Source organism: Acipenser ruthenus, chromosome 13 (genome assembly GCF_902713425.1).
Source record: "Acipenser ruthenus chromosome 13, fAciRut3.2 maternal haplotype, whole genome shotgun sequence".
Lineage (NCBI taxonomy): Eukaryota > Metazoa > Chordata > Actinopteri > Acipenseriformes > Acipenseridae > Acipenser > Acipenser ruthenus.
In genome coordinates this window covers 29,006,166-29,078,254 of record NC_081201.1, presented here as the reverse complement: position 1 = coordinate 29,078,254, position 72,089 = coordinate 29,006,166, and the positions used below count along the sequence as shown (strand labels likewise).

General features: G+C 36.7%; 3 protein-coding genes across 5 annotated transcripts; 1 reads left to right on the top strand and 2 right to left on the bottom strand.

Annotated features, from left to right (window-relative positions):
* Positions 1-33,406: 33,406 nt before the first annotated feature.
* Positions 33,407-37,020, bottom strand: LOC117417986 (small ribosomal subunit protein eS24). 2 transcript variants are annotated; one of them, XM_034030456.2, is made up of 6 exons: positions 36,936-37,020; positions 36,120-36,185; positions 35,712-35,921; positions 35,362-35,472; positions 34,328-34,347; positions 33,407-33,490 (listed from the first exon to the last, which is right to left on the bottom strand). In XM_034030456.2, exons 1-5 carry the CDS (start codon positions 36,936-36,938, stop codon positions 34,342-34,344), a joined length of 396 nt encoding a protein of 131 aa, XP_033886347.1. In that variant the 5' UTR covers positions 36,939-37,020; the 3' UTR covers positions 33,407-33,490; positions 34,328-34,341. The 2 variants fall into 2 exon arrangements, with proteins under 2 accessions (XP_033886347.1, XP_033886348.1); XM_034030457.2 differs by lacking the exon at positions 34,328-34,347.
* A 1,026-nt stretch (positions 37,021-38,046) lies between these two features.
* LOC117418466 (DNA-directed RNA polymerase III subunit RPC1-like) lies at positions 38,047-55,502 on the top strand. The gene is given in 32 exon segments (XM_034031554.3): positions 38,047-38,243; positions 38,838-38,973; positions 39,147-39,284; positions 39,423-39,594; positions 39,894-40,048; positions 40,644-40,883; positions 41,207-41,369; positions 41,682-41,818; positions 42,034-42,075; positions 42,077-42,138; positions 42,262-42,403; positions 42,609-42,749; positions 42,890-42,959; positions 43,469-43,596; positions 43,853-43,991; positions 44,165-44,329; positions 44,650-44,822; positions 45,078-45,189; positions 45,283-45,401; positions 46,112-46,249; positions 46,348-46,518; positions 46,708-46,821; positions 47,406-47,492; positions 47,595-47,677; positions 48,172-48,342; positions 48,711-48,804; positions 49,710-49,802; positions 51,731-51,895; positions 52,524-52,688; positions 52,816-52,947; positions 53,294-53,426; positions 53,930-55,502. Coding segments are annotated over 32 exon segments (4,173 nt in total). The 5' UTR covers positions 38,047-38,199; the 3' UTR covers positions 54,079-55,502.
* Positions 55,503-59,002: 3,500 nt separating this feature from the next.
* On the bottom strand, positions 59,003-71,670 carry LOC117418009 (pyroglutamylated RF-amide peptide receptor). Of its 2 annotated transcripts, none has more exons than XM_034030508.2 (7): positions 71,525-71,670; positions 70,599-70,969; positions 65,821-65,979; positions 64,614-64,675; positions 62,017-62,252; positions 61,266-61,363; positions 59,003-60,679 (listed from the first exon to the last, which is right to left on the bottom strand). In XM_034030508.2, the coding sequence occupies exons 2-7, from the start codon at positions 70,954-70,956 to the stop codon at positions 60,408-60,410; spliced, it is 1,185 nt and encodes a 394-aa protein (XP_033886399.1). In that variant the 5' UTR covers positions 70,957-70,969; positions 71,525-71,670; the 3' UTR covers positions 59,003-60,407. The 2 variants fall into 2 exon arrangements, with proteins under 2 accessions (XP_033886399.1, XP_033886398.1); XM_034030507.2 differs by lacking the exon at positions 71,525-71,670 and adding an exon at positions 71,386-71,514.
* Between the last annotated feature and the right edge of the window lie 419 nt (positions 71,671-72,089).

Genomic DNA, 72,089 nt, shown 5'->3' with positions numbered 1-72,089 from the left:
AAATAATTTAAATGTTTCAGTTTACTAGTAGGAACACATAATTTGTCAACAAAATATTTTTTAAAAACAGCACTGATTCCCGGAATAATTTATATAAAATACTGAAATTATAACATCACTTACAAAATGACTGTAGTGACAGGGGTAGGGGGAGATCTATAATGGCTTCTATGTGATTGTTTAGCCTGTAAATTGAAAAACCAGTTCCTTTCTTTTATAGCTATGAGAATGGGATTATTTAGCCAATAGAATACGTGCCCAATGCTTGATATCTGAAGTCCATTGGAGATGAGATTGAGGATTGCTAGGTTTTGTTCCCTGTTTAGTTGGAGCTCCTATTTATTTTGATTTGAATACATTTCATTGACGGAGTCCTCAAACACATTTCCAATTCACCAATGTTATTAAATCTGGATCGTTTTATTTTGCTTTATGTTCCCTTCAGTGCTTTACAACCTATGATGCTGACTTGTGAACAAGTTATCTGGTAGTGAATGCAAAAAGCATATTTTATCTTATAAATAAAAACATTGAACTCCAGTTTTGCTTGTTCTCTACTTTCTTGTGGTTCTTGCATTGCTCTTTCCCAATAAAATAAGCTGTGCTGTTAAACATTGGGGAAACATTACATTTGAGTTGCTCCTTTATAAATGTGGTGTAGTCGGATTACTGCACGGTGTAGCGGTGGTGGATTAGTCTGAGTGCTGTTGCCCCTGCTGCCGCCGTGCACAATAATGCCTTGAATAGAACAAACAAATTGCCTGATCTGGGATAAGATTTCAAGACTTTCCTTGGATTCTCCCCATTCCACTCCCTATTTACTTTGTCCACATGATGTCAGTTGTGGTCTGAGTGCTTTAGTTGTCTGCTGATCCAGTGCAAATCCTTTCTACATTGATTAGCTTTAGCACCTCCAAACTCAAATCTTGTTAAATTATTTACATCCTGCTCACAGCGTTTTGCCATGTCCATGCTTAAAGCTTTAGTTATCCATATCATTTCTACAACAGTTTTAGATGTGGGTATACATTTAAAAGACTAGATTCACACTCTTCTGAAACTGTAAAATATCCTCATTGTTTTTTTTCCCACAAGCCTTTTTTTGTTCTTTTTGAAATCTTATATGGTATCATATGTAAACCATGATCACACAATACATTAAAGTGGTCATAGCCAATTAAATTATATTATTCTGCCGTACACTTTCATTTGCAACATAGGTTTCACATGTGCAGTTATTCAAACAAGTATTTAATTTTTAAAACATGATATCTAGTACTACAGATGTTTACGCACAATTTCCCATGCTCACTACGTGTCATTTATTTTTAAAATACATTTTGAATGCTTCTCGATTCATTGGTTGTCACACTTCTTTTCATATCATCAAAACATCTAATCTTAAATTCTGATGTATTTCTAAGAATCAAAGTCAAGCAGACAAGGCTTTTTGTCTAATACAACACTGATGAGGCATTACATTAGCAAGGTTTTAGGCAAATTTAACACACAAAATACAAGTCAAATAAAGAAAAACTGCTTTATTCCACAGCAATGGCAAATTATATCATACATAATCTTATTCAGATTTAAATTATAATTATGGGTATATTCTACAAAGCCACAACTCAAAATAGCTAGTAAATAAATATAAAAAAAGGATAAGCTTCAGCATAAATACAGCGTTGGATCCTATTATCACATGGCCTGTGGGCTCAATTTGTACTCAGTCAAGGTAAAACTGTTTTTGACATTTCTGTTCTTTCAAATACCTAAATAATTGAAGTGGTTGGCAGTTTCTGTTTTAATAGAAGGTTAGTCACACTGAACACTGTGCATAGTGTGTTCTCATGACAAAGTATTTCAGAAATCCAAGCTTGATAAAAAGACCTGTAATAGGAAATGAACTCGTGTTGTATGCTTTTCTTTGTAAACTTATTGCAAAGATTTTGAAAAAATCTTTCCCTCTTTGAAGATGCTGTAAGTCCACTTCAACAGTATGGTATATAGTTGCATAACTGCAAGAAGTAATCCCTGGGGACTGTTTGCATAGCGGTCTAAAAAATAAATTGCCTCGAGTCTTAACTTAAAAAAAAAAAAATTCTAAATGCTGAAGCAATGTGGCCTCTTTTGCAGCTGCTGAGACGTCTATTTTTTGTAAGGGGAGAAGCAGTTGTGAGGACCACATTAGCAGCCTCAAATATAAGTATATGTTGTTTGTTAACCTTTTCATCTATAACTTCAAAATTACCTCTGAATACAACCCACAGGAATCAGTACATTAAACAAACGTTTTGACACAACTTATTCATAGGTAATAAGAGTCAGTTTCTGATAGTTTTACCACAGAATTGTTGAGTGCTTTTCTTTTGTGATCAAGGTAATTCTACCACCTACATAGATAACGCTTGTAAGTAAAAAGTAAATTTCATTCGACTTGTACAGCACCATCCGATAGGGCTGGTTTCATTCTACATGAGACGGGAAAGGCAAAATGGTGACTAGCAGTGATCAGTGGAACATCAGACTGGATTACCATGGAGATCTGAATACAGAAGTGGCTTTTGAAATAGAGAATAACAGTTAACATATTATGTTGATAGAATACATTGTAGCATCTACTCATTGCAGGGGATTTGCTCTTTCTGTGGTCACCTACAGTATATTCATGCATAGTACTTGATAATGATTTGATATACACTATTTAGCAAATCTAATTAACATCTGCACAATTATTATAACTCTATCCATAGAATCAATGCAACCTAATGAAATAACCTTTTTACCAGCATCTACATTTGTACAGGATAAATACATTAAAACAACTCTATTTTAAGATGCTGAGTTTTGTAACCATGTCAACAATGTAGTCCTCTTGTAAGCTCTTACCTTGTTAATGTTTATATATGCACAAACATTCATTGACAACTTGTTGTCTAAAAAAAAAAAAAAAAAGGAAGTGTATCTAACCCAATGTTTGTGTTTATGTTTCAACAGGGCTTCAAACCTCCTCAGTTACAGCCTGTATCTTCACAGTAAATAATACAGTTGCCCTTTCTTTGCACCATAACTAAATGCAAATTAAAACAGGGCACACAACATTAATGCAGGGGGTTGAATATCCATTTAATCACATCCGCTCTGCAAGGTGAGCTGATAAAAATGACAGCAAAACTACATTACTAATTCTGGTCCTGTCACATCTCATAGCTACTTACCTTGCAAACGAACTGCTATAATGCAACCTGCCTGCTGGGCCAAGAGGTTTGTGTTGATGTACACTTGCAGTGAACACTGCAGCCAAAGACAAGCGAAAAGGCTCACGGTAGTTTTGTGCACTGCCATTTTCCATTTCTTTCTTCCCTACTTGGACATTTCTTCACCAATCTTGGTGCACTCTTTTGAGGATTCACCTGTTTATGGGGCTGCTTCTTTATTTTTGCTGGTATTATTGTACTTGCATGAGAATTTATGTTGAGAATGGGTCCAGTGGTGAGCTGTGTAGCTTCAATATACCACACAAATTAGAGGGTTAAATTATAGCTGTGTGTGTTCCAGTGTAAAGTTTGCCTCTTTTTATCTAGGTGAAAAAAAATAGAGTAGATTATTATTAGAGCAACAGGACTCCAAACCATCAGAATAATTGCAAACATAAGTTAGTTACGTCCCATAGACTTAAATTTTACATATTAGAAGAAAACTGTAATGTATTTATAAATACAATCCCAGGTGAATGATTCCCTATGTTACAATATATAAGACTGCATATATAAGACCAACAAATAGATTGTTGAACTGTCAGAGTAATACATAGAGAACAGCCCCTGGGCCTTATATGAGGAATATATTAATAGTGCACAGAAATAAAGGAAAACATGGCATATTGAGAGCCTGAGGTTAAGAACAGCGTCAGTCCAAACACATGAGGTAGAGATTAATACTCATTAGAGATTTCCATTAGATTTGCAGTGTGGCCTAAAACCTGGTAAAATGTATGTTTCTTACGTTACATACACCAAGAATAAATTCTGCCAATCAGTCGTCTGTCCTGTTAAATGTTTTTGAAACTCTTTTAGCTTGTCATAATACAGTAGCTGTTTTGAGTAGCTTCTTGAGCAGAATGCTGCTTACTGGTTGCCAGCAGGTTTTGTTGCTGTTCTGGGTGATTGTTGCCATTTTTTTTTGTTCCCATTTTCTGATGATTCCCAGCTTCAAGTGACGAGCATCGCATTTTATTTCCAGCATTTTACCACAACAGCTTTCTTTGACAGAAGCTGTTCCCTGGAAAAGGCTTTTTGAAAGACCACCACAGGATTTTCTAGAGCAGTTGAGCAGGGATATTGATCACCTGCTATTTATACTCCCACCATTAGGTCTATTTCAAAATCAGATATACTCCTATCTTTCCGCGACTGAGTCTGACAGAAGACACTGTATCTCAAAAAATGTATCTATGCTTAACTGCAGACATAGATTGAAGGAAACACAAGTATTATTATTATTTGTTTATTTAGCAGACATCTTTATCCAAGGCGATTTACAGATACTAGGGTGTGTGAACTATGCATCAGCTGCAGAGTCACTTACAATAATGTCTCACCCGAACGACAGCACAAGGAGGTTAAGTGACTTGCTCAGGGTCACACAGTGAGTGTCTGAGCCAGGATTTGAACCAGGGACCGCCTGGTTACAAGCCCTTTTCTTTAACCACTGGACCACATAGCCTCCTATACATAGCTCAGAGAACCTGGTTACTCTAATTACAGTATTTTTTTTTTTTTTTGTTTGGTTATGTTGTGGGTTGCCACTACGTTTGTTTATTCTTTTGTAATTGATGTTTTTGTTTCAGGATGGTGCCCCCTGATTGTCCTTCCTTTACCATCTTTCAATCAAACATGTTGATTCGCCTCACCTGGATCATTTTAAAGGCTGGGTTCCCAGGCAGCAGCAGGAATGGAACGCAGACAGAACGGTGTGGCGGCGCCTGTGTTGTGCAGTTCTGGTGTTGTGTGTATGTGTCATGTCGCCGGCACGAGTATGGCTTTTATATTCTTTTCTTTCATATTTATTAATATAAGTAATATTTGCACTTTTATTAGTTAAACATGTTTTCTTCACTAGTACTACCCAGTACAGAACCAAACTGCTGTGTTTCTTGAAGCTGCTGCTGATTGTTTGCACTAATTAGCCGATTTTATATAAACTTTATTATCCTACTTGGATTGACCCTCCTACTTTTAAATGTCTGTCCAAAATAAACATGTAATGAATTTGTATTCTTGTCTGTGTGCCTTTTCGCCTCTGGTTCCATCCCAGTTATCTACCACTGCCCTATAAAACGAACCTGTGAGAAACTTTGAATTATTAGAAGCTTAATGGGATGCGTTAATCAAAATTACTCAAATTCTGAGTGCGCAATTCCCTCGGTGGCGTAGTTATGTTACTGATTTTGATCCTGTGCCATTTACAGTAGGCCCTTGCTCCTGACTCGGCTCCCGAGGAGGTGTTACAGTTATATAAAGTACAGAGATCAAGCTGAAATGTTCAATGCAGGAGATCTGGGGATTTAAAGTCACAGCCTCTAGGATCCAAATCAACCAAGCAAGTTGGATCCCCATGCAGTACATTTACTTGGCTGCAACATACACCTTCCCTTACAGAACTCCATAATACCAATACACTTTGCAGCATGAACAAATACGATACAAATACCATATATATATATATATATATATATATATATATATATATATATATATATATATATACACTGTACAGTAGTTTAGAAAAGCTGAAAATTCAATTTGGCATTCAGGTTATAGGAGCAGCCTAAACTTTGCAAGGATGAATTTATTCAAAAACACAGGAATTGTGCATGTTTTACGATCATAAAACGGGTGCTGAGGGTTCTAAATTCTTGGATGGGATTTATAAAACACACGCAATGGCATAAACACGCTATTAACACGTGATTTGCGGGGACAATGTCTCTGTGCGCTTTAGCCCTTGATGCATATGTAATTCTGGGGCGTTTCTGAACGAAACCACTAAAATTGGGAGGGGATTTTACAAATGAGGTCTATTAGATAGTCCGTCTAATTTATTAAAGCAGTCAGTAACTGCGGGCCTCGTATTTGCTTGATTATTTTAAGAACTCTGAAAAGCAGGCGTTAATTTGCCGCAGTCAGACAATAGGCTCTATAAAAGGCAAGGTGATGTGGGAGACTTATCTGCAGCAAGAAGGAGACATTGTTTTCAAGGACAAAGAAACATTTAAAAACATTTTGCAAAGAGCTCATTTTTTAACCCTTCTGATCAAGTCAGTTTGTAAATTGTGGTTTATAATACCGTATTATTTTGCAAGCCCTAATTTTCAATACACCTCAAAAAAGAAAGTCTGCAAATAGAGAATATAGAATCCATGTAAAAAAAGGTTCTTAGAAGCACCTAAAAAGGTCTCCCCACAGTGGCAAAGGAAGGTTCTAACGAGAGCCTTTACTTCTAGAGTGTAGGCATTATTATAAGCATTATTATTTAATTAATTTATTTGACAGGTGCCTTTATCCAGTACATAGTTACAATGCAATAGTAATATTTAAATAAAGTATAGTTTAAAATAAGTGTAAATAATACTACTAAAATACAATAAGAACTAGGATGCAACAAGTTAGGGTTACAAGTTATATCTACAATGACATATTAGTAGAGTGTCACATAGATATTCTTCTCCTCTCAACTGGATTTGACAGATTTGGCAGGCATCAGTTTGGTTTGCCCTGTGCCTTTAACACTTTTAAACTTGTCACTTTAGTTTGAAAATGGGTTTCCACAAGCACAAATTGTTAAACTTTTCTTTGACACCAGAGGAGATTGTATCCAAATACAAAGTATTATAACATTGTTTAGTTATTTTTTTATGTTGCTACCACCTGTCACTTCAGTGGTGGAAGTGCCTTGTCAAATAAACGATCACCCACAACCTCTGGGTGGTTTTCAGTGTGTTCTGAAATGACAGAGCAATTTGCCCTGACACAGAAGACAGAACAATAATCCCACAGTGAATTCCATATTTATACCAGCAACTACGTTTACTAAGCATGCACAGCAAATGTTAAAGGCACTAGATTCACAACAGTTAAATATAGTTAATCCAAACATTTCCGAAGCAGGTTTATGTATCAGTCTTTCGCTGTTTTCACTAGGGTTCAAACTGAAATTAGTTTGGTGGTCTCAACTTAACCCTCAGTCGACAATTGTACACATCGCAAAACCAAAACCGGAAGTCTCTCGTACCGTTTTCTCACACACAAAACCCATTATTTATAAAGTTGTTATGAGTTGTTACCCTCATAATAGGGAACTACAGAACTTCACAACTTACAGCACAGTGAGTTGCTTACATTCTGGCTACTGTATTAGGTATCATATAATAGGTTAAATTCCAAGTGACCTGTACTTGAGTTCAAAGATCAGGAAGTAAGTGAAAACTATATTACCCTCCCACTGCATTTAGGATATGGTAGAGAAGCTCACCCAGCTGCTACTAGTCCTACCCCTTTCACAAGCACTATAATTGCATTGTTGATATGAAAAATTATTATTTTCAATTTGGTGCTAAGAGAGTTAATTTTTGTCAATACCCAATCTGGTGGATATCTGGCACCTGCAAAAGGGTACGTGGTTCATATAATGGAATTTGGGACATTGTTTCAAGCATCTAAAATTTGAAGATAAATCAATATCTCAAAGTTTTGAGTGCTCATGCAGTATATTGTCAATTCATCACAGGGTTAAACAAAGAAAGGTTGTTTTAGCATATGAGCTTGGCTTGTGCTAAGCCAAGAAACAATATTACAATCAATATTCAGATTTAAATATATGAGACCAAAGAGTTTAACAAACCGATTATTCAGATTAAAATTCTATAATCTCTTTATGCTTAAAACAACACAGTGTATTCCCATTCAAAGCACTGACTGCCAAAATTGTGCAGTGACATTTGTGATCATTTCAGACAAAATCACTGGATGGATTGGATAAAATATTGTTGCATGAAAGCATGTTGCGCATACAGAAAAGCTAATTTATTTGAAACATTTACCAGTCCATTTCTGTTGTCTGATTAGTCTGTTCCATGTTATCAAATGCCATTACATTTCTTGGTTTGTTAACTAAAGGGCTCCCCCTGCTGTTTTCTGTTAAAGACTGGAGTGAGGTGATTTGACACTTCAGGCTGTAAATTGATCAACTGTTTATATTAATAAATCACTGAAGGAGCTATCAATCATAACATAAAGCAATGATAATATAATAGTGTACATTATTGCAGAATTATGTGTGCTAATATAACAGTGAAGAGCAAAAATAATATGTACATGTATTATTTAAACTGAGTGCTCATCAATTATTGCTGTAATAAATTAATAGAATGATATATGATGCAGGTTTTGCTTGCAAGTAGCTGTGTGACATTATTAGTGTGGATATACTGCCCTCTTAACAATATAAATTACTTATTTTACTACAGTGAGCAAATATTATTAGAGCTAGGAACCAATAACATGCACTGCTTTGATATTTATGACATGACTGCTTATGAATGTTAGTTAAATTGTTCATTTCATTTTCATGAAGTGAAATGGTTTATTCTAGTGATAGACTAGTAGTGTATATTATTTATAGGTTTTGCCATTTAAAATCCTATCAACTACCGGAGCAGTATTAACAATACTATTAAGATACATATACTGCATTTATTTAAAGATTGACACTGCTTTGTATCAATGCACTCAATTTGTATATCACATTGCTTAATTAACCTTTATCTTAGGCTGTGTCATTAACAGGTGCTCCACAGAAGTGAGAGCTCGTCAATATTTGAAATTAATAGCTTTGTTTTTCCACTGATTGCTCCACAGAAAACAAAAAAGAAGATGGAATTCATATTTTCTCTGTAAACAAGCTTTTATTAATGTCTGTACCTCTCAACCACTGATATTGTTGGAACAGGAACTTTCCACCTAGGTTGAGAAGGACTATTATTTAGGCAGAAATGTGTACTGTACATGTAATGTTTTAAAGGACAGCTTATGAGACTATGAATATTGGATATATGCTGAGCATATATTTTTTTGCATAAAACTTGATAAACGCTTATCAAATTGTCATTCTTATTCTGTACTATTCTGTACATGCGGTTGATATATGGCATGCTCATCAACGTGTGCATCATGCTGATAATCTACAGTATGATACTGACATACATGTTTAAAAATGTACTGCAACACGCAACACAGTAAGCAATGTGCTTGTTAAACATAGCTCTGTTCTGGAACATATTTAGCTATTAGACAAAAAATAAATCACCATTCTTTGGTAACGAGCTAATGCATGATTATCTTCTCCAGTCAGCTCATTTTTATTTATTTGTTTTTCTTGTTATTGTTGCAGTATTTTACTTATACTGCTATGCTAAGAATATGCAAACTATTGTAATATAAATATTGTATGATTTACAAGAGCCTGTAAAATAGCTATTGTTTTTGATCAGTTACCCTTGACAGAATATAGTGCACAGGTCATTTGTTAGCATTACAGTTTTTTACACAAAAGTTTTCCACAAGAGCAATGAGGAAACAGAAGAAAGATGTCTGTTTATTCCAAGTGAGCACATTGTGGACGAATAAGCCACATTAATCTCCTCATAACAAACAACTTTGCCCTTCTTGTTTCCCCCTGCTTGAGGAGTAAGCATTGCTTTTAAGCTACCTCTTTATGGTGCCCCGTGACAACTGATTAATAGCCAAGCACCCCAGAGCTGAAGGCTTAGCAACCCAAGCTAGAAAATGCAATCTTATTCTAATATAGATGGAAAAGCAGTGAGAAACAGAGCTATTAATAACATCTGCCTGGATTATCTTCCTTGCGCTACAACAAAATTGTATAGATTTTCTAATCCCACTGTCATTTCCACAGCTGTCTTGAAGTGGTATCAATGCAAGTGGATACATTTTACACCGGTTTTCTTTAAATTGGTAATTTCTTCAACAGAAAGGTATTATTTTTTCGGGGATACACTTTTTTTCTCAGTAAATAGTTTCTGTGTTGACTGACATTAATAATTTTTGAGCAGGGATATTTTGGTTTAAAATAATATTCTTCATTGTGTAAACACTCTGGACAAGGTGATGTGCCAAAATGTATTGCAGAAGTTTTGTTTTCTGCTTGTTTCTATGTGGTTCATGCCAAGATAGGTATGAGCAGTCAGAATCCCCAGTATAAAACCCATTTTAAAATGGTATCTGCCAAAAAATAATATATCTTAAAAAAATGAAAACAATCCTTTAAACATAAACTTGTATGTTTAACTACACAAGGCAGGTGGCAAAGTCTACCTATCTTGTAATTGACATAGTTCTTAATTACATTTTCAGCTCTGTTAACAAACAGCAGCATCATGCATTCATGCTGTTGTGACCAACCACAGTCTTTTTTGCCCAATTTAAAATGTCCAATTATGTTCCCTCACAGCAGCAGTTCCAGGCTTCCTCCGATGCCATGACCAAGCCAATTGCTTCTTTACACCCCAGATCTCTACAGCGGATGCCCCTAGAGGATAAAAGGCCAGCCCTGCAGTGGTCTGTGTGTTCACTAGGTGCCTGGCTATTAGGATCCACAGTAGTCATGAGTCCTTGACGATTTTGCCTCCCTAATCAGGGGGAGCACCAGAGTCAATAGACCCCTCCCTGTTGAATCTCAAGTGAAGATCAGCAACTTCACACTACCCGGTCATGCTTTTAACAGGTGAGCCCACCACAGTCAGTTTTAACCACTGACTAAGGCTCCTGACACGACCAGGAGAAAAAACTCCTGACTTCTTCTGGGGATTAAAAGAACCCTCCTTTTCTTCACTGGAAATCATGCACCTCTCTCGGCGATGAGAATCTATTATGCCAGTCACATCCATCCCTACACCCATCCTAGGACTGCAATCAGCCTCTTAATAACAATGCCAGTCACATCTGCTGGACTGCTGCTGCAGTGAGTTGAATCATGCTGGTGCTCTGATGCAAATAACAAGGACATCTGAGGCAGAAGACGGGAAATTGTTTTATAATGCAGATGCTATTACTGAGCTCTAAGTTTTTCCAGAATAAATATACAGTACTTCCTACATATATGCAACTGTGTCCATTTTATGTATTTGACAAAGCTCATAGAATCATTTTGTTTTTCTTGATTAATGCATAATGTACTGGGTCATTTACAAATGTAAACACTTACACACACACACCAAAAAAATGCAGGGAGGGTTTATTGCAGGGAGCAGATATAGCTTTGCATGTTTCTTAATAGGATGTTAGCACAAGACAAATCTTAACTCCAAGCTACGGCTCCTGAGGGAAAAAAAATGCTGCTGTTGATAACTTGCATTGTTCTTCATAGCTTGAATATTATGAAAAGATAAAACTATATATATATATATTTTGATTGAATCTAAATAATTCAGTATTTTGGGGGAATCTGCATCTGACAAAATGTTCTATGTTTCAATCAAATCAAATGATCGCTGTAGATCATTTTAAAACATAATTCAAATTGGAGGTTTAATCAGAGTTACAGGATAAAGGACCTCATTTAAAATTATGAAACCTGGGTAGTTCTGCAACAGTCTGGGTTGCAAATGTATTTTTTTTTTTTCACCAGTTACCTATAATCTTTGAAAGGAGAGGGGCAATTGCACTCAAGTTGGGGGTTATATACAAAGTATTTTGTATTTATGAAAGTAAAGTAAAAAAAATAAATAGAATGTTTTTTTTTTTTTTTCAAAGTCTGTTTTTATGGAGGAAACAGCTCATGGCTCTTATTGACTTGTGAATAGGACCCAGTGTTACAAGATGGCACACACATTGATGTAGGTATGCAGAAGACTTGAAACTGGAGTTCATCTTATTAACCTGAACCCTGAATCTGGGGTTATTTGTAAGTAATAATGAATACGTGGCAAGTCTCACGTCTGTATTTGCTGTATGCTGTATTTAAAGACTAGGGCAACTATATACTGTAAATCAAATGAGAAAATAAACAGAATTCAAGCAAAGACTGTTTTCATTAAATCTTATACAAGTGTTCTCAGAATGTATTACTGCTGAAACCATGCACGACGTGCACAAATTTAAAATTCAAGAAAGTAAGCCAGCCAGATAAATCTAATCGCGTATCAAGTCCTGAGAGGCATTGAGTAAATGTATTTTACATAGCAGCACCTACCAACCAGTAAATATAAACAGGAATGACAACAGTGATTACAAAAGTGTCAGTTGTAGCATGTCTGGGTAGAGCGAACAGGATCATTATTTTAATATGTTCTACAGTTGGGCATCATCAGATAAAAAACAGTGCACAGTTTCTAAGGTAAAGGTAAATTGTATGTGAAAAATGGTTACTAGATTTCCTTTGAATTTGAATGCTTTTCTGAAATAGCATTTGGGCTATGTCCCTGAATGTACTGTATATTAACCACAGTATTCAAATTCAAATTCATAGTTTTACAATACATTTTATAGACAAAGTTAAAATTATGTAACATATATATTTTACAAACTATTCTAGCACAGCCCGTTTTAAGATCACAGACCCTAATGCAGTCTAGACATTAAAAAAAAAAAAAAAAAAAAAAAAAAAACTCCCTAGGTCTTAAGTTGAGGCAAACACAAAGTTCTGACAAATAATTTAGTTCCTGCCCCATTCAAGAAATATTTGTCAATATTATTTATGTTTTCTGAGTTAGATTTATAATGAAGGTTTGGTTGCTGCTTGTTCCTCCAAATATAACTAAACCTTTTTGTAATTAGCAGCAGTCACACAATAACACATGCAGGATAGAGGATGGTTAGGGGAGCTAACCAACATGTCCTTGGCTTTGAGTCAGTGTAGTATCTATACTGTAATGCAAGTGTCCAGCACCCTCTAGTCTTATAATATCACTTTGCAAAGCAGGAATAAGAGTAGCCAGTATATTTGTATTTGAAAAAACAAAAAACAAACAAACAAACAAACAAAAAAACATTATCACAATAGCAACAGCAATATTTTTTGGGTAAAGAAAAGGGTATCTTTTTTTTCAAATATTTGACAGATGACCAAATACAGTACTGTATGTCATTCTTAATGTGAACTTAAAGCATTGTTATATATTCTATGAACAGTTGGGTCTTGCTTACTGCATGCTGGAATTGGAAGCAGAAATTAATTCAGATTCATTTTTAATAGTCAAAGGGTTAAAAAAATGAGTAGGCATATGCTTGAATCCACTGGACTGGCGTTTTGGGTAATGAGCCAAAGGTCAGAAAATGTATTTAAATCAGCATGAGGTAAAGATAATCACTCCATGCCACTTGTTCTGTGGGAGCAAGTTATAACAAAGCTATGCCAAAAATAAAAATAATTTAAGACAGAATTATATTTTTCTTTAATGTTCACTACCTACCTTTAAACAGAAAAAACAATCCCTTCATTTAAGTATTCCTGAAGACTTCATGTTACTGTTTTTGCCCCAGGAGTTTGCCAAGCATGAACCATCTGCTATTTTTGTTTCAGAAATACTGACTCCCTGCTGCTGAAGCACTGATAGCGCCCAGGTGATGGCAACTGCTGCAGTTCAAAACCACCCGCCAGGCCTCCTTATCTACAGCTCCCTGGTCCTGCATATTAAAATACGGTTGCTATGAAGCTGAGCTTCAGTGCTTCATGTATGACTTGCCCAATGAGCTTATTGCCTCCAAATTACTGCAAATGAAAGTAAGTGAGGAAAGGAGAGAGAGAGAGAGACTGCTGGGAGAGAATCTCGATGCTGCTGAGAAGAGCCTAATTTTCTAGCACCATCTGTTAACAGTCCCACTGCTGAAAGCTCCATTTATGACAAACCTCCCACCAACTACAGCAGAAGAAAAAGTCTCAAAAGGCAAGCAAGAGTTTGCATATTTCAAACAAAAATCTTTTTTTTTTTATTTTACTACTCTGGTTATTTTATTATTATAGTGGTTTTTTTTGTGGTGTTTTTTTTTTATTCTTTTCGTCAGGACTGTCTGTTCCAAAGGACTACATGGCATAGGCAGTGATCAACATAATTGACTTTATTCCTGTATAAGGGTTTAAGGAGTTTTCAGAGGCAAGATAGCCAGCTGTATAAAACAAAATTCTGTTTCCTCCCCTCAGCAATCCTTTGAAGTCAGTGGTCAGGGAGCGCCATATCCAAGCCTATTGTATAGTGCCTTCACCATATGAACTATTGGGGGACCCCAGTAAATACGTATTATTGATATTGAAGTTGGATCAGAGTTACCAGTAGGTTTTTATTCTCATTAGCCTTGCTGGTAAGAGACTGGGTGACAATCACAGAAAAGCTCAAACAGTGCTAAGACAGAGGTGCTATCATAGCTCATCTATATATATATATATATATATATATCTATATATATATATATATATATATATCTATATATATATATATATATATATATATATATATATCTATCTATATATATATATATATATATCTATCTATATATATATATATATATATATATATATATATATATATATATATATATCTATCTATATATATATATATATATAAACTAATACAGTGTGCATTTTTTTAATACATTTAGTCATTGCCAATTATTTTTATTATTTTCTCCCCAATTTGGAAATGGCCAATTATTTTTAGGTTCTGCTCACCGCTACCACCCCTGCGGTGACTTGGGAGGCCAAAGACGAACACACACTGCCCTCCGAAGCATGTGCCGTCAGCCGACCGCTTTTTTCCACACTGCGGACTCACCATGCAGCCACCCAAAAGCTACAGCATCGGAGGACAACACAGCTCTTGGGCAGCTTACAGGCAAGCCCGCAGGCGCCCGGCCAGACTACAGGGGTCGCTGGTGCGCGGTGAGCCGAGGACACCCTGGCCGACCTAACCATCCCTCCCCCCGGGCGGCGCCCCCTGGAAGCTCCCGTCCTCGGTCGGCAAAGGAATAGCCTAGACTCGAACTCGCGACGTCCATACTATAGGGCACATCCTGCACTCCACGTGGATTGCCTTTACTGGATGCACCACTCGGGAGCCCAGTGTGCATTTATTTATTTATAATTGAGGGAACTTTTTTTCCCTCAGGGGTGGGGGTGTCATGTGGTGCTGATTGGGGACTACTAAGCAAATGTTGCCTTGGGGTCCATTGCTTTTTCAATTTGCCTCTAGTTTTAAAGCAGTTTACATATTACATATTTACACAAATTCAATATACAATTAAAAAAAACAGAACTTTTTTAAAGGGTGTCATCTGCTAAAAGGCGATTTGCAATCTTGAAAGCAGTTGTCTGCTTATTTTTTTTTGTTTTTTTTATGTTCTTTTTACAATAACCCATGTAATTCAGCTAGTGCAATTACACTTGTATGGGGTCAGTTTGAGGCTTGTTATGACTAGGCTCCTAGTATGGTGGTTTGCACATTATTTGGTTCATTCAAATACCAGGTTACGTTGCTTCCCAGTGCATAGTTCCCAGCATTACAAAGTAGCATACTATATATATATTTTTTAATAAATATAATTTGGAAAAAAACGAATAGTTAAATTGTTTAACTATTCGTTGTTTGAAAAAAAAAAAAAAAAAAAAAATCTTCAAAATATTAAATGTATATTTGTTTAAAATCGCCCCAAAATTAGGGTACAAATGTTTAGGCTTTAAAGAAGCACTTTTGTTCATCCAAGTCAAAAATAAACTACACATCTGAACAGTGATACAATCAAATTGATGCTGGCTTATCAAAATTGTGAAGGATTCATGTATATGTGTTTAAAGAAAATGGGGCAAATGTTACGCTGCAAGCTGTCTAAGCTGTTTTTCCTTTAAAGTGAACAGATTTTTAAATCTGTGGGAAGGTGTCAGAGTGCTCCGATCGGTAAAAGGACACTTTGCTGTGACCCTGAAGTCCCTGGTGTGAAAAGTCTGCTGTAGACATGTGTCTGAACCACACAGTGTGTTTTCTATGTCAGAGATACCACATGTAATATTTAACCAGACGGTGGGGTCAGAACCCTCGAGTTACTAGTTGCTGGTCTGTATCTCGATTCAAGTCAGTGGCAGATTAAGGAATTACAAATCATTTTACCGGTACCTCTCTACTGTGAACCTTTTGTGAACACTTGCAAACTAAGTAACAGAGCTACAGTATTTGACATACTGTAAGAACACGTTTTAACAAATTCTATTAAGCTCCCAATTTAAATGGAATTATATAAATCTGGTCTAATTGGCTGAGTACTTTCTTCTTGTTTGACAAGTTCTGTAAAGTGGATGTTGAATAGCTACTGGCCAGTGAAGCCTGCTGTAGCACAGTGTGGAGAAAGTCCCTGATGATTTTGTCTTCCTAACCTTTTGAAGCCTCACAATTAATGCAGTGCTGTTTATAGAATCCCTACCAAAGATCAGCAACTTTATGACTCACTGTGCACCACAAGGTGAGCCATTCAGGGACCCTTGGCTCAGGTTCTCTATCTGTGCTTATTTGCTTCTTTTTAGAATTCAGTAAAGGTTTCGAAACGTATCTTTTTTTGTCTCAGTGTACTACAAAAATAAAACCAGCTAAGTTTCGGAGATACTTCCCCCTCAGGTCCCTGAGAGTTAGGATTTGTCAGGAAGAATGGAAGTCTTTGCATCCACTGAGCGCATAAAACTAAGATAATTCTTTACTTCAGAAACAGACTGGCAGTGAGGTCAGCAGTAGTATGCTTCAGCAGATGGTGCCTGAAGCAGTTCCTGCTTTCCATGTAGCCTCAGAAGACTGGAACTTTTTCAACAAGATTCTTATACTACTTTCAGTATAATTAGGTTCTGCTTTTTCTTTTCCAAAATATGTTAGTTTCAGCTAATATTTCAATGTGTAAGTAGTAACAAAGATGAGTGGTCTACTTTTTAAATTCAATATCTGTCTGTGACAGAAATAAAATGATTCTTGGTTGTAAATCTCCCTCCCGACCTGTGAGGGCGCTAAGCAGTGAGAACAGAGTTCCTTCCCAGGGTTCAAGGGAAGTCGGCCAGCTAGAAAGGGGGCGGGACTACGTTACAATAACGTATTGATCCGGAAGGGAAACAACGTGGCAGCCGCAGATTGGAGAGGCGGTTGCACTCGTTTACCAAGGGGTCATGTGTGACAGCATAAAAGGGGACGGAGAATCGCAATCTGTTCCTTCGTATTGGTTTGTATTTGCTAGAACCGAGAAGGACTGTGAGAGACCCAAAATAAACTGTATCGTGAGTGTTGTGTTTTGTTAGTTTGTAATTGTCTTGTCTTGTCTTATACACTACCAGACAGCAAACACAGTTTCGGAGGTGTCGCCGAAAGCCAGCCTTAAGCCGGAACAGCACCACACCAGTTGCCACTAAATAAACTGTATCCCCCACCACGAGCACTACTGCATGCACCCAGGACTGGTGATGTGGGGCGGATATTATTGTTTATTAGTTGGGATTGCAACCCCATTGTTATTTACCCCGTGCAGTACACATTGTTGTGTATTGCCGGAGGATTATTGTGTTGGTTACCAGACCTGGAAAATAAAATAAAAACATTTCCAAACCAGATTACAATTATCTCTGTCTGCTTCTTTAACACGCTGCATCACTCCTGCAACTGTTTCCAGTCAGCCAATTTGCCACATTGTCGTTTAAAAAAAAAGTATTGTGTGGACTGCTCCAGTTGTGCACAATGATTTGTGGTTAATGGTGTAAAATTGTGATGTTTATTTTTGTTTTGAAACTGTTGTGTATGAATTGTTTACAACCTTGCCAGGACATCATTGTAAACTAGATTTTGATCTCATAGAGCTTTTCTGGTTACATAAAGGAAACTATAACTGAATTAAAAGATCAAAATTGTCCCTCTTGTCAGAAAACTATTTTACAAAAATATCACTGACAATATTTAATTTTATTTTGTTTTTCACTGCATAGTCAGACAGATAAAGATGCTAGAGAAAGTAGGTCAAGCATAAATGTGTTATTAGGACTAGAGGTTGCTCGTTGTGAAGTACACAACACTTTTTTTCAAGCAGCGTGTCTCCAGGCAATAAAATACTATTTAAAGGGATTCTATGACATTGAAACCAATACTACTGAAGACATTATTAATTAATCTGACCTTTCACACAGTGCAATTGAATCAGGTATGTCAGCCAAAACAACCTAGCATACATTTTAAAGACTCCTTTTTATGGGATTACATAGCAATAGACACCTTTACACCATAATGATTACCTCCGTTTTTTCTTGAAGCCACGTTAATGTTATATTGTTATTACTAGACTATTTGTAACTCAGTTTCAGCAATGTTCACAGCTAAATTGCATTGAGAATAAACTAGATATACTCAACAATATCTACTAACACGTCACACAACATGTGAACGCACTATGCTGTAACAATGTTTGTTTCAGATGACACATTCAATCAAAAAAACATCTGCTTTGAAAAAATGATAGTCCCCACTTGTCAAACAAGAGAACGGGTATTGGTCCTAGTGCCCTGGCCCTTAAAATCCCTACAAAGCTTTATTATACAGTTTCATTTTCATGCTTAAAGGGATAATAAATATGCAGTGGGCTGAAAATGGGGATGTAAATATCCAATTCATACTCAGTCACTGGGGCAGTTTCCATGGAAAAAGAAAAATATGTGTCATCTTTTTATCACTCTATTTTAGCAGTACCTTTTTGGGTAGTGTGTGTTTCCATGTAGTTTTCTTTTAGCCAGAGAAATTCTCCTGCCAAATGCAAATAACCTAATTAATATTAAAATACAGGAGGGTATATTTATATTTAAATGTTCCAATGTGGCCTTGCGTGACTGCTGAGCTTTCTTAAAGTGGGTTTCCACAAAATCTTTAGTTTGTGTTGAAGCATCGCAAGGGCAGCCTGTCTCATTTGGCCAGCAACATTTATTTATATAAAAAAAATACGGGAAAGAAAATGTGATTTGCTGTCCTTCTAAGTCGGTACAATGGTTTCAGCAATGTGACATTCATATTGGGGTGAAAAAGGGTAAAATAAATAATACAACATTCTAAATGTAATGTAAACAGTAATCCAGAGATTAACACATGTATTTACTAGTAAAATTAATTGTTTAGCATGATATAAATGGTTATCTCTGATCGATAGACCAGTTGCTGTTTTTGCTGTCTACAGGTAGAATTAATTGCAAAGACAAATCCTTATTCCCTCTCCACTGCAGCACCACTGGAGCACTTCAGGTTTAATAGCTTTGGTAATTCTTTTGTGTGAACTGTACTCACAGAACAGACTCAAAGCACTAATGGTTTTGCTGCCAGAGCAAAAAACCTTAAGCTTGCCACTAAATCTTTGTGGAAAATTGTAAGAGTAAGTAACTCTGGACCGATCATACACCAGAAATCCCCTGAGCTATCATTAGGTTGACAAATATAGACTTGTGCTTCCTAATAATAAATGTCTTAAATAAAAAGGGTGCCATACAATTTAAAACTAGAGCTTCTGGCAAACATTAGCAACCAAAATGATGTATTATGGTGTGTTACAAAACATTTTCTACACTCACCTGGTGCCCCATGCTCGGTGCGCCTCGTTGCCCGTGCTTTTACCTAGTGCATAGCACTTCCGTACACTCCCCAGGGTCCCCATGCTCGGTACACCTCCGTGCATAGCACTTCCGTACATAGGACCGGTGTGTTACTCTGTGTTTGGCGCAGGTGCATAGCAACCCCCATGCACTCACCCAGTGTCCCCGTGCTAGTCCATGCATAGCACTGGTGTATTGCTCCGTGCTCATTGCCGTTGCATAGCACGCCGTGCACTTATTCATCTGCGGTGTATAGCGCCGGTTCATTGAATGGTGTTTCAGGACTGTGTAAGGTGTGGGGCCAGCCTCCCTCCGAGGGCGGCCACAATATGTGCATCCAGTGCCTGGGCTCTGAGCGGGCGCTGGCAGATCTCACCTTTTACAAGGTGTGCGCCAGCTTTTATAAAAGGACTCATGCTAAGAGAGCCGAGCATGCTGAACGTTCCACCTCTTCTGGTTCTCCGAGACTTTGTTGTCATTCTGGAGGAGTCCCTCTCATGAGCCTTCTGCAGGTCCTAGTGCCCGGTCTGTGTCTCGCTCCCCCGAGCCGAAGACCAAGAAGCCTAAAAGACTTAGGCACTCACCAGATGAGGACGTGTTAACCCTACGGGCTCAAATGTCTCAGCAGGCAAGCACTGTTGCACAGTTGCAGCAATCGTTGCTACAGCACCTTGTTAATCTGGCAGCTCCCCTTGCACCCACTACAGCTCTTGGGGTACTAGTCCCTCCTCTCCTTCAGTGACTGAGGAGGAGCAGGAAGATGTAATGTCCCTGGTCGCCTCCTTGGCGGAAGGCAAATTTAAAGGGGGAACAGAGGAACCCTCCGTCACAGAGGACTCACTGTCGGAGGGTTATTCGGCTCATAACGGTCCACTGGTGGACGAGCTAGCAGCCCTTGTGGGCAGAGCTGCTGCCCGAGTCCAAATTCCATGGACTGTGGAGACCCAGGTCCACCAATCGTTTTTTGAGACCTTGGCATCGCTTGGACAATGCTGTAAACCCCTCCCAGTCCTCCCGGACTTTTTGGAGGAAGTGTAGTCCTAGTGGGGCAGCCCAGCATCGATGCTCAATTGCTTCAAGCGGGTGCAAACTTTGTATGTCCTCCAGGGCGCAGAGAAGCTGGGGCTCCAGCATTTCCCGTCCATTGATTCCTCGGTGGCCGTCTTGGTGCAGACACCGACAATATCAACGCTGTCCCATGACTTCTGCCCAAATAAACAGTGCAGGGTCAAGGAGACACATTTAAAGAAGGTGCACAGCGCCGGGGCACTGGCAACAAGATAAGCAAAGTCTGCTGACCGTGTACCAGACGCATCTGCTGCGGTACCTGTCTGCTCTGCCTTCACCTCATACCATTGATGAGCTGAGGCTAGTTAGCAACCAGTTGCTGCTCATAGCTAGGCACATTGGACAAGCTATAGGATGCAACTTGGACGCAGACAAGGCTTCGCTGCTCAAAGTGCCCATCTCCCCTGGCTATACCTTTGGGCCATCCATGGAGGAGATGCTGCAGCAGTCTCACCAGGAGAGGGAGTCGTCGAAACTGCTTGCAGAGCTGCTTCCACATCCCGCATATGCTCAGCGTCAGGGGCAACAGCGTTGGAAACCCAGAGCTGCTGCACCCTAGACCATTGTACTCACTGTCCCAGTGGCTGCTCCACCTGCGCCAGGTAGGCAGTACCCCTACAACTGACCCTCGGCAGCAGTGGGCAGTACCAGTCAGAGACCCCAGCAGCGCCCTCAATACAGGAAGCGCCAACCGGAAGCAGTGCAGAAGGCTTGGCAAGAGCAGCAGCAACCCTGACGGGCTCCAGCCACAAGCCCTGGACCCGTTCAGCCAGCATCACCTTTTGGCAGGGAGGCAATGCACCACCGACACGTGAGTGCTTGCAACTGCCTACTCCGGCTACTCCCTTCAGTTTCGTGCCAGACCTCCTCCCTTCCAAGGGCTCATGAACACCTTGGTGTCCAATCACTCACAAGCCTCTGTCCTTGCACGAGAATTGGCCATTTTGCTCACAAAGTGTGCAATTCACCTTGTAGATCCTCCATGTCAACAGGAGGGTTTTTATTCAATGTATCTTCTGGTGAAAAAACAGGATGAACGGAGGGCGGTGCACCTGGCCCTGCACCAGTTTCAATCCATTCCATCCTCCCCTTTTTGCTTCTGAAGATCAGCGACTTAACACACTGCCTTGTCAGGGCACTAAGGTGTTACATGGATAGGTCTAAATCACGGCGACAAACAGCCCAGTTACTGGTATGTTATGGGTCGCGTATTCAGGTTCAGGCACTTTCCAAGCAATGATTGTCACATTGGATAGTGGATACGATCCAGTTGGCTTATGAATTGGCTAACTTACCCTCTCCGGGTAATGTTACAACTCACTCGACTAGAGGGACTATGACGTCTTGGGCAGCGTTTGCGGCGTGGGCCACACCACATACGTTTATAAGGTTTTACCGATTGAATGTTGCTGGTTCAGTGGTACCTTCTGTGGGTTCCAGAGTCTTTGAGGCTGCTTGCTCTGTTGCGCAGAAGCCTGGCAGTTAGGCTAGTGCCAGGGCAAGGCTTGTGGCTGCTTTGGCTCACTGCGACAGCTTGGGTACACATTTCCCATCTCGTAATGGTTGACATTTCGAGATTGAAAGGGAACGTTAGGTTACAGTTGTAACCTTAGTTCCCTGAAAAAGAAATGTCAACCATTAATTTTGCGAAGTCGCTAGCTCGCCTTCATTGCCATTTCGATATCAAATGGCGAAGGTTTTTAGCAGTTATACCGATATTGCACAATGATAAAGCCAAGTGCTTAAAAATAAACCTCTTTGGATTAAGTGGTTGTGAATTATGCTGAATGATGTTGGCCTACAAGACTAAACCAAGGACTTTGGGGAAGGCTGGCCACCTGATGGGATAATGGGGAAGATGCACAGAAGATAATCACCATAAAGATCTAAGTAAGCTGATTGGTCTCAAAGCTCTTGTTGCACCTCTTAGCAGTACAGGAATGAAGGATGTTTCAGCTAACATGACCTAAATTAGAGTGATTCAAAAGTATGTCAAAGCCTGTTTATTGAATCACTTAAGCTGTAAAAAAAAGTTTGTGTAGGTTTTTTTCATTCTCCAAGCAAGTCACATACACTTCTTCACTACTAATGCCCTTTTTTACAAGCTAAATATAATAATGTATGGGTCAGAATAAATTATAGCACAATAATATACTGTATGTCGACAAGAGACAATGTATAGTATTGTGTGCTAATAATATATATGACTGTGTCAGGGCAAAGGCCCTGAAAAACTGAAAAGATGTGAGAATGTGGCCAGGTTCAATTACTAAATTGATTAACCTGGCCACCTGTACATAAAGGAAATGGCTAGTTCAACCCGGGCACTCAAGGTGAGCAGATGCATGTGCCATCTCCTTCGAGGCACACCATACTGGCTGTCTGCTTGGGTGTGTGTTGCAACTCCTGACCCAGACTCCTGGTACAGAACTTTGAATTGGTCATTTTGTGAATATTATTTTAATCATGCATGTCTGACTAATAACCGGTAGTACTTACTCAAATCCATAAACATGATTTAAAAAAAAGAAGAAAAAAATATCATTAATGCATTTCTAATTCACATTTAATCATTGATGAATACTGAGCAATAAGCTATCATGCTTTGCATAACTGGACTGTAGCTTAAGTAGTTAAAAGATTGCATTTTGCAGTCTTTTCAAATGAAAACAGGTCTTATAAAAACTGCAGGGAGACCTGATCAATATTAATGATGTACTAGTTAACGAGTTGGAGCCAAGTAGTAGTGTATTGTTGTCTAGCACTGCTCCTACCTGAAAAACATAAATTCAAACAATGGGAAGAGGTCTTATCCAGATTGAGATTCCTGAACATATATGTAAAAAATATGATACATGTTAATATGGTGATACAACTGTGTCAGGGCAAAGGCCCTAAAAAACTGAGATTGCTAATTACTACGTTGATTAAACTTGCTACCTGTACATATGGGAAATGGTTAGTCTCCAAGTCACCTGGGAACAAGGTGAACAAATGCATGTGCCATCTACTTTCAACACCATGTTCAAAGGAGGACAAGAATTTCTGAATACCAGCACAATGATTATTTGAAGCTAATAACAGAGAACTACCTACTTAAGGTAGCCTGGAAGAAAAATGAGAACAATATCATTTGCATAATGTAACCCGAGAAGAACATAATAATTAAAGAAATGAAAATAGCATTTACCTTTACACACCATTAAACAATGAACACAGGGATACTGACCTTCTTACCCTGGCTGTTAATCGGAACTGAACCAGTTTACAGCTGGGGTTCAGAGTAAATGCACTTCGCTCACCAGGTACAATCTATAATCATGCATGCAGGCATGTGCTTACTTTGTACACATCCAGTATAATTACCTGTAGGAAAAGCATGACTGGGTCATCTGAAAAAACCTGTATTTCTAAAGTGTAATTATGCCACCACTGTACTGCAACAATCGTAATGGTCATTTATTAAATGGAAAATGTCTATAAAATAGTTTCAGTGGGGACTAAATTTTAGAGCTGTACACCTCGTGAGGTCATTTGTCAAATCAAACTAAAACATACAATGTAAAAAACATACATTGCAATATAAGACAGATCACTAACGGCTAGAAAAGAACATGATTTACAAAGCATTGCAGATGATTTGGAGTTCGTAACTTACTCAAATGTTTCTTATTACATAAATTCTACAAGCTTGTCATAACAACATATTTTTAAAATATATATAAAATATATATGTTTTATGATAGTCCCTAATCAAACAACACTAAATGGCAAAATAAACTTGCTGTACTGAACTGAAGATGAGTCAGAGAGAAAGCCTGAATTATAATTGTACCTGAGGCACTGGTTCCCTTGTGTTTGGTGGGGCAGTGAATGTACAAGACTGGAGAGGGAGGGAGGGAGGCTTGTACCCAGGGTCACACTTCACCATGCAGTCAAGTCCATAACATTTCATAAGGTATCGTCAGGGAACTTACATTTGTACATTTTAATTGCTCTATTTCAATAGACTATTCCCATGCAAATATTTCTGATAAAAAATATTCAAAAGAACAAAAATGGAATTACTATGCAGTATACTACATAGGGCTTCTGTTTTTAGTTTTTTTATTAAATGTTATTTGTACCTTCTTTCCTTAGCTGTCTTCCACAACGAAATCCTTATGGTCACAGGCATACTCTTCTGGGGTTTTTTGTGTGTTGAGGCATTTTCAACCCTATCGAACTGTAAGTCTCACGAGCAAGAACAATGTTCAATTGTAATCACAAAGCTGTGTACAATCCTCCAATAGAAATGTAGGAATTTTCTGCCACTCAGTAGTTGAGGTAGGTTTAACGTATTCAGAATAAATCAATATGAAATATAAGTCAGGAAGGAGAGACATTGTATTTTTTTTTTGTAGGTTATTTTATTTTTTCATGGGGAAAGGGCTCAAATCAACGTGAATTGAGTAGCCATTCCCAGTGTTTATCCCGTTTATTGGATATACACCGATTTCATTTTTTTATCGTTGTGTTTTATCATTTTTGTATCGATTTTTCTTATTGGTGTTTTATCGTTTTTATTGGTTAAAACCAAAAATCAATAGTCCTAAGAATACATCATCATAGATCATATTGCAATGTTTATATTATTCCTTTTAATCTGCTCATTTTTAAGTCCCCAAACCCGATGTAATGAATTGGCTTCTCAGCCCATTGATTTGAATGGAAAGGCTGGATGCAAACCGCAAACCATACGGTTCAAAGATGAACTTCTTACCATTCAACTAAAAAGCAAGCTCTGGAGAGTCAAGTAGATGTTGTATGCTGCTGTCATTATTATTAACCCATCAGCTGTTAGGAGAAAAACCATTACAATGAGAAACTTATTTTCTAGAAATGTTTCCCAGTGCATGCATTTTATTTGGAGGCTTTCTGTAATTCTATTGATTTAATGACCCCGATTAGCATTCATCTAGGACTACCTTTCCTAAGATAACATTAGATACTGTATTTCAAGACATGTACTTAGCACAGACTGCGAAATGAGCTGTGAAAATACAGCCATTTGTAATGAACTGCTTTAAACCACGCTAGATTGTGATGTAAAATCCAACACATAAAAAATATTTAACACAACTTGTATGCAATGGTTTTGTTGGAACACTTAATTGGCCCAAGTTCATTGTTTCAATTAAAATCATATTTCTGCTACTGCCATTGCACTGTGTCATTGTGCATGTTGCCTGGTTGCATTTGAAAATGCATATTACAAAGGAATAAACAATAGCACAAGACTGCATTAAAAAAATAAATAAATAACTGAACTCAAAACAGAAATATGTTTCTGTCTAATATCTTGTGCTCTTATTTTTTTGCCACTCATGCTCATGAGGAATGACCTTTATAACTTTACTCTATGTTCTTCTTGGGAAGTCATTGTGGCATAACACAAACCCCTATAAAGCCTCTCTAAGAGTCACTGTCCTGATTCCAATTAAAGGACAAGTAAGAATGTCCCATTTCTGCGTTAAACGGCATTACATTTCCCATTAGAAAGCAGAATATAGTAATAGCCTAGACAGCCTGCCATTGCTTGCAACATTTCAATATCATCTTTGTTTTGTTTTTAACAAATATGTTGTAAATACACAATTTATGGATAACTTCAAAGCTTTTGAATTGTAAATCGACCTCAGCAACTGAAGATGAAGTCTTGTACAGCATCAAGCCACACACACACGCACACACAAACCAGCTGTCAAAAACGTCTATAATCTATAATCAAAACAGTCACACAAAGGAAGGCATCCTCATTATATTCTTTCTTTCCTTCCCTTTTGACTTATTTCAAGTAATAAAATACACGAAATCCAAATTCAAGAAGACAAGGCGCCTGGCTGTTGTGACAAGTTAAATGACTGCGGGCTACATTAGGCTGCCAGTCTGCAGGCTGCACACGTAGCTTCTGTGTGCTGCTCTTTATTCTTGTAGCATCATCTAGCCTACCACATTCTCTTTTGAGGTTAAATTGAAACGGATTGTGTTGTTCAATATTTTACTGACAGCAGCCCCACAGATTGCTGCTACAATGACACCAAGGATAATTATTTCACCAGATTTTTTTTTTTTTTTGCAGGGCCTTCTACTCCTTTAGAGAATTAGTTTTGCATAAATTACGCTGTAGAATATTTAATCAGTGGCCCCACAGGGAACATGTGTGGCTGATTGCAAAGAAGAGCAGTGAGATAGGGAAACTGAGCCTCCAAGTGAATATTAGTGTAACTGCAGCATTAACAAGATACTCTGTCAGTTTCTGGATCCAGTTCTTAGATGTATTACACTAGCTCCATCATTTGTCAAAGAAATTGAACTATGTCTTTGTTGTTTTATTTGTTTACCTTACGTAGTTTATTAGAGCTCATTAAAGTGCAGGAAGACAATGATTGACAGATGGAAAAACATGCTGTCAAAAGTCAGGTACAACAGCAACATTGGGCACCTTCCCCGAGATAACAACCGTCAGCTGTGTGATGGTTTTGCAATATGGGCAACACACGTTCTGTTGGTACAACAATCTTATTTAGTTTAAGATGTATCATTTTATTCTCAAAGTCATCAGTTTGATTTTCTAGAACGCAGAGTTATTGGGGGGCAGTGGATATTTAGAATAGTACAGTACATAAGAAAGTTTACAAACGAGGAGGCCATTCAGCCCATCTTGCTCGTTTGGTTGTTAGTAGCTTATTGATCCCAGAATCTCATCAAGCAGCTTCTTGAAGGATCCCAGGGTGTCAGCTTCAACATTACTGGGGAGTTGGTTCCGGACCCTCACAATTCTCTGTGTAAAAAAAGTGCCTCCTATTTTCTGTTCTGAATGCCCCTTTATCTAAACTCCGTTTGTGACCCCTAGTCCTTGTTTCTTTTTTTCAGGTCGAAAAAGTCCCCTTGGTCGACATTGTCAATACCTTTTAGAATTCTGAATGCTTGAATCAGATCACTGCATAGTCTTCTTTGTTCAAGACGGAATAGATTCAATTCTTTTAGCCGGTCTGCATACGACATGACTTTTAAACACGGGATAATTCTGGTCACTCTTCTTTGCACTCTTTCTAGAACAGCAATATCCTTTTTGTAACGAGGTGACCAGAACTGAACACAATATTCTAGGTGAGGTCTTATTAATGCATTGTAAAGTTTTAACATTACATCCCTTGATTTAAATTCAACACTTTTCACAATATATCCGAACATCTTGTTGGCCTTTTTTTATAGCTTCCACACATTGTCTAGATAAAGACATTTCTGAGTCAACATAAACTCCTAGGTCTTTTTCATAGATTCCTTCTTCAATTTCAGTATCTCCCATATGATATTTATAATGCACATTTTTATTGCCTGCGTGCAGTAACTTACACTTTTCTCTACTAAATGTCATTTGCCATGTGTTTTCTTCTGGATTTGTTATTACTTCATACTTTAGTGCAAAACTAAAATCTGCTTAAACTTAACAAGCAAAGGGATCATCCTGGTCCACAGGAAACCTCACAAAGATGACGTGACCGTGGTGTTAGGTGCTGCATGACCCACACCAACAACAATAAAAACAAGGATCAAACAAGACACGAAAAGACCATTTTAAAAGAACAATGCAAGTATGAAACAAGGATAAGGAATGATTTTGTGCATACCTTGCACAACTCCTTTCAAACTACTTGAATTCATTATTTTTCTAAGTTCAAATCTTGCAAATTCCTTGAGAGATCATATTATTATTATTATTAGTTTCTTAGCAAGCGCCCTTACCCAGGGCAACTTACAGTTGTATACAAAAAACACATAAAGAATTACAGTATAATTAAGAGCAAGAAACAAAATACATTAACTTCAGTCCAAATAAGACAAACACAAAACACATTATGATTTGAAGAGCAGATAAGTGTTGACAGTTACAACAGATTGAGTTAAGAGCAAGTATAAATACAGTAAAAATATGGAGCAGATAAGTGCAAGTTAAAGTGCATTAATATGTGTGTGTGTGTGTGTGTATATATATATGTATGTGTGTATATATATATATATATATATATATATATATATATATATATATACACACATACACACACATATTTTATATATATATATATATATATATATATATATATATATATATATATATATATATATATATATATATATATATAAATAGACGTTTTAAAAAAACAAACTTGTTTCAACACTTTCATATTTTTGTGCCCAGAATATACCAGTACTTATTATTCTGCTTTCCAAAACATTGCAAATTTAATACTCAAGTGATTAAAATACATATTAGCCCTGTGGATATCACTGCCTGAAGCTACATACCAGCCCATAGCATCTGGTGTATCTAGAGCAACCTGGGAATGTGCTTTCCTTTATAACCCAGAGCTATTAGAAGACTGCCCTCTACAACTGCTCCTAGCCAAAAAAAACATTTACTGAGAAGCGATTTATTTTTATTTTTTAAGGAGAGGTCTATCTCTAATTTAAAATAACGCTAATATGCATTTATATTCTTTAAATATGGTTAGCCTATGCTACCTTTAATGAAGAAATTATTGAGTCTGTTTATCTACATGAGTGACCATCAAGCTATTCATTTACTGAATTCTCAGATTCAAATACAACTTAACTTAGGCTATGCTCGCATTGGGTTTGTTCAAAATGGTCTCAGTTCAGCTCCTTCCGTCTTTATATAGCACAGTTCAGTCAGCAACCTATACAAAAATCACCATGCTGGTCCTTGGTTTAAGGATTTGCTTTTTCTATGTTTGAGGTACACAAGCCTAGTACACTAATTAGTACATTTTGAGCATTCAGTCCTTTAGGCAAGTGTCTTTGAACATGCAGTAGTGGCATGATGAGACCTGTATGACTTATCAAACAGGATGTTTGTTATTTAAACAATAAAATATTTTCTCATAATGGTTTGCCTTTTCCAAATGAAATTAATCTATAATATACTGAACAGAAAACTGCATGTTAGTAGCAGGCGGCCATGTTTCTTAACATACATTGGGATCTATTCAATTGATCCAAATCTTGGCCTAAAAACCATTGACCTTTAAATTACCAAACAGCACGTTCTCTGGCATTTTAGATATTTAGACAGAACTAAACTAAAGACTAAAGACTGTTAGATGTTTGATTTTCATACAGTCTCAAATTTGAAATACCGTAACTGTTTAGATCAAATGAATAGACAATTACGTACAGGGCTTTTTTTCTTTTTGAACACAAAATACTGAAGTACATGACTCACCTTTTAAGACTTGAGTTTGTCACTGAAACATCAATGAACACAATTCAGTACTTTTACTTTACTCTTACTTTCTGAAGAAATCAAATACTTCTTGACATAGTATCAATCATATGGAACACCCACTTTGCCCGACTTGTACCCTATTCACACTATTGTACATAAATAACGTTTTTTCAACACATGGTGAAACATGGTTATGAATGACAATCGTGACTAACACAATGATCCTGCATATTTAGGTACAACGGTGTGGTTTGGACATGAATTACAGCGAGTCAAAAAAACACAATCTTATTTCTGTAACCAAGTTCAGTCCCCCAAATACCTTGTAAAATTGTGCCAAGAGCACGTTGTAACAGGGAAGAATTTTTTTCCTCTATTTATAAGGAATATGGAAGGCATAAGCAAGACAGGCCGGGTGTTTCTATCCAACTATTTTCTAATATAACCAGGATCTTACTACATTACGGAACACAAAGTGTTCCAGAATTTAAAAAAAAAAAAAAAAAAAAAAAGTTTTGCTATGTTTGCAAGAACCTCAGTCTTTATAAAACAAGTGCTACTCTAAAAGGTGAGGTAGGTATTGTTATTTTGAGCACTCCAGACTTTTCACTGTGAAGGACAATGCACTCCAGTCAATATTAATGTATTTCCTTACCTTCGTTCAAACATGTATACTTTACTTGGCATTCTTTCTCTGCTGCAAAGAACCAATACACTTACTTGACACAGTACGCTAAACTGGACCACAGTTGACAAGCAATCTGGTTGTGTGATGGATCTCTCTCTAATAAACTCAAAGCCATAACTTTTGTTATACCCAGTGGCTGAACAAACAATTTTGGCACAGGTTCCATTTCAATTCCTCAGCAAGTTTGTTTTGGGTGTAAATTGTTCCAGCTTAACTATGAAGTAAACTTGCTGATATGATTGTTTAGTTGAGATTTGTGCACTTGCAAGGGCAGGAAGGAGGCTGCAGATAATCCCATGGGACTAATTGGAGTTTACTGTAAAAAGCATGAAAATGTATCCCCTTCATTTGTAAAACAAATACTTAAGATGGCTGTCTACATTACAGATTTGTATACTTGAGTGTTTAATGCTAAAACTTGTACTGTTGCTACAGGTCAGCTCCTTGAATACATTTGTTTGCAAGGGTGAAAACCACCAGGATGACGACATCCTTTCCATGATATGGCTACACTGATAAACCACCAGCGTGCAGTTAAATGCTTTGCAGTGTTCGATGGGTCAGCGAATACTTAATGAAGACAGCTACTGGTACGCATTTTCTGGATGCATGTAGACATCTAACCTGCTGAGTGTCGTTTTGAATGATGCTTAACAGGCACATGGAATAGATGCATCACCCTTAAATCATGTCCACATACTTTAATGTTTTACCAGGAAGCAGACAAACTGTACAAGACCTCCTGCAGTTCCCTGTATTTTAGTCATTCATTCTTTTCACAGGCAGCGAAGAACCACAACAAATGCCGGAAAAATCTATAAACCCACAGTGAATATGAAATGCAAGCTTCGGTTAAAATGTGTACCTATAGACATCTTGTGGCTACACATAAATAAGACAACCTAACAACTTTAAAATGCAACCACTTTAGTAAAAGGGGCAAGAACTTCACTTCCTGTGTCACTGGTCTGGGGTTTTTAATAAAACCAGTGAACAGGGACAGGAACCAAGTATAGCATTAACCTTATACATGTAGTCAGTTGGCCACTTTGCAATGCTGCTGTCAAAAACAGCATTAAAACAGATGCACCAAATGATGGAAAAGAGGATTCTGGGTGTACCACCACCCCACTGTGTCCTAATTTGGTATAACCATGGAAGTAAAGAGAATTTTTACTGGACAAAATTGGCAATTGAACTTCATGTCATCGTCACTCACACATTTAGCAGTGTTTAGAGAACTTCACATTATTATTTGTTTCTTTTAGCAGACATTTTTATCCAAGTCGACTTACAGACATACATGATCTCTGTGGAACGAGGTTTCTGCAGAATATCTCCTGAACTTCTGTAAAATAACACTCACACATAAACCCAAGCTCAAACTTGATCTAGAAAACCATGGTATACAGTTGTGTACTGCGTATGAAGCTAGTATCTCAAAAGGGAAGGTCTTTAAAGCAAATAGGTCACATGACCACAATATATCTACTTCCTTGGGTTACATGCCAATGAGAGGGGAACTGTTAGTGTCACGCCCCTCCACCCCCCCCCCCCCCCTCCTTAAATACTGTAGCATCTTGGAGTTTATTGGGGATTTTTATGACACTTATTTTTTTTTAAGTTTTAACCCTTTGCGGTCCATTGTCGGACTGGGTCCGACATTGCAATTATTCCTCACAGGTCCTTTGTCGGACTGGGTCCGACATCATTATAGCAACGCAATAAACGGGTGTCTAGTCGTTTTTTCTCCGGAAAAAGCTGAGAAAACCATTCAATTGCCGAGTGGGAGCGACAGGAGCCGAGACAAGTCGAAGAAAAAAAAAAAAAAAGGCGTATCTCATGAATAGTCATACATGGTATCAGGTATCAGATAACGGGGGCGGTCGTAAGTAAACAAGTTGGCTGACTGAATCAGCGCACAGAAAACACGGACATTTGCAGAGCTTTTTTGAGATGTTATAGTAATAAAATAATGACTTGGATCGCATTATTAAGTTTGGTGATAAACCGAGTGATCCGGAGATGATCGATCGGTATGTACGACTATTATTATTATTATTTATTTCTTACATAGGTGAACACTATAGCAAACGAAAGGGTGGGGCGGGGCTGGAGATGCCTAGTGAGTGCTTTGTTGATATGCAGGGCCATTTAAACCTGTTTGACTGAAAAAAAATACTTTTAAACAGCGCGTCTAAAATTAACTGCGCGTGTGAAAATTAATTAGACCTGGCGTGCCTGACGCGCAATTAATAAATGGACCGCAAAGGGTTAAAGACTATTTAAATTGACTATTTAGGCACAGTATAGCCACCAAACTACAAGCCAGCACTGCCAAGCCTCAATGAAATGGCCAAGAAATGCACAAAAGCCACATCTATCACTTATTTTTGCTGTGTTTTATGGTTTCTACTTTGCAGTATCCACAATCCTGTTCACATGTGACAACTTGCAAACATTGCTGCTCAAATTTATACATTCTATCTTTCAATTGTCATCTGTGTTCTTACCCACTTTAACTGATCATTCTAAAGGCAAACATCTAGAAAGTTAAATACTTAAATGTATACCCCAATACTGAAACACCTGCAGTTGCCCCCCCCCCCTTTAGTTGACATTTCCCAGATTAATACCCCCCCAAAAAAAATCATATTACCACCTTAAACATATTAAGTACACCTACATTACACAGACAAAAAATATTTTCCTTTTTTTCTGTTTATTTGAGTATGATGAACAAAAACAGTATCTTCAGACATAAGGCATTCCCAGGACATCCAGTCTCACTGAAAAATAAAATAATAAATAAAATGAGTCTAAGTCACCAACTCCATTAGTTTTACATACATCCATGAGCTTTAACACAAATTGTGAAATAAAATGTTGAATTATTTCATTGAAGCTTACCTGGCTCAGAATGCAATACATGCAATAATAACATACACTGACAAATATTTCTTTATGTATTAACACAGTAAAAGTATTAATACTACATCAGTACCAATGCACATTTCAAATGTTATGAAAACTAAAATCCAAGCAACTTCAGCCAATTATATTAAACAAGAGGCAAACAGAATTTAGTATTTTAAATATTAAAAGCAATTTCATAGTTTAAGTCTTACGATTTGGATAGTTTTATGCAATACAATCTTAGTCAAAGTGGGAATTAATACAACATGTACATTAAAGTGTTATCAATTTATCATGCAGGTAATTCAATATAGTACAGTACAAGAAATGAAACAATTGTTATATACAGTACAATGCCAAAGAACAGTTGTGCACCACCTAGAACATAGGCCATGCAAGATGACAGTTATTGGTAAGTTTCTGGCAACCAAACTAAATGTCCAATTGTGGACTTAACTGTTTTTTTTTGTTTTTTAACACTCATATTATATTTATTTATTTATTTTAAATCAGCATAGATCGTAGAAAACCAGCTTCCACATTTTCCCCCTAACATAACATTTAAGTAAATAACAGAAATAAAGCGTAGTGAAGAACATAAGTCGGTAGGTGGATTATGCAAAGCATTAAGCAGTTGGTATGTAAAACAGCTAGAACTTCAAAATACAGGTGAACTTATAAATGGCACACCATGCTAATTTTTTCAATACCTGCTAAAGAAACTTCACTTCTGAAAATCCATGGAAAGCAAAAACAAAAAAGCAAAATAAATTGATGGGTGAAGACAAATGGAGGCCCAAGTACTATTTGGAGGGTCTTCATGCTAGGGTCACATTTTAAAGACTATGTGTTTTTTTCTACATATTAAAAGTACACGATGCAGCAGAATCAACACCTCATATCCAATATACACAGGTAAGTTGGTAAATAAGGAAGGCATCTGCCATTCATAAAGTATTCTATAAACTAGTTGTTATATAGGAAAATGATACGGGAAATTTAAATACTGAAAGGTACCAGATTACAAAAGCACTAGATAAGTGGTCCTAATATTACAATCCTCAGGCCACATAGGGTCCCTCCAGTTTGCCAGAGCAGCAGCATATCGAACCAGCCTGCAAATTTGAAGCACTACGATGAAGGTAGTTTCAGTGGCATTTGTAAAAGGTAAGTGAGAAACTGTAATTTCATAAAGGTGATTATAATATCACCTTGTGGCCCTGACAATTCTGTAATTACCAATGTGACCAGGCAAATATTTTTAATAAGGACCACTTGCACTAGAGACTAGTTAGGACTACTAAAGTGTAACAGAAAGTTAGAAATTGCCAAGTAAGCACAAAACTATTTTAACAGCATTAGTGGTTACTAAATTCACACCCTAGGCTCTGTGCAAGCCCCAAAAACTACAGGGCTCCTACATGGAAATTACATTTACCTTCTATGGTCCAGAAGAAAAAGAAAAAGGATAGGAAAGATAAAAGCTGATTAAAGCAATTGTAGAATTATGGAAAATGCATAGTGGATTAATAACACCACCCTCACATTACAAATGCACTTTACTCTAGCGTTGCCCGTCTGACCTAAACTGATTTTCCCCAGGAAATGGAAAAAGCCAAACAGCATTGAATTTAGGAGGAAACCTTACATCTACATTAAATACTGCCTTTTCCAGAAGATTTGAAACTGGGTAAAAGTAGTCACGACAACCTAAACCTGTACAAAAAAATAAAAATCACATTACCTTTTTCCCAGCACCAACATTGGCCTTAGCTGTACCCCGAACTTTCTTCATTCTGTTCTTTCGTTCCTTACGCTGCTTTCTTGAACTCTTCTTCTTCTCATACAGACCGTGCTGTTAAAGAAAGGAAAAAGGTCAATAAAAACCACAACACAAATACAATCTGCAGACCTGAATACAGATCTCTACTTCTATTTACTAACATTTGCCAGCAACAGCCAACTTACTTTACTACCAAAGAACATTTTCTAACAACATAACTACTTTCAATTCACAAAAGAACTGCGATATATAAGGAACTGATTAAGTATTTCTGCAGCACACAAGCACAATAAAAGAGAAAAAGAACTTACCCTGGCCAGTCTGTGTTTGGGTTCATTCTTCTTTGCGTAATCTAAGGAGTCGTAAACCATAGCAAAGCCTGTTGTCTTGCCACCACCAAATTGAGTTCTGAAGCCAAACACAAAAACTACATCTGGGGTGGTTTTGTACATTTTCGCTAGCTTCTCCCTGATTTCTGTCTTGGGAACAGTTGCCTTACCAGGATGCAGAACATCGACAACCTGGAAAAAAAAACCCAAAACATTAAAGATTTACTTTCCATGTGTTCAAATTCAAAACATTACACCCAACTAAACCAACTGCCTTCCATAGACACCATGTCAATGTTTTTCCACTAGTTCAGACTCAATTTCCCTAGTTCTCATAATTTAAAGCCTACAGTTTAACAAAGTACTAAAAGTCTGAAGAGGGAAACTTACCATTTGCTTTCTCTGAAGCAAACGGTTTGTCATAAACTTCCTGGTTCTGACAGTCACTGTGTCGTTCTGAAAAGCAAAACAAACGTTATTTTGACAAAAAACGTATGATTTCAATGCAAGGTTTTTGTTTATTTTGCAATCCTTCAATGACAGAACATTCTGACCACGTAACTGTCATTGCATTGCGATGAAACTCCTGTTCAGTTACATCGTGCTAACATGTGGTCATGTTTAGTTTAATTAACAATCCAGAAATGCCGTACGTTTACATTACTAATTGGTCAGGCACATCTACACGAACAGGAGACACCTTTCTAACGCTACACCACGACATGCCATTTTAAGTTACCGGCATTTCTGGGTAATAGCAATTGGTTTAAATTGTCCAAGTACCTTAAATATGATACATGACTACACATTTGACAGTACAGTTGTAGCTCTCATTTTCAGAGCTTGCAGTGGCAATACCAGTATTAATGTTGATGTATTAAAAGTTTCTGCAAGGACGTGACCACAACATACACAGGCATGTAAAATAGGTTTAAAGAACACTTTCTCCCCTTTCTTTAGATTAATACAACTGCTTAACGTTCATTGTGAACTAACTGTAAGTGTTACGTGAGACTTAGGCCAAAGGCTTCGGTTTGGGGACTCGAGAATGAAAACGTGTTTTATTTATTACATGTGTGCAATTTTATTAAATACATTAGTATCCAGTTAAATGACAATGTGTATAAAATGAAAATACTACAACTTGTGCACGATGTAGTAGATAAACGATGGATTTTGATCAGATTGCAATGGTGCTTAACTCACCATCCTGCCTGCTACCCCTCTGAGCGATTTGGAAAAGAAAGAAGGACCCTAAGGCGGCCAGCCATATGCCTGTACGAAGACGGAGCGGGTAGTCTAAACAAATTGCCTGATTGAAATTGACTCGGGACATTAACAAACAAACAATCCGCACATTATTATTATAGCCTACATTTGTGAAGACTTTAAAGTGTCATTTTAAATTATGTATTGTCACTAAAACTGCCACAAAAATCAAAGAAACGACTCAACTGTACAGAATACATTTCTAATAGAGGCACACCATATTGCTTGATGTTGAGTGTACTTTTTTTCTTTGTTAGTATGCAATGTATGGAGCAATACGCACGTATCTATTGGAAATTATATACAAACAAAGTCAGTCGTGTAAAGATGTAATACTTTAAAAGTGTCTAATTGGGGCAAACCTAGCACCCGCTTTGTATTATTGTTACACCAGTTCTCACTACAATAAAACTAAAAGTAGGGATATGACACCGTTATATGACCATGATTATTATTATTTTTTTTTTTTTTTATTGGACTGATACCATTTACGTTCTATGTCACTCTGTAAACCTAACTGGCAAGTCTTTCTATTACATCATATGCTGTGATACATACATTTCCAGGCTTTGCATAGCCCAGAGGCCAAGCAGTCTTGTTTTACAGACAACATTTTAAAGGCAAACTTTTAAAAGTTCAGAGATCCAGCGGTGTTTACCAAAAACATATTTGTATGTTAAAACATCAAAATGTACATGCAATATTGAAAAAAAGTTTAAAGTACTATAATTAGCTAGAACCATAATATCACCTTACTGTTTTTGACAATGGTTGAGATGCTACATCATACTTTGAATAAATGATAATTGTGAAAAGTAACCAATATTATCTATACAAGTAAATACATTTGCTTATTATAATGCACTGCGTTTAAAAATCAAGAGAACTCTGTAGTTTCAACTTAGCAACCACAGCAATGTTCATTTTATTCCTGTTACCACCAGATGGCAGTGTTCAAAATTGGAACGTTTATTTCGGTACCACTCTGCGTGCGCATGCCTCTTGATGTTTCCCTTTCGAAGGTTAAAGGTTAAAAGCTCAGACACTGCAGTATTGTACGACATGGAGAAAGCCAGTGGGGAGGGCTTTCGGCATGTGATACATTGATGCAAGAACAGCAATAGAAATTAATGTCTGAATATAAAAGTAATAGTGACGTTAATGTTTTTTAAATCATAACGTGGTTGACAAAAAACTAATCATGGTGAAGGAACAATTTAGAGAAACAGATGTGGCTAAGAAAATGTAAGTGTAAAATAAATACGAATAATAGTTTAAACTGGTGATAGTAGTACTGCAATTGCCAGTTGCATTATATAAAAAATTACATTCCATTCTATTTACAAAGTAAAGAAGGTATAAGCTGAGGGATAAATGGGGGTGCATAGTGAATCCTGATGTGGTCTGAACGATACCAAAAGTACCAAAACTACCGCGGTAACTGAAACGCATCATATTCATTAACTTTTTAGAAAGTACGTATATTGAATACAGTGCCAAGAATTAAGATGAGATATAGAAAGCATTGCAAACGTGATTCTAGTCAAGTGTTTGTGTGTGTGTGTGTGTGTGTGTGTTTTATCCGCACAGATTAGTAAGTCAAGTTATACTTGGTGTAACGTCGTTAGATGGCTTGAACATCTGTTAAATAATGTAATTATTATCCATTGTGCTTCGTTATGTAAACTTATTGAAACGAAAACACTGTACATAATAACAAAGGTGTAGGATTATTTGTTCCATGAATAGAAACTCGGCAAGGTAGTCTAGCAAATAAATCCAATTGTATTTTCATTCAGGATGTAATATCGTACACGTTTGTTTTTCTCCGGTATTTAGAAGCCACATCTGTTTTGGAATGAAATCTGCTGAACAGATGCGGCAGCAGGCGCACCTCCAGGTTGTCAGTAAGAACCTGTACAGTCAGGACCTCAGCCACACTCCTTTGCCCTATGGCGTGCTGGATCATCGCATGGTAAGGGACGACCTGCTGGATGTGTAGTTGTGTGCTTTGTTTACTCTTTGTGTAGCAACTTAATGTATGTACTACTGGGCATGTGTGTTGACTGCACAAGCAATACCAGTAGCTTTGTCTTCTATTTGTAAAAGGCCTAGGACACATACAGATGTTGTATTACTTTATTTTAGGGTACAAGTGAAAAGGATCGTCCATGCGAGACCTGTGGAAAGAATCTTTCAGACTGCCTCGGACACTATGGATACATTGATCTAGAGCTTCCTTGTTTCCACATTGGATACTTTAAAGCTATTATAGGTGTCCTGCAGGTAAGATAAATGCGGGCAGGTCACGTGACTGCTGGGTGGTTGTCTTTGTAGTTCAACAGTTTTTAAAATGAAGTTTATAGAATGGCAACCCTTTAAACAACCTAGTAAAAGGTATAACAAGTGTGTGTTTCTGTTTAGATGATTTGCAAAACATGCTCCCACATAATGCTTTCTAAGGATGAAAGAAAACAGTTCTGGGATTTTTTGAAGAAACCAGGGCTGACCTATCTTCAAAAACGGGGTCTAAAAAAGAAAATCTCAGACAAATGCAGGAAAAAAACCACCTGTTCTAATTGTGGAGCTTTTAATGGTAAGCATATAACCAGTTTAATAAACAGTTTTGTTTGTGGCTTCACTGGTACATTGTCTGTAAATAAAGCAGTTAGGACATACCCTCATGTGGACTGTACATTTTATAACGGCAGCAGTTTTGTCATTCCAGGAGAATGCTTTACTTGCTCACTTTGTGCTTGGAAAATCAATAAAAGTTAGATGTTCTGGGTTTTTGTCATCTGTTTCATTGTGTGTGTTACTTTGAATTGCACTCTCACCTGTTGCAGTGTCTTCCCCCATTTAATTGCATGACTGAAATGTAATTATTGTTTTTAGGTCCAGTCAAAAAGTGTGGCTTGTTGAAGATAATCCATGAAAAGTACAAGACGAATAAGAAAGTGGTTGATACAGTTGTGACTGATTTTCTTCAGTCATTTGATATAGCAATAGAGCACAACAAAGAAGTGGAATCGTTGCTGGGGAGAGCTCAGGTGGGTCAAGCAATAAAACATTTTAAATGGGATTTTAGAAGGTGAAATTCACTAAGGCAGTATTCAGACCGGTGACCCAAAGATGAGCTTGCTGTCTACATGTATTGAACTCCAAACAGCATGTTATTAAAGTTGGATTTACGTCACTTATTACATTATTTCAGTTCACTTCTTCATACTCTTAAAGAAGATTGTGTAATTCCATTGCTTAAAGGTGGCCTACAGGGTCCTTGAGCCAGTCTTCACTCTTTGTTTAAATTAATGTAAGTTAATATAAATTGCAACATACCGGTACACTATTTCTGCTGATAATGCTGCGTCATTTGATTGAAATGTCACAGGGTAATTTACAGACTACATTTTAGGTTTAACACAAACATTACTACTGGTAGTTATTTCAACCTGTAAAGAACGTATTTTCAAATAGAATGTCATTTTGAAGGGTAGGTCTTTGGAAACTGTCTCCTGTTACTAATACTTCACATACAGATTATTTTAATTCCTTTACCTTTTAAGTTGTATTGGTGTTATGGTTTGTCTGTACTGTTTTAACTTGTCAAGACCCCAGAACATATAGATGTATTTTTGTTTTCAGGAAAACCTTAATCCGTTGGTGGCACTGAACATGTTTAGAAGGATCCCCTCTGAAGATGTTCCTTTGCTTTTGATGAACTTGGAGTCAGGGAAGCCTGCAGATCTAATTCTGACACGACTGCTGGTCCCACCTTTGTGCATCAGGCCATCCGTGGTCAGTGATCTTAAGTCTGGAACCAATGAGGATGACCTAACTATGAAACTGACTGAAATCATCTTTCTCAATGATGTCATCAAAAAGGTTTGAGAAAAGAACAGAATGTAAGCTTCTCCACGAATAAAAGCACATGCACTTATGTGCAGGAAATTGAAGCAGAAGACAGATAAAACCAAAAGCATAAAAAACAATAATGCATAAAAATGGCATAGGTGAATGTGCTTATATTCACAATAATACAGTAAGTCTACATTACTGTGTTATGAAATGGGAACACTTTATTTGAACTTGCAATCATTGATGTTATTTTACAGATCATTCAAGTATATAGGTCCCAAAGTCCTATTCTGTAACCGTCCATTAATATTAATGTGTGGAACTTAATTGCATTTTCTATCCCTAAACAGCACCGAATGTCTGGAGCAAAAACTCAAATGATAATGGAGGATTGGGACTTTCTGCAGTTGCAATGTGCACTGTACATCAATAGTGAGCTATCAGGAATTCCACTCAATATGGCTCCCAAGAAATGGACCAGAGGCTTTGTGCAGAGGCTCAAGGGAAAACAAGGTCAGTGAATTTGAATTGGTTTATCCATGATGATTATCTGTACTTGGTGTTCGACTTTCAAAAAACCTTAAGAAAATATTCAGCATGAATTTGATTTTAAGGGCCCTGTCCTTATGACAAGAGGTGAGCAGAAACAAGCAACTGGTCTGATGTCATTTGGCTACTAAGACAGCAAGATTTCACAGTCACAGTGACTCTTCAGGTCAACATAGGGAGTGTGATGTATCTTTCCCCACCTACAGATTTTGCCCCCCTACCACCAACACATAACTGTAACAGTTTGCTTACAATTTATTTATGTTCCAATATCAGGACGTTTCAGAGGAAACCTGTCTGGAAAAAGAGTTGATTTCTCTGGCAGAACAGTTATCTCTCCAGACCCAAATCTGCGAATCGATGAAGTAGCTGTGCCTATCCATGTGGCCAAGATACTGACCTACCCTGAAAAGGTGACCACTTTTATCACTTTGAGAGAGAGAGAGAGAGAGAGAGAGAGAGAGAGAGAGAGAGAGAGAGAGAGAGAGAGAGAGAGAGAGAGAGAGAGAGAGAGAGAGAGAGAGAGAGAGAGAGAGATGAGAGAGAGAGAGAGAGAGAGGAGAGAGAGAGAGAGAGAGAGAGAGAGAGAGAGATTAATTTATTTAATAACTGGCCTCATTTCCAACAGGTGAATAAAGCAAATATAGACTTTATGCGAAAACTTGTTCGACAGTGGACCTGAGGTCCATCCTGGAGCAAACTTTATTGAGCAGCGACATACAAACATGAAAAGGTAAATTTAGACAGGGAGAGTGACATAATGTCTCTTGGTATTGCCCGTTCTGTCAGAAAAATACAGAATACTATTGTGAAAGACCTTTGCTAAAAAATAATACAGATTTTTTGCATTCTTCAGATTTTTGAAGTATGGCAACCGTGAGAAGATGGCCCAGGAACTGAAGTTTGGGGACACTGTGGAGAGGCATATGATAGATGGGGATATTGTGCTATTCAACAGACAGCCGTCTCTGCACAAGCTCAGCATTATGGCTCACATTGTATGTTTCCAAACAGCATTTTTCACCTGCTCGTGCTGTTCACTTTCAATAATTGAATTATATGCAGCCAAGGCTGGGATAATTAATGCTACACTTGCCATTTCTCAATCATATTAATCTCCTTTAGTTTTATGTTGTCTGGCTGTTAATTTTTTTTTTAAATCCGTAATCTACTCTTGATATTAAAGCCTTGCTTTTTTTGTAGGCCAAAGTAAAACCACACAGAACGTTCCGATTTAATGAATGTGTCTGCACACCGTATAATGCTGATTTTGATGGTGATGAAATGAACCTTCATCTGCCTCAGACAGAGGAGGCCAAAGCCGAGGCTCTTGTTCTCATGGGGGTAAATATGAATGGAGCATGTCTGTCAAGATATAGTGTGTGATTTACTTTTGGCTAGTTTAGTCTCCCAGATACACTAATGAAACATGAAAAAATATTTTATTGGTGTGTTATAAAATTAATAAGTACATTCTGTTGCAGACGAAAGCCAACATGGTAACTCCCAGAAATGGAGAACCACTAATTGCTGCTATCCAGGACTTTCTGACAGGTGACTGTTCATTTAACCTATTACCTTGAGAAGATGAATCAAGAGAAAAAGGAAGATTTTTCCTTTCAATTCATTACTGTACGTGAGCATAAACAATGAATGTGATCTACTTCTCCCCTTTGTGCATAAGATGCAGTATCTTTTGTCAGCATTGGTAATTTTATGGTAGTTGAGAGGGAAACACAAGGTTTGGACATTAATCCTTTTTAGTCTATCATTTTAGTCTTAACTTTTGAAATATATGTTTTATCATGACATTTTAGTTTTCAGGCACATTTTAATTTATAATCCTTGTTTGAAAAAGGGTTGTTGCTCCCTGAATTAATTTCTTTGTCAGATAAATCACAGTTAACCAAAAGTAAATCAATATAGTATTTTATTTATGTACCTATATTAGAGATTGTAGTTACAGTACAGTAGATGTCACACTTCAGCTGTATGTGTTCCCTTTATCTGTAAAGGCATTCTAGATCTACTGTACATCATTAACATTATTTTTCTCATTTAAGGTGCCTATCTCCTTACACTGAAAGACACTTTCTTTGACCGATCAAAGGTTTGTCAGATAGCTGCGTCCGTTCTTGTAGGGAAAGACGAAAAGATAAGGGTTCACCTTCCACCTCCTGCAATCTTAAAGGTACTGAGAACTGTATGATTGAATATCACACATTTTGTAGCATGTTTGTAATAATCAGGTTATTAGATTAACGCAATCTTAAAGATGTGTAAATTGAAATTAAGAAACAGATGTTATTGTTTGCATTGCATAGCAATAACATGTAATTTCTGAGTAAAGGATAATGGCATTATTTTAGTATTTGTGAGCATTAAACACTGATTACAGAAAATATATATATATATATATATTTATATACTTTTTTTTAAAACCACAGCCCATAACCCTTTGGACTGGTAAACAGATCTTCGGCCTGATTCTAAAACCCAGTAAGACATGTCCTGTTAAAGCCAACCTTCGCACCAAAGGCAAGCAGTATTGTGGCAGTGGAGAGGACCTCTGTCGGAATGACTCTTGTAAGCGTAGTCTGTATCATTAATGAAAATGTAAATGTTTAATTTATGTTTTTGCAAAAAAAAGTGAATAATCCCATGTAATTGCTCCTAAAACTTTGATTGTGGTGTATTTATATAAAAAAAAAAAAAAAAACCCAGCCAAACTTTAACCGCTTGTTGTTTTTTACTGCTAGTTGTTGTGATTCAGAACAGCGAGCTGGTCTGTGGCAGCATGGACAAGGGAACCCTGGGTTCTGGGTCCAAGAATAACATCTTCTACATCCTGCTGAGAGACTGGGGCCAAATGGAGGCTGCAAACGCCATGTCCCGTCTGGCCAGACTTGCTCCAGTCTATCTCTGTATGTCAATACTTTACAGTTTTAATAAACAGTTGCATAAGCTATTTGCTCCTTTTTATAGGACGAATTCTCAATAATTTATTCCCAGTTTGTTTTAAAAAATATTTTAAAGAATGACATTGTTTGGCAGAATATATTAAATAGATACATACTTAAATACATTATTCTAAAGTTAATTTACTTGGATACATTTTTTTTACTTTTTTTTTTGTTTGAACACATTGTTTGTTACTAATTTGAAACCCACCTTAGCCAGAAACTAGGTCTTGGTAACACCTGGAGATATGTGCCAAAACTATATTTTTGTTTTCCTTTTTAAGCAAACCGTGGCTTTTCGATTGGGATTGGTGATGTGACCCCTGGCCGGGGGCTGCTGAAAGCCAAACATGACTTGCTAGAAGCTGGATATAAGAAATGTGATGAGTACATTGAGGCTCTCAACACTGGCAAATTGCAGCAACAGCCTGGGTGTACAGCGGAGGAAACACTAGAGGTGACAATGCAATTCATTTAATCTGTAGCAGAAGCATTTGTTTACATTTTCCTCCACTGAATAAAATTGTCAGTGACTTAAAATATTTTATTGCATTCAAAGCCATTCCGAAATGTATATTGAATTACAGTTGGATTGCTTCATAATAGCACATACGAGCAAATAATTTGGTGTGAACTCTCCACTGCTCTAATTGTAGTCATTTTGTTCAAAGCGTCATGTGTTTAGAAACTAACCTTACCCATTTAATTCCAGGCTCTTATTCTGAAGGAGCTGTCTGTTATCAGAGACCATGCTGGCAGCGCCTGTCTTAGGGAACTGGACAAGAGTAACAGCCCGCTGATCATGGCGCTGTGTGGTTCAAAAGGTAGGTAATTAAATGCCTTGTTGGAAATGTGCAAGTCCTTGTGGTCCGCCATGTAGATGTGTAACTCTTGATTCATTTATTCCTCTCTTAAAGGGTCATTCATTAACATATCACAGATGATTGCCTGTGTAGGACAGCAAGCCATCAGTGGGTCTCGAGTCCCTGATGGCTTTGAGAACAGATCCTTGCCACATTTTGAAAAGCACTCAAAGGTTGGTGATTGTAGATTTACAAGGGTCTGCTTGCTGCCACTTTAAAATCCTAAAATCGAGAACATCGTTGTAAGTTTTAACACTTTGTAACAATAATCTGTGTATAAATGTGGCCAATATTAACCTCTTATAATGTATTCTTTTTTTTATACATGTTTCTTTAGATTTTGTGACCATAACAATCGAAACATCTGAATAAAGTCTGATTTTCACTTAGCAGCCACTTGGTGTCACTATTGTTTCTTTGTTTGCATTTGTTTATTCTAGTTTTCTTTGTGTTACAATGTTATGTTTATGGAACAACAACAATCACACCCTTTTGCTACATTGTGTTTTTTCTGTTAATGAAAGCACTTTAAATAATTTAACCCTAAAGTGGTGACATTTATTTTATTTGCTGGTATTTATTTTAAATAATTCCTTTAATAAAAGGAATGCTGTCTTATTAACCAGACCTATTCCCTACAGCTTTATCTGACTTCAAGGGGAAAACATGTGGAAGGCTATACCATCAAAAGTTGAGACTTCAAGTTGCAGTAATAGCAGAATTGTTCTACAGACATATAGGGTAGTTTTATGCCATTGGATTTTTTGAGAAAATGTTGACTGCTGAGATTATACTTAGGTAAAGTTCTAATATACACAGTATATTTTATGTAAAAAGTGTGTATGATTTGATTTGTGTGTGAACTATATTTTGCCTTTCACAGCTCCCAGCAGCAAAAGGCTTTGTTGCAGACAGTTTCTATTCTGGTTTGACTCCCACTGAGTTCTTTTTCCACACTATGGCTGGTCGTGAGGGTCTGGTGGACACTGCTGTCAAAACAGCTGAAACAGGATATATGCAGGTATGCCAAGTGTGGAAAGCTACTGGATTTAGTAATCCTGTAAATCAAGATAAATGAGTGCCGTGTTTATTTCAGTAACACTTTATTTTTATTTATAGAGGCGACTTGTGAAGTCACTTGAAGACTTGTGCTCTCAATATGACCTCACGGTCCGGAGCGCCACTGGTGACATCATACAGTTTATCTATGGGGGTGATGGATTAGATCCTGCAGCAATGGAAGGGAAAGATGAGCCTTTGGAATTCAAGAGAGTGCTGGATAATATCAGAGTAAGCCTCAAAAATGCATTGCAAGTAAGGGGATGGGGATCATCAGCATAATCCCTTCCAGTGTCCCCTACAGTTTACCCATTTAATTGAACCCCCATGTTTGTGCTGTAATGATGATTATTAATCCTTTGTTACTCATTTTTAATGTAATTGTAACCTACTGCAATTTCATGCTGTTAATGTATTTAGGCTGTTTATTCCTGCCACGATCAACCAGCCCTCAGCAAGAATGAACTGGTTTTGAATTCAGAATCTATCATGAAGAGGAGTGAATTCTTGTGCTGCCAAGATAGCTACCTGCAGGTCAGTCTTGTGCACAATACCTTTTAATTTGATATAATACACCACAGGCAATGCCATTTAATCCCTCGCAATTTTACTTTTTACCCTTTTAACAAGACCCTGTTTAATTTTTTTTTTTTTTTGTACGCATCTTGCCCCTTGAATCTTTAATGTCTTTTCCATTTATCTTTTGAAGGCCTTAAGTGAAACAGGTTATAAGAAATGTTGAGGTACAGTAAATGCAGCATGCGTATGAGAAGTGTGAGCTTGATATGTTTTTATGCTCCTCTTTCCAGATACAACACTAATTGTTGGCTGGTGTACGCTGTAAACTGATTAGTAATGGTTTACTGTATTTAATCCCAAACTTGCCCATTTTCGATCTTTTTTTTTATTTTTTATTTTTTTTTTAAAGGTGTTATTGAACAGGCCTTCTGGTTTACAGAAACATTTCTTACCGTTGCTGTCTGTTTGATGTAAACCCTGCAGCCTGTTCTGTATCATAACTGTCCTTTTTACAAAAGTTCTGCTAATGAGAGACTGAAAAACTTAACCTAACCTAAAAAAAAGTTCACATAAAATTTTTTTTGTTTGTTGTTTCCAAGGAAATCAAAAAATTCATCAAGAGTGTTTCAGAAAAGATAAAAAAGACAAGAGACAAATATGGCATAAATGACAATGGAACAACTGAGGTAATGTTTCTAAAATGTTGGAGTTAGCTTGCCTTAATCGGAATGCTTTCCGGAGATATAAATACACTTTCATATTACCAAATTACTTTCTTATTTATGTAGCCAAAGGTTCTGTATCAGCTGGACAGGATCACACCAACCCAGCTGGAGAAGTTCTTGGACACTTGCAGAGACAAGTACATGAGGTAATAAAATACTGTCCTGTACGCTTTTATTCCCCCTACCCAAGGAGAGGCACATCCCCGGCAACAAGGCAGCCAGCCATACATATTTATTTGTGTCGCACTTCCTCTGTAATTACATGTATATCTTGCAAAAAATATTCTTTAGCATAAATTTTAGATTTTACTGGATCCAAATCTGGGCATAAATGGATAATATATACTGCCTGTCTATGTCGGTAACATTTTTACATTGGGCTGCTTGTCCAATTATGCTGAAACTTGCGAAGGATTTTTTTCTGTGATTTTATTCTTTTAATGTGGAGGGTGGGTTGTGTGTTTTTAAAGTATAATAGCTTCTATCTAATAGCTTCTATCCAGGAGTATGTAGCTAAGCAAAACAGGTCTTGCAGTGTCTTAAGTTTTTCAAGTTGTTATAGGAATCTGTGTTAGGTTTATTTAAATTGACAAATCTTTCCGTTTGTGTTTTTGCTGATGTGTTGTCTGTCTTTGTGCAGAGCCCAGATGGAGCCTGGGTCTGCTGTTGGTGCTTTGTGTGCACAGAGTATTGGAGAACCTGGCACGCAAATGACCCTAAAGACCTTCCACTTTGCCGGTGTAGCTTCTATGAACATCACTCTTGGTGTACCCAGAATCAAGGAAATCATTAATGCATCCAAAAATATCAGGTAAATCAAATTAATTTAATGTGGCTAATTTAAGTAAAATTGGTTGTGTTAATCTCACAGCTGCTGATTTGAAACCTTTCAAAAAAGATTAATAAAAACTCAAAGCTGTTAAGCCCAATTTCTGTCAAGCTTGCACATTTTTCAGGTCTGTAAGTAGAACTTGAAAGAAACATTAGCAGCGATTTTTAATTCCATTACCAGTTATTTATTTTTTATTTATTCATTAAAATCAATGTTGAAGTACTATTTAATCATGTTAACATCTGTTCTATAACTGGCAACCTTTCAAAGATGCATTAACACTTGTAAAGTTGTTTCAGAAAATAGGGGAAAAAGAACTATTGTGTATTTTCTTTACTTGTATATAGTACCCCAATTATCACAGCACACCTGGATATGGATGATGATGCTGACTTTGCACGCCTTGTAAAAGGAAGAATTGAGAAAACCCTTCTAGGAGAGGTATGAATATATTGAGAGTAAGGTGTGTTTGTAGATATCCGTGTCAAAACATTTTGAAAGAACAACTGATTAGCTGCCAGACTGAAATATATTATTTAATGTGAACACTCACACTCAACATATGTCAAGTTTAATCAATAGCAGCAGTTTATTGAATACAGAAATATGAAAGAACAGAAATCTCAAAAGTCAGAGAATTCCTAAGCATGTGCTATGCATCACAAATAATCCGTAGCGTCAAATCTTTTAATCAAATTTTATCTAAGTACTGCATACTTGCTACAGATAGCAAGTTTACTTTAAAAGCTCTTCGTGTAAATAGCTCAAGGTAATCTAACTTTCAATTACTTCCAGGTTTTTTCAAAGTTATGTACCTAGTTAATTCAGTTTCATGTGGAGAATGTAACTTGGATTATACTGAACAGTTCCAGGCAATGCTGACTCATTCACAGTCTCGTAGAACTTGTTTTGTTGAATTGTGCCATGAAATCCTCTCTGCAATGATTCTTTAGTCCAACGGATCAACGCAGTGTTTATGCATTGTCCTATTTAATTCTGTAGCCACTTGTTCGTCCAAACAGTCCCTTTAATATATGGCAGGTATATTTCTCACCCTGCTGTGGTCTCTCTCTCTTTCTCGCCACCAGAAGCCAGAATGGACCGTGAACATCAACTGTTATTTATTTATTTATTTAACCTGCTCCTCTGGTGTGCACTAGATTATGACATTCATATTGGCTTTTAAAACTATTAATTTTCATTACCCGTCTTCTCTCTTCTTGGTTAAAATTGAAGCCGGAAGAAAAGAACAAAAGTCCAAGTTTTTGTATTCTTACTGTTTATTGGTAAGATTGTTTGGACTGCGCAAAATACAATGTGATTTTGTCGTCTCCCTATTTTCTCAGATTTCAGAATACATTGAAGAAGTCTTCCTTCCAGACGACTGTTTTATTCTGGTGAAGTTGTCGTTGGAAAGAATAAGACTTCTGAGGTTGGAGGTATGTTAAAACTAGATGTGTCACTGTTAATATTAGCCTTTTGCTCTTTTCAAGGCACTACAATCCAGTACCAAGGCATGAATTTAAGTTCATGAAGGGCAAGGCAATATTGCCTTCAGTGGGCATGAAAATCCAGGGGCACCAAGGCAGTTCTAGGAGGCAAAGAGGCAAAACAAAAATCCAACCCTAGGGCACCAAGGCGATTCCGTACTCATTCATAAAACAACTAAAAAGAAATACAGTGAGCCTATAGTGTTCATTATCTAAAAAGTAAAAAAAAAAAAAGGCTATATGGAAGTGATCAATTTTTGTCAAAGGATGGATAAGGGTGTCTGCTAAGCAAATAATTAATAATAATAATAATAATAATAATAATTGTTGTTATTAATAAAAAATAGCATAATTAATAATAAAGCAAGCTGTATTTGAATTTATTGGGGCCATAATATTCATTCTGCTGAAATGGTTCAATTTGGACACTCGATTCAAGAAAAAAAAAGTGGAATGCTGCTTTTGAGTAGACACATTCTAACACTTTACTAGTTAAACAGAACGACTGTGTTTCGATTACTAGTGTTCTCTCCAACTCGTTTCATAACGTATGTCATAGCTACTAGCTCCTTGTGTAAGAATTTGAACAAAATTAATTATTATTTACTTACTGTGTTCATGTTTAGCGTGGATGTTTCGGAGCAATAACCCAGCAACGGTCATTGAAGTGTCCATATAAATTAGCAATTTTATATACGCTGAAGACCGAAAAGGAGTTATAATGCGTATTGCATGTTGCATTTTAAAATTGCAATTTTAAGCATAGAATCAGGTCTCCTTATTCCACATATGATCATAGAATATATTTGTGTAGTGTGATGTACGATAGGTGACTTTTACTAAGCTGTAAATTAAAATATATACGGTATATATATATTTGAAGGATATTCACAAATCCATATACAGATTGCTTTACTTCATTTAGTATAATGTGGTTCTATGGAACATTCTGATTTATATACACTGTGGTAATTTGCTCTATTCATTAAAATTAATGTACAGTATAAATAAACAGCTCCTGGACCAAATTCTCACTACTTAAACATCTGAGAGAGGACTGGGAGGAGGTGAGATTTGTCGGTGAAATAGCGGTTGTTATTATTATTTGATGTTAGTATTCAGGGATGAATTGTACACCCATTTCCTACCTGAACATCACATCAATTCTGGAACACTTAGCTGCCGCTTTAGCCAACTCTTCCTCCTTTCTTTTAATTCGCTGCTGGTTTGGCATTGCTCACGGTCGGGAAAAACCACACAACTCCAGTGACCCTGCCAGACAACAACTCTGTGACTGAACTCCCTGGAATCTAATAGCGCCCCTCCCTCTGTTAGCCCGTTATTAACCAATGGTACGTCATTCTCATGGCTTAGTGCTGGGAGGTGTATAGTAAAAAGAATGGCAACAATAATACAGCATAATAATGAGTCATTTTCTCGCATGACGAGATTAGACGAGACAGAATTGAATTGTGACAGAACGGGCCAGCTGACGTTGAGCAAGTTTGTGAATGGGTTGGGATCAGATGTGCTGGTGACGGACATGAGCAGCAATGACAGCGGGCACGGAGGCAACTTTTGCGGCACGTTTTTAAAATTTGGAGAGGCATTGCGGTAAAACGGGTGGGCAGCACGGCAATTGCTTTCGGTGCCGTCGGATATGTCGCGGCCTGCAGTACTTTGTTCCGGTCTGATCCTAAATCACTTAATTGGACACCTTGGTTCAAATTACCTGGCTGGAACAAGGCTCTGAATTGCAAGATTCTATAATTCAGCACGTGGTTTGTAAATGAATCCGAACTGCAAGCCATCTTAATAAAGATAAATTATGTATTCATCATGAAACTGTCTAACTATTAGTTCATATGTCTGCACAGGTTAATGCAGAAACTGTCAGATACTCTATCTGCATGTCAAAGCTACGGGTAAAGCCTGGAGACATTGCAGTCCACGGAGAGGCAGTTGTCTGTGTCTCACCTCGGGAGAACAGCAAGAGTTCCATGTATTATGTTTTGCAGACCTTGAAAGAACTACTACCAAAGGTAACACTGAATTGGTTTTAATAACAAATTATATAAAAACCTGAAGGCTTTGTATTCAGACTACTAGCATCCTGCAAAGATATGTGAGCACACAAGCACATAGAAACCAGTGGACTTGTCTGTGTGACTAAGTCTCTTCATCTTGAAGTGTTCCAGTCTCTCAGTACATTATTTCCTGCATGTGTGTGCATATCTGGAAATAAAGCTTATCAAGAGCCAGTATGGCTGATTTGAATGAAAACATGAGTGCTAAGAGTTTAATTAGGAACAAACAAGAAAACGTCACTGAACATATTGGCTAAGCCGTTCAAATTAACCCTTTATTTCCAGGCTATGTTCCCATACTTATTTAATGCCTGTTTTCTCAATGTCGAATATATTGGACGCTGGGCAACAAAGGGTTAATCCCTAATTTTTTCTTCCCAATTTGTCAAAATCCCAAAAAGTCAAAATCCACAACATGGTGCTTACAGCATTTGAACCACTCACAGGATGCATCCTGCACTCCAAGTGTTTCCTTGTAAATGTTTGTATGAGTGAGAAAAAATATTATGGCTCCCATGTAAGTTTTACTTCTCCTAAATATTCTTAAAACACACCCTTTACAAATGCGAATCTCTCCTTGCAGATTGTGGTGCAAGGTATTCCAGAAGTTTCAAGGGCAGTCATTCACATTGATGAAAAGAGTGGAAAGGAGAAGTATAAGCTTTTGGTAGAGGGAGATAACCTACGAAGTGTTATGGCAACTCATGGAGTCAATGGATCAAGAACGACTTCCAACAATACATTTGAGGTAATGTAGTGTTGTGTGTGTGTGTGTGTGTGTGTTTTTTTTTTTTTTTTTTCCCAGCAAGATAGGTATTTGGATTACATTTATTTATTGACTTGTATTTAAAATGTTATGTATTTGTTCTTTGCAGGTGGAGAAAACTCTGGGTATTGAAGCTGCTAGGTCAACTATCATCAATGAGATTCAGTACACAATGGTAAACCATGGAATGAGTATCGATAGAAGACATGTTATGCTGCTTGCAGACCTCATGTCCTATAAGGTTTGTTAGTTTTGAGAACATGATTTAGAATATTCATAGCACCTTGGGGATGCTTTGTCAACACTGTTCCTTTTATTTGATTGCCTCCACCCCAATCTGTTGAACTATTTTGGCCTTTTATTAATACTTGTGTCACTAAAAAAAAAAAAATATACTAATTGTATTTTGGTGTTTTTTTAAGTTTTGGTGTTCCTATTGGAATACATTGCCTGTAGAAATGGCTGGGAGTTTGTTTGTTTTTCTTCCCCCAGAAGTTGAATGTGTGAAATGTATTTGTGTGATACAAGAGCAATTCTTTGACCATTATAGATCACTCCAAATATACATTTTGTCTCCAACAATCCAGGGTGAAATTTTAGGAATCACAAGATTTGGTCTGGCAAAAATGAAGGAGAGTGTTTTGATGCTGGCTTCTTTTGAGAAAACTGCTGATCATCTGTTTGATGCTGCATACTTTGGACAAAAGGACTCTGTTTGTGGTGAGTATTTTTGTTTAAAAGAGTTTAAGAGAAATAATATGTTAAAAATAACTTAAATTGTAGCTTTCTTGCACAATTGATGAAGTAAAAGGAATAGCAAGGAATTGATCATTAACAACCAGAGCATGTTAAGCAGTAAGCATCTCTATGTTGGAGGCAACGAAGTGTAGTGTTGGTGATATGATAGATTAAATAGAAAACCTACCTTTTAAATAAAAAAAGTTTTATAGAGCAAATGCACCTGTTTGAAAGAGTTCTAATAGGAGTATTTTAATAATGTACACAGTGTAAATATAGATTATTGCCACTGGCAATGTAAACATTGTATTCATTACTTGGGGTGAAGCATGTGTGAATACAGTTGTTTTAGGTGTTTTAGTCTATTTTTGATTAACTTTGATGTTATTGATCTCATTTATTTCTGTCAATAGTGTCTCTTCAATAATCAACTGCATTTGAAAATGTTCTCAATTAAATTCAGTCTGTTTTATTTTTTACCCCAGGTGTTTCAGAGTGCATTATAATGGGGATACCAATGAACATTGGAACAGGGCTTTTCAAACTTTTACACAAAGCTGACAAGGATCCAAACCCTCCAAAGAGACCTCTGCTTTTTGAGAACAGTGATTTCCACATCCCTATCACCACGTAGCAGTACCGGAAAAGACAGTCATGAATTATTTTGTTTGTTTTATTTAGCTTATTAATTTACTAAAGCGGGTAGAATGAGTCATGTCTATATACTTGAACCCCCCAAAAACAAAACAAAAAAAAAAACAACCTATGTGGTTGAAAGAATTACTTTACAGAAGACTTTTTGTTGCCAATTCCTGTTTGAAGGGTAGCAGAAATCCATACCCTTATGTACATGGATCATATAGAAGACAGTGACTGCACATCAAAAAGTATATTTCAGTTTTGTCACTTTTTGTAACTACAGTATAGTAACGCCGTGCTTAAGTACATTTTGATAATATGGTTTTGTGAAACCATGGGATCTTCAGTAACAAAAACGAATTGTTAACACATCCTTGGGGGAATAGGATAAATGTGTTCAATAAAGTTACTTTATTTATAGATAGATCGATAGATGTAACTACACACTTTATAAGTGCTGAGGTGATAAACACATCCCCTTTATTCTCGTTTGATAAGGCACTTATATATTTGAGCCCACTTTGCTCTTGCACTTCCACTGTAACTTTTTATCCAACCACTAGAATGTCATTGTTTTGACTGCGTATCTTGACAAACCTTAACCTAAAAGTAAATCCATGGAGACTACCTGCTGTGAATTGCCAGCATGCAGACTGTTTTTATAATTGAGCTAGGTTCACTTCAATTAAGACAACCTTTGCATCAATGTTGCATGGTACAATAAAAATCCCCCCCCCCCCCCCCCCCCCATCTAGCAGAAAGCTAGGTCATGCACCAGATGCAACTGTGCTTCTTCTCAATGATCCTATCCTCGGTAAAATACTATTTCTTGTGTTACTGGAGTTGCCTTGATTAGTGACTTGAGTTTAGGAAATGGTTCTGTGTGTTGTGCTGTCAAAATAATTGATCAAGAGGAACTGGCGTAGATTTAAATTGGTTTCCTTCTGATGGTAGGTAGAAGAGTGGAGTGGAATAGCTTGTAAAAGTGTTTGTTTTTTTGTAAATAAAATCATTCCTTTTTTTTGTCTAAACTAACACATTAAAGTAAAATATTACTTTAAAAGAATAGTCACTGATGAAAGGGGGAACCAAAAGGAAATAAGCTTAAGCAGTTACCGCTGTTTTCTTACAGCACCTACAATTGTTATTGATAGGGATCATTTGGCTTCTGTTACAATATAATCTCCCATTTCCAATGTTGATAACATGCACTGACAAAACAGCTGGGTATAAGGAGTCCATACAAGAGTGCCCCCTCCAGAGTAAATGAGATTCTCCATGTAAATGAGTGCTGGTGTGAAGAGTGTGAGGTTGAGGGATTGTTACCTCTGTTCATTGGGATGTCTTGTCTCTCCCAGGGTCCACCAGAAACCTTGCTGCCATTGTATAATTTTCTATTAAAGGTGGTGCTCTAAAGAATATTGTGTCTTCATAATTCTGTCCTAAAACAATAAAACAATGTTGCCTTTCTGAACTGTCACATGGTCACTTCACATGGGAATACATCAACAGGTTTTTGGAAGAGTTGGAGCTGTTTTTGAAATTGATGGAATTCCAGCTTTCCATTGTAACAAAATATGCCTTACTCCCATAATACTGTGTGGGACTACCAAAGAAAGGTTACTTCTGATCTTGTTAGAAGGAGAGCATGAAACAATGGAACTGGATTGTGAGGCAGGCTTGGGTTATCTGTAGTGCTGGGTGGGTTGGTTAACAATTGAAAGGTCCTTGGATGATGGCTGTATTCTGTAGAGTCTGCTCTGAGTTCATCAAGGTCATGCATTGAGGAAGTTGATTGGAAATGGACCCTGCTGAAGGATTCAAGCATTCACAATTTCCCTTCCTAGGATAAAAGCAAGCTGTTTGTTTTTTAGTCTTTGTTTTATTCTAGATCTAGTTTATAAGTGGACTATTTCTGTGTTTGTTAACATTGGATTCTGCTTCATACTGGTCCCTATAATGTGGCATGTATGACTGAATAAAGTATCAGTTAATGTCAAGTTTTATCACTCAATAGTGCATAAGTCACCACTTGAAAACTAAGACCGTCACAAATGCGGTATTAGTAGTCACGTTTGATCCATTTGAGCTGCCATTTAATGCAGAAGGGAGGCCAATTTAATGATCTAAACAGTGGAGGATCGAAGTAATGCTGCTCTTTACCACTATATTAATTCAGCTGAGGTTTAATGACCCACTTATTAACGTTATAACAAAAATATAGTGAAATGAGGTTTGTGAAAAATAAGGTTTATTAATTTTAGGACTGAGATATTAAGATCTGCTATTTATATTATAAAAATCCCTTGTGTTAAATTGCAGGTTGATAAGATTTTTTTTGTTGATCGAACACTGAAATGCGCTACATATTAAAGAGACAGAATTATACGATATGCTTCCGTTGTCTCCCCCAGTCACCTTGCAGTCAGCAGGAAGTCCAGATCTGTAGATGACAAACCCAACCCAGCCCATAGTCCGCATTATTGTCTTCTACCATCACTGCACACATTTGAAGTGAGTAATGGCTATCTGTGGGCTGATTGTGAAACACAGTATTTCCTACTGCAGAAAAACATTAATGTGAAGGTGGACAGACTAGTGCATACTGACTGTTTTTTGTGGAAGAAATGTACCTCTAAGAAACCAGATTCCCAATTCTTACAGCTTAGCCCACTTCATAAGCCTCCCCGAAGTGCAACTTCCATGTGAAAATCTGTCATTACAGTTTCTTTAATTGCTCATGTCTCATAAACCATTTGCAAAGTTGTCTTTTTAAGGGAAATCTTAAGGCAACATTTAACAATACCCTCCTTCCCTATGACCAGTCAAGTAATATGTCTGCCATATTACAGTTGTGGGACCTTTTGGTTTTCTAGGTGATAAAGACTAAGCACTTCATATTACATAAACAAATGTACCCTAAAATTTTCTGGATAAAGTTCAATCATGGGTATCTTACAAGAGGATTTTAACCTTTTGTTGCAGTAATTTTGCAAAGGAACGACTGCCCACTGCAATTATAAACTACCAATTCCTTTACATTTGAGCCAAGTCTCTTCCTAATTTAAACAGCCTATCTTGCAATGAAATGTCAGTGGCAGACTTGAATGCATTGATATTGTGTTACCTGTTAGCTTCCATTATATCGACTGTAATTAAACAGCCCTATGAGATAAGGGCTTATGTTGTTCATTAGTGTTTTATCACGGCTGGTTAGTTACAAACTATTGAACAAAATTATCTCTAAGTATCCTTAGTCCCATTGAAGAAGTAGCAAAAGTTAATTGATAGGGTTGTGCTCTTAATTGTCCAAATCCTTCTATAGTTTAAAACCAATAATTTAAAAAATGATTACCGTTTAATCTTTTTTTTTTTTTATCAACCTCACAGAATGTACTTACTCTTTTCAAATATGTTTACATTTTTCTTTGGATAAAACTCCTTTTGTTCAAGGATAAGTGTGCGATGGTTGGTACTCATTGATTTGCTGAAGGCTTATGCAAACAGTTCATGTATTCATGAAATATTTTCTGTGGACTTTGAGGTAAACAAGATGGATTTAATGTGTGTTCCTTTCAGACATGTTTGCTCTTTTGTCCACATTTCTTTACCCAGTAAGGTCATTTTCATTAAAATACTATAGTCCCTTCTTAAACCAAAGAATATGTGTTATTTGTGTTATATAATTAAAGTAATTTTAGCTGAGATCTGTGACACAATAGTGGATATATTCACAGTATACAACAACTGAACTGCCGAATTGATTTGTTTGAAAGATAACAAAAGTTAATTATTTCTTTGGATGCCCTCATTCTGCCTTTACTAAAAACTCTTTTTATAGTAGCTTTCTTTTCTGACCCAGTGGGTCCTTTAACTCTGCAATATGGAGTAGCTAACAGGGGTCTGCTCAGCATACCTGTTTAACCAGGGATCAGGGTAGCAAGCCCAAAGGTTTGTTCTACATGACAAAATGTGAAGCACATGTTTTGAGGTACTGTTACAGTTGCTTTCTCATGGATAGAGATGGATATATATGTAGAGGTAAAGTGGTGGTCGGTCATGGCTGGTAAGCAGCAGAAATATCAAACAGAGACCTGTAAAACTGCCATTCAGTGGCTTGGTGCACTTCTATTATTAACAAAACAAAAAGTTTAAACAAAACAGCACCCCAGCACCTTACCCACAGTCCCTTCTAAAACTCACTGTTCTCTCCACACTGTTTGGCCATGCCCAACAAACATTTCTTTGTCACTTGTATACATTTTAAACAATTAACCAATTTACATTGTGTGGCTGTGCAAAGGTGACCATCTTGGCCCCAGGCTGTTCCTTCGCACCTGAAACAAGATGGCTGATAGCCACAAAACACACAAACACACAAACACACACACGTGTGCAGAGCCTGTGCTCTGCCACAATATAGGGATCAGTATCAAGTCTGAAAGAGTTTACTGGTCTCGCACCACACACTCGATTTTACAAAGCCTGCATATCAAGTTTTTTTTTTCTTCAGTACAAAATTGGAAGGAAATGTTACACAAAGGTCATATGCATATGCTTGGTTCAGTTTAAGGTAAGTGCTTGACTAAACCCACGGATGTGTCATCACATAAAAATAAACATGATAAATGGTAATTAACAACTTAAAAATCATGAAGTACAACTTCCCTGTTAAAAGTATGCAGCTCAGAATTAATACATACATGCTTCCTGTTTCCATGAATATATTTCATTCTGCCTGAGTAGAATGTTATTAAAACTAATGTGATAAGAAGTGTACGATACAGTGAAGAGGTGAGAACATAAGGAGGCAAGAACACAGTATACATATTCACATATAACATTAGTACCACAAGGTCAGTACCATTAACATACGTCAAGAATATAAATAGCATATAGGTTAAAACAGCATCTCATATTCAAGGTGGTCTGAACATTGGCTCAAGTCATGTAGTACCTGGATCATTCATTGAGCTCCAAATGTAGTTATCATTTTACTTTATTTAAAGATGAAGACTGTTATTACTAAAATACATTGGGTAAAAGTCCGTTCATAGTTTAATCAAAATCAGAAAAGTGGTTTACAAAATTTCAATATCAGAATCAATCAGGGATCAGTTACATGTGTGAGTCACTTGATAAAACAAAGATGATGTTTTGTAATCTTTTGATATGGAACATGTTGATTGTATGTGAGGGGTTTCATTACTCTAGGAAAACACTTGTATTGATTTAAGGTCCAGGATTTTAATACAAAAGAAAAGTTAAGCATGTGTTGCTTCTGCTCTGACTTTATTGGAATCTGTCATTTGGTGACAGCTGTGCAATGCTGTCAATAGGAGTGTCTGTGATGTTTATGGAAACTGTACAGGGTAACAGGATATGAAGAATTAAAGATTTAGAGGAAATGGTTTGTACCAGGAGCTGTATTAATGATATATAATAATAAGATCGCTCTTAAAAATGGTTTAAAAACATAGAAATAGGTTAATGTTATTTGGATTACTCGAAAGGTGATGTTTTTAATAACACCAATTATTCCACTTAATTACAAATGGCTTTGAATCTGCAGTTAAGGAATGGAGAGAATCTGTGCATTAACAAATACTGCCACAAGCAATTATAAACTGTTAAGATAATCCACACATTTAAGGGATCAATGTAAGACTCAAGATCAATTTGTCAGCTTAGGGTAAACTGTGAACAAGCCAAAGACAAGTATGTTGTTTTAACCCTAATTATTTTATTATTATTTTATCACAATCAAACACCATGTACAGTAAACTGTTTTACATTAAATAGCATACATTACAATATTTATCCAAAAGAAACAACAGGTCAAATTGTTTTAATTAATTAATGGAATCCTTTACAAAATGCCCTCCATGAAAATGTAAATGAGTAGACTAAGGTATACAAGATGTGTCAATAGGACCTTATTCCACAATGAAATAGAAACCGACAATACTGTAGATAACATGTCCATAAAGATTTGACATACTCACTGAAATACACCAGATTCAAAATACTTACTGAAACACACCACTGCACAGTATTGTTCAAGGCGTTATATTATAAAGTGATGTGCAGCATAGTTCTTTTTAATCCTTGGGTTTCAAGAATAAAAAGTGTTTATGCATACAATCAGACACAAAGAAGTAGAAATCTATGACATAAATAATTTCATTCATTCTGCTTGTGACTGAGGATGTTAGCTGGTAGCTCGCTCTGGACTGAAAATGTTCTCTTTTCCACAAATACAGATGATTTTTCTTCATTGGACGGTATCAGTGCAACATTCTCAGAAAGTTTGAACTCAATCCTCTATGTCGGGCTATCTGATTGGTAAGCCTCCCCTCTCACAGGGTTAGAAGGAGGCACATTCAGCTTTGGTCTCTCCATTCTGATTCCCTGTGGTAAATTCTGGTTTGGCCTCCGGATGCAATAGGAAAAGGTAGTTATGCAGTTTTTCTTGAAGTTCTCATTCATGAAGGCGTAGACAATAGGGTTATTGAAGGAATTGGAGAATCCTATTGCCTGTACAATGGCAAGAATCATGCTGACTGTGATCTCATCGTACTCATTTTCAAAGTCATCTGTAAGAAAGTCATTATAATACGGATGTTAGTTGAATGGTCCTCACCGAAATGTACAGTATTATTAAACTAATATACAGTAAATAATGAGTGTCAATGGGGCCTATACGTTGTTAAGTCAATTGATTTTTGACTATGTGCATTGTACTTGAAACTTGGCTTTAACCTTGGTACTTCGGAAAAGACTGCATACATTTGGACTGAGATTTGAAAATTGTTTTATTACACAAGAAAATCAACATGTCTTTACGCTAGGTAAGGTTTGATATTAAAAACATTACAACATTTAAATTATAACTAACTTTATAATATTCACCAGTAATTACATTTTTGTAAGGTGTTTTTATCATTTATTTATTTAATTTATTTATTTAAAGAGAGAGTGCAGTGTTACTGTTAAAGTAAATTATTAATGTTTTATATTATAAAAAACCTTTTCTTAAACTTTATTTTCACAAATTAAGTGCCTTAAAATGTATGCTTTTCACAAGCAACAGATTAATTATCAGTGTTCAAAACATGAACTGTTTACTGTACTTCATGTACGGTTATGGAAAAATACAGGGTAATAAGCAGAGCAACTCACTGTATTCAAAGAGCATGTGCACAATGTGAAATGGAGCCCAGCATATAGTAAAAAGCAAAACAACTGTTATCATCATCTTAACAGCATGTTTCTTCTTCCTGTAAGAATGTAAGAAACAAACAAACAAAAAAACGAGTAAATAGCTGCATGGTTTGTCATGCAGTTACTAATACTGTGCCTTAGGGTGCTTTGCCATGAGTTAAAGAACTGTTAAGTTCTAGTTGCATGCCACACATATCTGCATTGTAGCCAAGATCAGAAACAAAGTGTCTTTATATTACATAAGAACATTTACAAACAACAGGAGGCTATTTAGCCCATCTAAGTTCGTCCGGTAGCTGATTGGGGTAAAAGATCCAAGTGATTCTGCCTCAACAGCATTACTAGGTAACCCATTCTATAACCTCACCACTGTCTGTATAAAGTTATGTCTCCTTCTCTCTGTACTAAGTACATCTCCACTTAATTTCCAACTACTGTACACAAGTGAATGCCAGTAAAAAAAATAAATAAATAAAAAGTAGCTTGCTCTAAAGTGACAGAGCAGTGGCAGTGACTCATACTTCTACTGTATAAAGACGGAATGACAAAAACACTAAAAAGACAACTGGAATTGAAGAGCAGCTACAGAACTTGGGTGAAAGCACCTTAACACAGACTTCTCAAAAGATAAATAAACACTGTACTGAATAAATGCACTAAGAACCACTCAGTAGGTTCATATACAAATACATTGTAGAGTTATTTCTACCTTGTAATCTTGTTGACTTCCCTGTGGTTCATTGTGTTGAATACAGAGGAGTCCCCAACACGCTTCCGGATCCAAAGCTCAAAGGATATTCTGGTGTAGAGAATCAGCATGGCAGTCAGTGGTAGGAGAAACAGAGCCACAAGGATGAAGGTGGCATAAACCTGGCGGTGGGCAGGGGAGCGCCAACGTTCCTGACAGCACACATGATGGTGGTCATACAGGAAATCATATTTCACCTACAACAAGAAATTATTTCAAAATTGGTGCGAGTATGCACAGTAACTTAAGAAATTTGACTCAGTTTCAACGTATTTGTTTTGGTAAAGGTGATTTTGGCTTTCCAACCATTTGAAAAAACAACTAAATAAAATGTAAACAGATACAGTGGACTCTCGCAAATCCAAAATTTTTAATCCAAATTGACCTATAATTCTAACACAGGACATCATAACAAAAAGCATGCTGATGGCAGCTGTAGAAACCAAATTTCCATGTTAGAAGTGTGTCAAATATGTACAGCTGTCTCTGTATTTTTTATTCAAAAGGCTATTACCTATTTTTGACGAAATATAACTATATAAAAAGCATAAAAACATAAGACAAGACATTTTTAGTATGGTACAAATTATGATCAGTATGCCGAACTAATCTGGTCCTAACGTATACTGTACACATCTGTGAACTTTCTGGAAAAGTACACCATATTAACTTATGAAACACATATCTCAGTCTGGAAAGAAGCAACTGAGGAAAAATCATGTTCTCTCTGTAATGGTTTCAAAAATAAAAGTCACACTTAATGGGGGGTCGTCAATACATGATTGCTAAGGCACATTTTCACTGAAAGGAATTTAAACATAGCTGAGTTCATCTCTCAAGTCTCATACTCAAGTCTCATTTACGATGAAACCTTTCTCTTCATTAGCATGTAGACGCTCACCCTGGATATTATTGTATAATTAATAATACCTCATGTATTTCCTATTAGCACTCCTCACAGCAGATTTAGAAACGCAATTTTAACAAAAGAAACCAATTAATGTTGCAGAATCAGACGGATCAATTTTGGTCTCTTAATTTGAAAGTACTGAACAATATAGCTCTTTGGGAAACAAAACAGTGGAATACTGCTAATGTACAATATGTATCTCTACCCTGTTCACAGTTTCCCTATAATTCGTAATCAACACACACTGAATCCTCCTTGTTCCCAATCATTTCATTCATAATCTTGTTTGCAAAGTGTGAGGATCACAGATTGTTTAGGTTGAGTGAAAAGGGTATCAGTTAAGTGAATTGTGTCCTTGGTGGTATCTCAAAGCTAATGTCTATGTTTTACATGCATGCTTTTGATAATGGTTAAATATTTAGTCCCAGTTGTATACATTCAGTGCTTGGCTAACTTTTTAAAAGCTTAAATGCTTTACAGATATAAACACATTCTGAAACACATAGGGGTAGTTGTAGGCCTACAATGTACAATTCTCAAAGTGCACGTTTTGTTGTATTTACTAAGAAAAAATATGTTAATGAAGACAGCCGCAATATACTAATTTAAATATTATTTGTGTCATTTTAGCAAGATCTCTAGCGAGAGTTGTGCAACATTTTTTCAAATAAAATAACGTCAGTTGAGTTGTTTGTGGTTTGCTGCAGCAAAGAGTGCCCGAAGGATAACGTCTATACATGTAAGGGTGCAAGAATCGAAATAACATTGTTTTTGTTAAATGTAAACGTCATCTGACTGTACAATGCATTCCGTTCCGTCTTCATTTTAGCTATTTTAATACTGTTATATATATATATATATGTAAAAAATGAAAGGTAGTTTAATCCCATCAGATTCTATAGTGGGGCCCCAACCTTCACCCCCAAAAAGCTTTTCATAATCATACAGTAGCCCCTCGCTAAACCGGACATGTTTGTCCGATATAAGGAGGTGTCGGGTTTAAAAACAATACAATACAATCGCACAAACATTCAATCTCACACACTATTGCTCCCAACATGCTGGGAAAACCAGAAATGTTATAGAAATTTGTTTTCAAGGCTTGTAAGTACACCCTGACTTTAGTGAAAATTAGGTACTTGGGTGTTCATCTCAAATACATTGAGCACAACTGGCAACACACAAGAAAAGGCGGAATGGGAAATGCCAGCAACAATTGCAACTGTTTAAAACATGCTTTCAAGTGTTCTTAACAAATTGAAGCAATTGTAAGTGTCGCAATTGCCCGCAGCTTTAGTACATCTCATTACAATATTTTTGATCCCTGTTTTTGTGAATTTCTACAGGAACGTCCAGAATTACATATTCATTTAAGGCTAAAGCGCAAATAAATAAGAACTGTCTGCACTGTCTGTCTGTTAAAATGACGTTAACAGCGTTGCGTTTGTTTAGTAGCCTACATTTCACGCTATAATGTTTGCGACAGACGCATCACTTTAGTACATCTACCCCATAGTGGTCTGGATTTAATCTAACCTTTGATCTAGCACGTAGATTTTTTTTTTTTTAAGTAACGATAACATGCAAGATAAAGTAATTTAGTGTACTATGTGATGATTTAAACAACCCTATTCTGGAAGTATCTTACCTCTAGCTGCTGTACATACAACATCGGGGACCCTAATATTACAGCAGAAGCCCAGACCACTCCTGAAAATAGAGGGAATATAGAAGTAGGTCATGATTAAATAACACACACACATAAATATAAGGATATCCATTACACAAGAGTAGATGCTGGCTCTGGGGATCAACCACAGTGCGGTCTCCCCAGCGCATCAGCATGACAACCGTCTGGATTGAGCTAAGTAGGGTACATCTCTGGGGTCTTCAAGTGGGCACCTTCCATCCTCAGTGTTTCGTCGACTAGCCCACAACACCTCAAGAGGGCTCGACGGTGAGTCTGGCGTCCCAGCATCACCCCCCTCCGTCCCCACTCAACTCAGCCGAGCTTACTTACCCGTACATCAGCGTTTCTTTCTATATATATATATATATATATATAGATTACATAGGTACAGGTATATAGACAAATTGTGAATTTTCCATTCAAATGATTGGGTTTTAACAAATGTCCACACACCCACAGCATCATCATTTCCTTTTGCATCCAACCACATTTTTACTGTCAAAGGCTACAAATGCCAATGTAAATGCTTAGTTTTTTTTTTAAACTCCTACATACTTCTACATTTTTATGACATTTACAAAAGAAAAAAAATCAGAAGTTAATTATACTTTAATTAAATACAAAGAAGGACCATACTTTTTTTAGAAAAAGAATCCTCATTATTAGTCATAGGCTTTATAATTGCTACATGACATGCATCAAGGGATCACCAAAGGAATACATATATCGCAAAACAGGAAATGTCTGTAATTATGCTATTTTTGTGGATTTTTAAAACACAGAATTAGTGAAATATTTCATGTTTTGCAGTATACTTAATGGTTCCGATGACAACAACTGTAAATATGTGGTTGCTTCTAGCAGATTAATCCATTTCCAAAGTAAATGAGTTTTGCTCCACATTTGGTTGCTGTTTAAAATCTGATCGACTACTGAGACCCATTATGTATTCAGTTTATACACCAGGCCAATTTATTTGTTTTATGGGTTGATGTATGGAAAAAAAGCTTGTTTAAGCAAATTGACTTTGACTTTCTCTAGTACAAGCTATGCATTTGCTAAGAAAAGCAGCATAACAGTGTGCCTGGATATTCTGTTGTTGGATTTGAATGAAAAAAAAGTGATTTAGCGCTAGATCGTATACATTTACATATATAAAACATACCTAGAATTTTGTACACTCTTTTTGATGTGTACTGCCTTTTCATTTTCAGTGGGTAGACTATGCCTTGATATCGCTCCACAGCAATACAAGTCATGGTAAGGATACCAGTCACTATGGCTGTGCTCTGCACGAAAGGGACCGTTTTGCATACATAGACACCTGGAAACAAAACAGCAAATCAAAGTTAGTGTACAAAGTAATTTGTGTTGTGGAACTATATTCTTTTTTTTTTTTACCTGTTGCACATATTCCTCATATAAGTAAGCTGCATTTGATAGGTGGCATATGCCACTTAGTCGATTTGATCAAGTTGTAGCCCACCAGGATAAGCCATAATTGGAATTGTTTGGCACATTTAACAGCACTAGGGAATCACCATGTTACAGCATTCTATTTGCATTGCAGTCTGAAGGTTCAATATTCCTGTGTAAATTCTTTATTTATTATAATAGTCTTCTTTATAAGAAGATACACTCTTATAGCATATTCAATATGGAGATATACACATGAATGTCTGTAATTTACCATTTTAGTTGAATGCATGCCCAATTCTTTGTTGTCACTTGGTATTATATTATTATCTTGATGTCACAGGTTTTTTGACATCCAAATAAATAAACAGCTTGGGAAAGATATAATTCTGATGTGTAAAGTACTTTCAGTACATCAGTATGTATGTATGCCATACATCCCTTGATTTGTACACAGTGACTGTATACTGTAGAGTGCAAATACATTCTGACTATATTGCCAAGGTGAATGCAATTCCTAAAATTAAATAACTGTTGTCTCTATTGACCCTCCCATGCAGGTGCAAAGGGAGAAATACTACTAAGGTATTACTAAGCACTGCAAAACATTTCCTGAGCAGAAACTGCATTCGTTACTAAGCCTGATAAGTAATGATCTAAGCAGAAACATCAATAGAGAATAATACCCTTCAAATAATGTCCGCCCTATCAAGGGTCAATAGTTACTGCCTTTTTAGTGGAGGACCACTATGCAATCCAATATGCCATCGCTATAGTCTATTGCAGCATCTCTTTTCTAGTGCTGGCATTGCATTATTGTTAAATTTCCTTTAAAGGGTGGCTAGGCTAGGCTAACAAACACATTTTAATACAAATGCAAAACTGTATTCAGGGTTACCTTTAATTAAAATCAATGAAAAGAATGTTGAAACGACTGATTGAACAACACATAATGCTATGAGCTGTTATGAGGCTGCCAGTGTAACCAAGGCTCTGAATGGTACATAAATCCATTATGTGCAGCTTTAGCAGCATCAAGCCTTGATAATTATTCAATGATTGATTGAAAAAAGTGATGAGGTGGTGAGACAGAACAAAATGCCAACCCTTACCTAAATAGCCTTTATATACAAGCTATCCGTCCTTTATGTTGCATTAAAGCCATTGTACAATCCACATAAAACAACATAATATAGCTCCTGTTCTCTACTTCAAATATCTCAATTACTCCTGCCCCCCCCCCCCTCCCTCTAGTACACAACTTTCTCAACAATTAAAGGTGGAGTGCCCCTAGAAAACGGTATAATGTTTAAAAAAAATGTTATTTGGAGTAAAGCTGAGTTAATTTTTCCATAATTTTTCTTCACTGGGCAGCATCAAGTTGGCACAGGTCACCACCTGTTGCCACTATAGGCGTTAGGAGTCTGCCCTTTGGACAGCTGAAATGGCTTATAGGCAATGTAAACAAACAGGTTCAACAACAACGTTTAGTGTCTGTGGTAGTATGCAAAAACAATAAACTAGAAAACACTCTCCCAGGAAAAATGTAACATGATTTGGGGACACAACAGCTTTAAAAGATATGCAGTTTCCCTGCTCTAGAGAGGGGAGACACATCCTATTGAAGAGTCATGGAGTTAGGAGGGTGATGCCATAGTTTGGTGGTAGAAAAGTAGTCTGATTTGTATAGGAAACAAACATGCAGGATAGCTTTTACTTGCATTTCTTATGAAAGAACTGCAATTTTGAAAAATGACATTTTATTGATTTAGCTATTCCCATGAGGTTAACACTATAACTTTTTCATGTCCTAATGTGTGCATCACTGTCTGGTTTTTCTTCAGAGGTGTCTCAGATATATCCTCATAGGCAGGGCAGTAACGGATCAATTAATGTTCCACTGCTGTTATGAGAACATTACAAAATATATTACACTATAACCTGCATTTTCAGAATCCTTATAAAAAATGTACTGTGACATACTCCACACTGCTGTAGGGCAGCAGTGTGGAGTAGTGGTTAGGGCTCTGGACTCTTGACCGGAGGGTTGTGGGTTCAATCCCCAGTGGAGGACACTGCTGTTGTACCCTTGAGCAAGGTACTTTACCTAGATTGCTCCAGTAAAAACCCAACTGTATAAATGGGTAATTGTATGTAAAAATAATGTGATATCTGTATAATGTGAAATAATGTATAATGTGATATCTTGTAACAATTGTAAGTCGCCCTGGATAAGGGCGTCTGCTAAGAAATAAATAATAATAATACCATTTTAATAGCAAAGAAAAGTAAATCACAGTGAAATCATGGTAAAGCACAGGGAATACATGGAATAAGCATAGTAAACTGCAAAACCATTGTGCAAATTTATAGTAATAAACCTCGAGTCCAATTCGGACTCAACTACTAGGGAAAACAGCTAATGACATAACATAGGGTTTAGCGAGGCTCCCTCATCAATGACTAATAATGTACCAGCTAGCCAATCATTTCTGCAGTCCCCAGTTGGAGACTAGCCACAATCTGCCCATTACATAAGAACATAAGAAAAGTTTAGGAACAAGAAGAGGCCATTTGACCCACCAAGACATATCCCTTCTAGCACACCATTTGCTCCTATTAAAGAAATTTAAAGAGTAAGTAGCGGGGTTCTGGAAAATATAGTGTTACACGTCCCGTGTTGCTACAACTGCGGCCATTTTGAAAAGAGCTTTGAAACAGACTTTAAAGTTATAAGTGTAAAAAGCTGTCAGGATGTTAACAATGAAATTAAAGATTACAGGTACATTATTCAAGCAGTGTTTAGATTTTAGATCCTACTTTCGTTACGCCCCCTCTCATTATACTCGCTGTGCTTAACTTGAATGAATGACTGGCATTAATTTTATCTATACCATTTAGGATTGTATAACCTTCAATCAAATGCCCTGTTACCTTCTTTTTTCTAGGCTGAAGAGATATCATTATTTTAACCTGTTCTAATAGCTCATACCATAGTATCCTGGGATCAGACAAGTTGCCCTTCTCTGTACCTTCTCATGCAATAATGTCTTTTTTTGCAGTGAGGTGTCCAAAACTGATTCATTATATAGTCTTTGCATAACTTCCCTATACTTGTATTCAACACTTACATACACAATATAACCTGTCATTCTATTAGACTTTTTAATTGTCTCATAACTGTAAACAAGAGGGGGTACACCCCTGACAAGCTACACACATTTCTTTTATTCTTACTTTTGTAGACCTTTCCTGTACCAACATGATTTCTGGTGCACTTTAAATTCTCAGAGATCCAAAAATCTAATTATCCAGCTTGTCAGGTAGTTGGAGCACATTTAGAAATTGTCACAAGTTTGGTTAATGTTAGAATGTCTAGATTGATGTGGGAAATGTCACTTTATTGATTTAGTTGTTCGCTTGAGGTTAACTCGATTACTTTTTCAAGCACTATTTGTGCATCGCTGTTTGGATTTCACAAATGCATCCAATAGACCAAATCATATTTTATTGCAGAAATGAGAATTCAAAGTTCCAAAGTCTAAACATGTAAGTTTGGTAGAAAATGTATGTATCTTTTGAATGAAAGCATTTATGGAAAACATACATAAAGGGAATAAATGTGGAGATTTTTTATTTTTATTTTCTAAGAATGTAATTGATTTAAGTGCTCAGTCCAAATTGATAACAAGTCCACAGAAAATGGGGTGAGATTCATTATCAAATCACGGGATTCTAGTTGCACATAAGGGTAAAAAAAAAAAAAAGATTTGCAGTTGTAATACAGACAGCACAAATGGTACATTTTAAATACAAATTAGAAATTAATTTCTAGTAGTTAATTTTGAAATAGTATTAGAGCTAAACCCAGTTGTGTTCCATAATGAATCTTTTGCTCAAAGAGAGCATTAATTCAATGTATTTTTGGATTAGATTTTCACTTTCCAATTTCTACTATTCATGTTTGTTATAAGCACAGGAAAGCCCTAAGTATAAACAATATTGAAGAATAATACTTAACTGTTAAGACACTTTACAGTGCATTACAAGACAGCTTACAGAGCAAACATGTTATTGAAATGACAAATTAAATTCACAGCATTTAATGACAACATATAATATTTTTTTTTTTCTGGTGCACTGTTAATGATATTATCCTATTAGTTGCAATTCCCTTTTTTTCTTTATTTTTTTTTTTTAGTTTTTGCTTTAACCTATAATAAATAAAAGGCTAATTTATTTTAATTTTATTTTATTGCTGGAAAAATACTTCCCCCACATTTTCGATGAAGTTGATCTTATGGATAGAGACGAAATACCACTCCAGCAGTATGCATCTTGTATTTCACATTTAATGCAGGTTTTGTTTAAATCAAAAGGTTACATTACCAACATACTGTATTTAACGGGTATACAAGATTATCAATTCCCAATTTCACCTGTAGTTCTTTTAGCATTAAATATGTCAATCAGTACGGTTTTCAACCTTGAATCGTTTCAAACTATATAACATTACAGACCACTTACCTCCCAGCCACTCTGAAGAGATGTTTTGTAGTAAAGTAAAGGGTATGCAAAAGAAAGTAATCAGAAGATCGCTCACTGCCAGGGAACAGATAAAGATGTTGGTAGCTGTCCGCACTGTCCTCTTTCTGATCACAATGTAGACCACCAGGCTGTTTCCGACAAGAGCTAGGACAAATATTATAACATAAATAACAACAAAAAATGTTTTAGCACTGGGAGGCAGTTCAGGGCTGTAGACCAGAGGCTGCAAATTGTAAGTGTCTATGAAATCCTGACGCGAGAGGTTAAAAAACTCCAAGAGCTGCTTCAGGGACTCGGGAGTAATTTTCAAAGATCCCATTTCATCAGAGGCATTCATTTTCACGGACTGTCTGGATAACAGAAAAAAAAAAGAAAGAAAATGTTTTTGTTAGAAAACGTTTTTTGGAAACATTATTAGGCTATGTATGCGTTAAGCGTTTTGTGGAGACATTGGTTAACCTCCCAAATCGAATTTAAACAGTAAAACAAATGTTGCACGTTCGCTGGAAAAAGCCCAGGTGTAAACCTTACAGGTAATGCTGTGCGACTGTGTTGTAGTGCCGATGGTTTAACATGTAAAAATGTAACCGATTGAAATAAGGTGTTGCAAATTTGTAATTGTTTAACAAACAATAAAATTGTAAAACAGTGTTACGTATTTCTTAAAAAAAATCTCTAACTATAAAACGTGAGTTAATTTACTAGGTCAAATTAAGACTGGTTTAATAGGCTATTCCAAGTATCCCATGCTTCCCAAACAGTTTACCGTATAAAACACGTTCTTATGTTGCTGGTTTTAGATTATTTTAAACCCCATACACCCTTTACATTTTCAGCTGTCTTAGATTGCCATTGAGACACCGTTCGATAAAATATCACAAATACTAGTCAAATAGCTGTCATACAGGGGAGGGACAGTGTCAGATGCGCAGCAACCGGGCACAAGAGAATTTACTAGCCTACTCCACGAGTTAGAGAAAAATATTCACAGCAACTAAAACCAAGTAGGCTACCTTGGACGAGGGCAGCTGAATGCGTGTGAGGGCATGTTTTTGAAAATGGCAAAACATGTTTTTGATTGCATTTTTCTTCAAATAATTAAAAGAAAACCACAACTCAAGACCATTTATACCCCTACTCTTTTGAATATGCAATGATAAGGATGAGAACAAGATTTTTCCACTTGTGTCATATATATATATATATATATATATATATATATATATATATATATATATATATATATATATATATATATATATTACTATTCTGCATTATACTAATCATCCATGCAACTTGTTTTTATTTCTCTTAATTACTCTCAATTTTACCAAAAAATTAAATAAATCCATTAATATGTTGTTAATAACCGAAAGTTGTCATTATCAGGGTTGCTAATAACCGGCATTTACACACTCTCTCTCTCTCTCTCTCTCTCTCTCTCTCTCTCTCTCTCTCTCTCTCTCTCTC

Coding starts and splice junctions, on each gene's coding strand:
- LOC117417986 (XM_034030456.2), bottom strand. Junction 35,922..36,119: donor TGCTTCAGAGAAAGCAAATG/GTAAGTTTCCCT, acceptor TTTTTTTTCCAG/GTTGTCGATGTTCTGCATCC. Junction 35,473..35,711: donor CCAAACACAGACTGGCCAGG/GTAAGTTCTTTT, acceptor TTTCTTTAACAG/CACGGTCTGTATGAGAAGAA.
- LOC117418009 (XM_034030508.2), bottom strand. CDS start 70,956: ATGAATGCCTCTGATGAAATGGGATCTTTGAAAATTACTCCCGAGTCC. Junction 65,980..70,598: donor CTCTTCAGAGTGGCTGGGAG/GTAAGTGGTCTG, acceptor TTTTGTTTCCAG/GTGTCTATGTATGCAAAACG. Junction 60,680..61,265: donor GCACATGCTCTTTGAATACA/GTGAGTTGCTCT, acceptor ACTTTCTTACAG/ATGACTTTGAAAATGAGTAC.